This window comes from Rutidosis leptorrhynchoides, chromosome 6 (genome assembly GCF_046630445.1).
Source record: "Rutidosis leptorrhynchoides isolate AG116_Rl617_1_P2 chromosome 6, CSIRO_AGI_Rlap_v1, whole genome shotgun sequence".
Lineage (NCBI taxonomy): Eukaryota > Viridiplantae > Streptophyta > Magnoliopsida > Asterales > Asteraceae > Rutidosis > Rutidosis leptorrhynchoides.
In genome coordinates, this window is record NC_092338.1 from 41,229,584 (window position 1) to 41,301,672 (window position 72,089).

General features: G+C 33.7%; 3 protein-coding genes across 3 annotated transcripts; 1 reads left to right on the plus strand and 2 right to left on the minus strand.

Annotated features, from left to right (window-relative positions):
* The first annotated feature begins 16,248 nt into the window (after window positions 1-16,248).
* Window positions 16,249-20,546, plus strand: LOC139855527 (uncharacterized). The gene is made up of 7 exons (XM_071844763.1): window positions 16,249-16,320; window positions 16,760-16,867; window positions 19,121-19,473; window positions 19,542-19,637; window positions 19,727-19,786; window positions 19,883-20,113; window positions 20,241-20,546. Exons 2-6 carry the CDS (start codon window positions 16,765-16,767, stop codon window positions 20,066-20,068), a joined length of 798 nt encoding a protein of 265 aa, XP_071700864.1. The 5' UTR covers window positions 16,249-16,320; window positions 16,760-16,764; the 3' UTR covers window positions 20,069-20,113; window positions 20,241-20,546.
* A 14,091-nt stretch (window positions 20,547-34,637) lies between these two features.
* LOC139855606 (heavy metal-associated isoprenylated plant protein 35-like) lies at window positions 34,638-36,310 on the minus strand. Its single transcript, XM_071844845.1, has 3 exons — window positions 36,222-36,310; window positions 36,000-36,075; window positions 34,638-35,700 (listed from the first exon to the last, which is right to left on the minus strand). Exons 1-3 carry the CDS (start codon window positions 36,261-36,263, stop codon window positions 34,811-34,813), a joined length of 1,008 nt encoding a protein of 335 aa, XP_071700946.1. The 5' UTR covers window positions 36,264-36,310; the 3' UTR covers window positions 34,638-34,810.
* An 18,279-nt stretch (window positions 36,311-54,589) lies between these two features.
* LOC139851324 (putative Peroxidase 48) lies at window positions 54,590-56,799 on the minus strand. The gene is made up of 4 exons (XM_071840339.1): window positions 56,560-56,799; window positions 55,970-56,158; window positions 55,708-55,870; window positions 54,590-55,134 (listed from the first exon to the last, which is right to left on the minus strand). The coding sequence occupies exons 1-4, from the start codon at window positions 56,779-56,781 to the stop codon at window positions 54,650-54,652; spliced, it is 1,059 nt and encodes a 352-aa protein (XP_071696440.1). The 5' UTR covers window positions 56,782-56,799; the 3' UTR covers window positions 54,590-54,649.
* Between the last annotated feature and the right edge of the window lie 15,290 nt (window positions 56,800-72,089).

A 72,089-nucleotide genomic window follows, 5' to 3' on the forward strand; every position in this document is an offset into this window, starting at 1 on the left:
TGAAAGCTCGACCGCGCGTATTGGGGTTATCTTTCCTCTTCGGGCATGCATTTCTATAATGGCCCATTTGGCCACATTCGTAACAAGTGCCCGTCTTTGGTGCATTGGGCCACTTTCGAGCGACGGGAGTGGCACTTTTACAATCGTTGGCCTTATGACCAATTCCTTGGCACCGATGGCAAATTAGCTTACTACATTCGCCAAAGTGATGTTTGTTGCATTTGTTGCAAAGAGGTAGAATTCCGGCATAACCCTTCTTGCCGTCGGAGGTGAAAGATTTCTTGGCAAAGTTGTTGTTGCTTGATTGGGGAGCTTCCCATTTTCTTTTGTTGTTACCCGACTTGTCCTCGGCTTTAGGTGCCGGTACTACGATTTCGTCCACTGTCTCTATCAATTTGCAGGCCATGTTCAAAGCTTCTTGATGATTAGGGGGTTTGGATGACATTACTCCGTGTTTGATGCTCTTTGGAAGACCATCCATGTAAAGTTCAACCCTTAAAGCTTCGGGGTTTACAAGATTTGGGCACATCAAGGCTAGTTCGGAAAATCGTTGATTATAAGCCTTGAGATCATTTCCGATCGCCTTTAAAGTTCTTAGCTCTTGTTCGAGCCTTCGGGTTTCTTCACGAGGGAAATATTCGACAATCATCTTTTCCCTCAAGTCGGCCCAAGAGAGAGCGTGAGCTTCATCGGTACCCACCGATTGTACATAAGTATTTCACCATGTAAGAGCGACACCGGCGAAGGTGTGAGTGGAGTATTTGACCTTGTCTTGGTCCCGACAACCGCTTATGCTAAAGACGGCTTCCGTTTGCTCAAACCATCGGGTGAGCACGACCGGTCCCCCGGTTCCATCAAAAGTGTGAGGTTTGCACCCCATGAAAGCTTTATAGGATCATCCTTCGTTTGAGTTACCGGCTTCATTGTTGTTGTTGTTGTTGTTGTTGTTGTTGTTGTGGTTGTTATTATTATTGTTGTTGGATGAGTGACCGGCCATGGCCGCATCTACGGCGGTAGCTATCATCCGTTCGAGAGCTTGTTCGGGAGTTTCATTGCGGCGTACACGACGAGGAGCCATTGTTCCTTCAAGACACAAGAATATCATTGATTAGTATTCTCAATAATACTAACCGTGATATAGAATAAAGATAAAGAGAAGTTTTTCCTCGACTCGCCTTAAATTCTTTATGTCATAATGTCGGAACGTTCATATGAGTCACCGTAATATAATCCCGAAAATTATATTACCCTGATTCATATGTGCATTCGACATCATTTCATATAGTCAAGGTGGCGTGTCAATCAAATTAAACAACGTGAGATTAAGATGAACTAAGAGTAGATATGAGTAGAAGCGTTCGAGTATAAATGCACAAGTAGTCAAGTAATTCCTACTTCAAGTCTATATGCCGGTTGTAGTCTAGACTCACCAATGTACCCTATGACTCGGGGTCGACACCAATGAACTCTAAATCCCTACAACCAACGCTCTGATACTATCTGTAGCGACCCGACAAAATCGTCATTGACGGCGCCGTCTACTTAGGTCCCGTTACGTGGTCATAAGTCTTTAAAACAACGTTTGACCAAAAGATATGTCGCATTCATTTCAAATGTAAAGATTGTTCAAAGTTTACGAGAATAGTTCCACCACAAGTTACGTTACAAAGTTATAAGTACAAATGAAACTTATGCGACACAATTTAAAAGTAGCCAAAAGACGCTCCATGTATGCATATATACTCATCATCCAATGCAAGTATCAAAATAATGAGCGGAAACATGTATCATGTATCGTTCAAGGACCTGAGAAAAACATAGAAATCTGTCAACGAAAACGTTGGTGAAATCATAGGTTTAAGTAAGTAAGTACAAGTGAACCACAAGATTTGCATCAATGAAATAATAGTAATACATTCCAAAAGTTTGTTTCACGAGCACCCAATTATCAATGCTTAACATTCCTTCCATAGAACCCCATCATTTAGTGCTAGAACATACACTGTTTCTCGAAAATATATTTCATTCGTAAACGGTAGCGAACCGTTTGAATGAGGGTTTGTCAAACCCATATGGATCCATACAACATAAGTTCTCGCTTACACCCGGCAAGTGTAACTAATGATAATCGAATTGAGGATTTTGTTCTAAACTCGTATGTAGAATGTTTGTTTTCCTGTACTTGTGTTCACTTAGTAAAGAAATGTTTATGTTTTCTCATCCCAAATGTAAGTTCAAAAAGAGTAAAAGTGGGACTATGATCTCACCTTGAGTGCACGAGTAGTAAAGTACTTCAACAAGTAAACGTGTGCAAAGAACAATGCTAGTCTTGACCTAAACAATAGGTTGTATCAATAACGGTAAACACGATAGGTCAAAGATGTTCAATTAGTCCTATGGCTCGTTAAGACTCGATCATAATAGCATGTGAATCAAATTGTCATGTTTCATGCAAGGTACAAGTATAAAAACATGTTAGAAAGATTGCACAATTATTTGGTTAAGTTTGATTAAAAGTCAACTTGGTCGGGTCAAAGTCAACGGAAAAGTCAACGGGTTCGGGTTGGGTATCCGACAATTTTTCTAAGTTATATAATCATATATGAGCATGTTGGCCAAGTTTCATGTTAATCGGAGGTCCGTAGCATAGCAAACATTTTTATGTCAAATGACCAAAGCAAACAGCCAGTTTTAGTGTATCAGGACGGTGTCCCAAAATCAGGACGGTGTCTGTGATGACCCGGAAATTTTTGACCAAATTTAAATTTAATCTTTGTATGATTAACATTTCCGACACGATAAGCAAAGTCTGTAAAACAGAATCTCAAAATTTTTGAACTACTTTCATATATTCAAATACCTTTTGGTTGTTCTTGACAATTCGCGAACAATTATATGTATATAGATACATACATATATATATATATATATATATATATATATATATATATATATATATATATATATATATATATATATATATATACTATAACTTGAAAACATAAAAATGTATTAATTGTTTGATACCGTACATTAAAATTATTGGTTTAAATATTTATTTGAATATATATGATAAGTTGGAATATTAATTGTATGAATAACTTGCGACGTATATTTTAAAACGTGTTTAAAAATATTGAGAATAGATATTAACTAGGTTATGAAACGTTTGATAAATACTATTATATTAATAAATAATGAGACAATGATTTATAGAAGTAAATAATCAAAACACTCGAAAGATTAAGATATACTTTGAGTGATATAGTTTATGGATAATTTAAGGCTATATTTTGACAAAGGTACGTGTCACGAAACGTAAAATGCAAGTTTTCTAAGTGTACAAAAATGCGTTCGAGAAACTGAAACCGGGACATAAGTCGAGTAACAACGTACGAGTCATCGGAACGAAAATTACAGGTCAACTATGCACATGAATTTAATATAATATATAATTAATTATATAAATTAAATATATTATATATATATATTTAAATAATATGTCGACAAACAAGAAAACAAAAGTTTGTGAGCTGGATCAGAGGGCCATGCGATCGCATGGCCTTGAAGCACAAATCCCATGCGATCGCATGGGGTACTTTTTCATAAAAGGTTCTATAAATTGCTCAGTTTTCACACTCTTTCTGTTAATCATATATTACTTCGTATTTATTTCATTTATTATTATTATTATTATTATTATTATTATTATTATTATTATTATTATTATTATTATTATTAAGATTAATATTATTATTAATCTAAATATTATTAATATTATTAATAAAATACTACGACGAGGTTATGAGCGTGTCACTTTCAAAATGGTTTTCAAGCGGGATAGAGCTAAGGAAATTATGGGTTATTGCCAAGGAGGTTATGGGTAATGGTCAGGGGTATAATTGTGAATCAAACTTAGTGTTTATCATCTCCGTTACGTCTACGTACTTTTCTACAATATTGAATCTCAATATTAATACGTAAGCATTTATATTTTATATTTTATAAATTAATAGTGTATACATACTAGTGCTCGAGTGTATATATTTATACATGCTTGTATGCTAAATTTCGTCGTTAAACAGTTTATAATAAATCACGAATTAAATACATATATTACGGGTAAAAGGTATATGATATACATGTTTTCGGAAAGCTGGCGAAAAATCAATAACTTTTCATTTAGATATCGAATAGTTTCGAGGAACGAATCAAAAGATATGGTCAACTGAATTATAATTGACATTAATTGGAATTGCTTTTTGAATCTGCAATTAATACTTAAACAACTTGTTTACGAGATTGATAAAATGGATTTTTAAATATTACCAACCGAGTAAATGAATCCTTATATAAGGTACGTCTCGTTTGTTGAACTATTGTCAAAATTGACTTTTTGAAACAACTTTGAATAACTTTTGTATGTCAATTTCGAGCATTAGGATTGTGATACACTATGACCTGACCTAGCTTAATAGACATTTATTGACCAACATATGTTCTCTAGGTTGAGATCTACGATTAATTGGTAATCCGAGTTTCGGTCACATTTTGGTGAACAACTTTATATGCTACTAAGGTGAGTTTCATAAGATCCCTTTTACTCTCTACATTTTTGGGCTGAGAATACATGCAAATGCTTTATTAACCGATATACAATATTTATATGTGTGAGTTTCATTGATCCCTTTTTAATTGCTTTTGCAATATATATTTTTGGACTGAGAATACATGCACTTTATTTTAAACGCAATGGATACAAGTACATACTAAATTCTACACCGAGTTTGAACCGAAAATCCCTTAGCTTTGGTAACTAGTAACTGCCGGTTATAAGAACTGGTGGGCGCGAATAGTTGTATATGGATCCATAGGGCTTGATATCCCCGTCCGAGCTAGAGCACTAGCCTTTTAACGGACGTATGCTATTTGAGAAGCGTACACGTTGGTTTGCGTGTATTATTAAGATGATTATACAAAGGGTACAAATTATATATACGTTAAGTTTAGTTACCATGGTGCTCAATTTCGTAGAATATTTTGATAAACGTTTCTGGATGAAACAACTGAAATCTTGTGATCCATCTTTATATACAGATTATGCGAAACATACAAACTATGAACTCACCAACCTTTGTGTTGACACTTGTTAGCATGTTTATTCTCAGGTTCCCTAGAAGTCTTCCGCTGTTTGATTATATGATAGACAAGCTATGTGCATGGAGTCTTATATGTCATATTTTTCAAGGAAACGTTGCATTCACCAAATCATCACCATGTATCTTATTTTGACTGCATTGTCAACGGAAGTACTATTGTAAACTATTATTTACGGTGATTGTAACATCCCGCGTTTTTCCGTTAAATTTATTTTTAACACCGTCTTTTTTTTTAAAAAATAATATCTTTCGTATTTAAATTAATAGTTTCCGTGAGTAACGTTCATTATATTCCCGCTATTTAATTTTGACATCACCCGTTTACTCGAGCGTTTTAAAAATATTCGATCGGTTAAATCCCGCACCCGCTTTGAAACTCGAGGGACCGGAGTTGCCAAATGGGCAAACTAGTTGACTAGGTCAACTAGTCAACCCATTTTTCCACCATTTCCATCATCTCCCTCTCTCTCTCTTTCTTTCTTTTTTTCTCTCAAGAACACAAACATAATTCATCATCTAAATTCGGATCGGGAAGCAAACTTCAAAACAAATTACATATTCGTGATCCTCTCATCATCCTCTTCGATTTGGTACCAATTTCATCCATTTTGGGTAACATTTCTAAAACACTAAATTTCTCTAAATTCGTTTTATATACTTGAAATTGTGTTAGTTAGTGTCTATGGCTCAATTCTAACATGAATATATGTTTGGTTTGCTCGATTTATTGTTTTTGGAGTAACTAGCATGAACTTGAAATGGGTTTGCTTAATCCTTGATTTTGGATGAGTTAATGTTGTTAGATTGTTAAAGTGCATGTTTTAATTGTGTTACTAGTATCACTAGCTTCGTTTTGATGCGTAGGTTGATTAAGAAAACTTCAAAAACATGAATATTGATTTTGTGATGTTTGACTAGGGTTTGATAGTTCTTGACATGAACTTTTGATGCTTGAATGCCATGGAATGTTAATTGTTAGTGATTAGTTGTAATGTATGCTTAATTACCTTCGAAACGGCATATCGTATGTGTAAATTGGATTCCCGAAACTTAAAATGCAATTGATGAACTTGAAACTTTGAAAATGGACTTTTAAACGATCACTTGACGAGAAATCGGTTATGGAAAATGTTGTTTTTGTTTGATGAAACATGTTTAGTTGTGTTCCTTGTCAAAAGAGCTTTCCAACGGTATAAGATACGCTTCCTAATTGTTTACGGTTTGAGTTTTGCGTTTGTTTGAAATTTTACCAAGCCTTGAACAAGTGAAACAGGCCAGGGACCAGGCCACGGCCATTGTCGCGCCGCGGAGCAATTTGTCGCGCCGTGGCCCAAAGGGTGATTTTAGAACATGTTTTTCAAGCTTTCTGACCTTCAACATAGGCATTTGTCGCGCCGCGGAGCAATTTGTCGCGCCGTGACAATTGCCTGTTTCATCCGAACTTCAGCAAACTTGTTTTGGCCATAACTTTTTGACCGTAACTCCGTTTTCGATGAATCAAATATCGTTGGAAACGTAATAAGATTTCCTTTCTAATGGTAAGGTTTTGAAATGTCAACTCAAACTTTATTACAATCGTTCTAACATGCTTTTATACTTGATTCTTGCATGAAACTTGACAACGTGATTCACATGCTATACTATTCGAGTCGTAACGAGCCATAGGACTAATTGAACACATTTCACCCGACCTTGTGTCGTAACTGGTTAATTGATACAACTTATTTGTTTAGGTCAAGGCTAAACAACTTTCATGCATACGTTACTTTGTGAAGTACTTTTATACTCGTGCACTCGAGGTGAGATCATAGTCCCACCTTTTCAACAACTTTTATTCTTTTAAATCGTGGGCTGAGAAACATATACATTACATACTTATATACATTTCACATGTATATATACTTTTCATACTTTTATACTTTGAACACAAATACGAATACAAAGATACAGACGAGTTAGAACAAAAGTCCTCAATCCAATTATCATTAGTTCCACTTGCAGGGTGTAAGTGTAAGCGAGTGATTATGTTGTGTGGCCATACGGGTTTAACGAACCCTCATTCAGACGGTTCGCTACCGTTAGTGGATGAAATATAATTTCAACGTGCATAGTGTATGTTCTAACACTATATTCAAAATTCAGAGGGAAGATTCAGTTAAGCTTTGGTAATTGGGTGCTCGCAATACAAACTACATTCTTCGGAATAAATACGATTTGGATAATCATCTATACAAACTATTGTGGTTCAAAATATACGTTTACAAACACCTATGATTTCACCAACGTTTTTCGTTGACAGTTTTCTATATGTTTCTCAGGTTCATACATGGCTATTTGATACATGCTTCCGCATACACTCTGATTATTTGCTTGGAGTCAAGATACATACATGCATACGCTAGTGATAGCACCTTTGGATTCAAACATATTGTTTACATACTTACGCTATTTATAGCAACTGTGTTTTTCAACTTATATTATGTCGCAAGTTATTTCATTTATACTTTATGACTTTTGTAAACTTAGACTTGTTGTCGAACGGTTTTGTAAACTAAACTTGCAAGTCTTGTACCTTTCAAATGAATGCGACATAATTTTGGTCAAACGAGTCTCATATAGGGACTACGACCACGTAACGGGACCTAAGTAGTCGGCGCCGTCAATGACGATTTGGTCGGGTCGCTACAGATGGTATCAGAGCGTTGGTTGTAGGGAACTAGGACGTGCATTAGTGTGTCTAACAGAGTCGTTAGGACGCATTAGTGAGTCTAGACTACAACCGGATAGTTAGCATTTGCATTCTGACATACATTGCTATAGATAGCACTTACTTGACTACTTGTGCATTATACTTGAATCATTCTTAATCAAACTTTTTAATGGTACCCAACCTTCATCATACGAACTCGTATTCCGCCAATTTTTGGTAAAACACGTGAATTCAAGATTCATACGCGTACGGATGACCGCGACTTCGTTAGCTACTCTAGCTCGGGAACTCAAATTCTTTGGTTGTTATCCACCCCGTCTTAGCTTACTATCCATGAGTATTGTAAAGTCACTGTCACTACTCTAGGTGAGTATCGTCATCACTATTTATCGCTACGGTTGCGTACTACTCGCTATCATGACTCGTTACTCTTTTCATACCTAACTACTTTATTGTCTGATTTTCATACCTAACTACTTTATTGTCTGATTCGAACTTCATTGACGTGAACAATCACTTATACACTTCCCTCGGGGAACGCATCTTTAGAGTTGCACTAATTCTTTCGATTCAATACGAATCATGTTTGAGACATCGTTACATTTTGTTCATTTTAGATTTTCACGATGACACGAACTTGAACTCATGGAGTGATGTGGGAATGGAAGTATGATTTGGCGTAATATAACGACACTCGATCAACGTGGTTATATTACGGTAAGACATACTAAAGTTCTAGTGACGCGTGATGGTGGTTAGACTCGATCAACCTAAACACCACCATGTGCCATGTACATGACTTCATCTTTTCATGTTTGGACATCCGAAAACTCCGAGAATATTGATAACAACCATACCGGGGACACCCCTTCGACTTTTGTCGAACTATACTTATGCTTCCGAATGAATTACCGATTCCTCTCGACTTCAACCGTATGTTACACGTGGATACTATCTCGTCCTCGCACAGTCTTATTGACTAATTACGATTTACTCGTTATGCTCGCACCGAGGCGGAAACTTCTTTTGCATCACCCTCGTACTTCCGGTTCAGGAGGTCCTTATTCTAAATTCCCAATGGAGAGAGACTCTCCACGTTATACTAGTATTCACCTCGAGGGTGAATAGTTCCGACGAACGTTTTTCTTTCAGAAACCGATGAGGACTTGCCCCGACGAACGTTTTTGGAAACCGATAAATCTTCCGCGACGCGAATTTTCTTGAGAAACTTGTCCTAACAAACTTGTCCAAATATACCTTACGGAATGTACTCCGTTTCGGACCGAGATCCTCGTTTCACTTCTAGATTTTGGAGTGCCTCACAAGAAGTCTCGGGACCACGTTTAGACATGAGTACCGCACCTCAACCATAACCCGACGGACCGAACAAACATACGATTTAAGTCTTGAAAACCATAATACGAATTTGTATTACCAACTTCAAATTTTCTTGAGAAACGTCTTTGCCTTTAATCAAACTCTCTTACTACAAAATTTTCATTCGAGTATCGACGCCACGCCTTCGAAACCTTATATGACCGGAAACGTCATTCTCCTTTTGTCGAACCAAGTAAACGATGATCAATTCACCGGGGCCGAGGTTATTCATGAGCAACCGAGAAAATTTATTCATATTCGGGTAAAACCCTACGCGACTCGTAATCACCAAGAGCTACGCCGATGTTAGACGTAAACATTTCAAATTCCACGTGGGAAACCGCGTCACGTTAAGAGTCGCACCTTGGAAAGGTGCAATCCGTTTCGGGAAACGTAGGAAGCTAAATCCACTATATTTCGATCCTTTAAATTCTTGGAGTGTTTTGGACCCGTCGCTAGCCGTTTAGACTTTTCCGACTCATTTTGAGTCTCCGTTTATCCTACATTCGATGTATCAACTCAAAGACGTGTTTTGCGAAACGAGAACTTGTTATCTCCTTTGATGAACTCACTATCGACGATAAACCTCACTTCCTAGGAGGACCGATTGAAACCATGAATCATGGAAGCCAAACCTTAAAACAACATATGATCCCGACCGTCAAAATTCGTGGAAATACTCAAGGACGTACCTTCACTTATTCGTAGAATTTACAACGCAAGATCTCGAGTAAGATTCAACAACTACTACTTCCAACTAAATTTCGGGACGAAATTTCTTTTGAGGTGTGGATAATGTAACATCCCGCGTTTTTCCGTTAAATTTATTTTTAACACCGTCTTTTTTTTTAAAAAATAATATCTTTCGTATTTAAATTAATAGTTTCCGTGAGTAACGTTCATTATATTCCCGCTATTTAATTTTGACATCACCCGTTTACTCGAGCGTTTTAAAAATATTCGATCGGTTAAATCCCGCACCCGCTTTGAAACTCGAGGGACCGGAGTTGCCAAATGGGCAAACTAGTTGACTAGGTCAACTAGTCAACCCATTTTTCCACCATTTCCATCATCTCCCTCTCTCTCTCTTTCTTTCTTTTTTTCTCTCAAGAACACAAACATAATTCATCATCTAAATTCGGATCGGGAAGCAAACTTCAAAACAAATTACATATTCGTGATCCTCTCATCATCCTCTTCGATTTGGTACCAATTTCATCCATTTTGGGTAACATTTCTAAAACACTAAATTTCTCTAAATTCGTTTTATATACTTGAAATTGTGTTAGTTAGTGTCTATGGCTCAATTCTAACATGAATATATGTTTGGTTTGCTCGATTTGTTGTTTTTGGAGTAACTAGCATGAACTTGAAATGGGTTTGCTTAATCCTTGATTTTGGATGAGTTAATGTTGTTAGATTGTTAAAGTGCATGTTTTAATTGTGTTACTAGTATCACTAGCTTCGTTTTGATGCGTAGGTTGATTAAGAAAACTTCAAAAACATGAATATTGATTTTGTGATGTTTGACTAGGGTTTGATAGTTCTTGACATGAACTTTTGATGCTTGAATGCCATGGAATGTTAATTGTTAGTGATTAGTTGTAATGTATGCTTAATTACCTTCGAAACGGCATATCGTATGTGTAAATTGGATTCCCGAAACTTAAAATGCAATTGATGAACTTGAAACTTTGAAAATGGACTTTTAAACGATCACTTGACGAGAAATCGGTTATGGAAAATGTTGTTTTTGTTTGATGAAACATGTTTAGTTGTGTTCCTTGTCAAAAGAGCTTTCCAACGGTATAAGATACGCTTCCTAATTGTTTACGGTTTGAGTTTTGCGTTTGTTTGAAATTTTACCAAGCCTTGAACAAGTGAAACAGGCCAGGGACCAGGCCACGGCCATTGTCGCGCCGCGGAGCAATTTGTCGCGCCGTGGCCCAAAGGGTGATTTTAGAACATGTTTTTCAAGCTTTCTGACCTTCAACATAGGCATTTGTCGCGCCGCGGAGCAATTTGTCGCGCCGTGACAATTGCCTGTTTCATCCGAACTTCAGCAAACTTGTTTTGGCCATAACTTTTTGACCGTAACTCCGTTTTCGATGAATCAAATATCGTTGGAAACGTAATAAGATTTCCTTTCTAATGGTAAGGTTTTGAAATGTCAACTCAAACTTTATTACAATCGTTCTAACATGCTTTTATACTTGATTCTTGCATGAAACTTGACAACGTGATTCACATGCTATACTATTCGAGTCGTAACGAGCCATAGGACTAATTGAACACATTTCACCCGACCTTGTGTCGTAACCGGTTAATTGATACAACTTATTTGTTTAGGTCAAGGCTAAACAACTTTCATGCATACGTTACTTTGTGAAGTACTTTTATACTCGTGCACTCGAGGTGAGATCATAGTCCCACCTTTTCAACAACTTTTATTCTTTTAAATCGTGGGCTGAGAAACATATACATTACATACTTATATACATTTCACATGTATATATACTTTTCATACTTTTATACTTTGAACACAAATACGAATACAAAGATACAGACGAGTTAGAACAAAAGTCCTCAATCCAATTATCATTAGTTCCACTTGCAGGGTGTAAGTGTAAGCGAGTGATTATGTTGTGTGGCCATACGGGTTTAACGAACCCTCATTCAGACGGTTCGCTACCGTTAGTGGATGAAATATAATTTCAACGTGCATAGTGTATGTTCTAACACTATATTCAAAATTCAGAGGGAAGATTCAGTTAAGCTTTGGTAATTGGGTGCTCGCAATACAAACTACATTCTTCGGAATAAATACGATTTGGATAATCATCTATACAAACTATTGTGGTTCAAAATATACGTTTACAAACACCTATGATTTCACCAACGTTTTTCGTTGACAGTTTTCTATATGTTTCTCAGGTTCATACATGGCTATTTGATACATGCTTCCGCATACACTCTGATTATTTGCTTGGAGTCAAGATACATACATGCATACGCTAGTGATAGCACCTTTGGATTCAAACATATTGTTTACATACTTACGCTATTTATAGCAACTGTGTTTTTCAACTTATATTATGTCGCAAGTTATTTCATTTATACTTTATGACTTTTGTAAACTTAGACTTGTTGTCGAACGGTTTTGTAAACTAAACTTGCAAGTATTGTACCTTTCAAATGAATGCGACATAATTTTGGTCAAACGAGTCTCATATAGGGACTACGACCACGTAACGGGACCTAAGTAGTCGGCGCCGTCAATGACGATTTGGTCGGGTCGCTACAGTGATTGTCTATATGTAGAAATCATCAGATGTCGAAAACCTTTGATTTAAATATTCATTTATGGTGTGCCTTTTCAAAAGAATGCAATGTTTACAAAACGTATCATATAGAGGTCAAATACCTCGTAATGAAATCAATGAATGACGTATTATCCATATGGATTTGGAGCGATCGTCACAGTGTCCCAGTATGAAGAGTGGGACGGCGTCCCAAAATCAGGACGGTGTCCTGATATGAAGAGTGGGACGGCATCCAAGAGGGTGGGATGGCGTCCCAAATGGCTTACAGGTCCTGTTTGCTGAATTACACAAGTGCACGACCCAAACTTCAAATAATCATAACTTATGATCCGCAAACAATTAGAACATGTATTTTATATCACCGGAAAGCTCTTTCGACAAGGAACACAACTAGATACATTAACTAAATCAAATTTATCATTTAAGACAACAATAACCTCGTCGAATGTTCGTTAAACGTCCAAAATCAAAGTTTCAAGTTCATCAAGATGCATTTCAAGTTCCGGGAATCTAATTTACATGTATGATATGCCATTTTGAAGGTAATGAAACATGTAATACAACTAAATACTTATCAATAACATTAACAAGCATTCAACGCATCAAAAGTTCGTTTTAAAGCTATCAAACCCTAACCAAAAGTTCACAAAATCAATAATCGCGTTTATGAAGTTTCTTTAATCAATCTATACATCAAAATGAAGCTAATGATACTAGTAACACTTTTAAAACATGCACATTAACAATCTAATAACATTTGATCATCCAAAATCAAGGATTTAGCAAGTAATTTTCATAATGAACTAGTTACACCAAAAACAATAAATCGAGCATACAAATTACATACACGACATCACAATGAGCCATAGACACTAATTAACATACTTTTAAGTCAAGAACACAAATTTAAAGAAAACTAGTGTTTTAGAAATGTTACCCAAACGAGATGAAGTTGGTACCAAAATGAAGAGGATGAAGAGAGGATCACGAATATGTAATTTATTTTGTTGTAAGCCTCCTAGGTCGAATTTAGATGATGATTGAATGAATTTGGTAAATGTGTGTGTGTTCTTGCTAGAGAGAAAGAGAGAGAGAGGGAGATGGTTGAATGGTGGTGATTGGGGTGGACTAGTTGACCTAGTCAACTAGTTTGCCCCGTGTCAATTTTAGTCCCTCGAGTTTGTAGTCGGGTGCGGAAAATACCTAAACGGAATATTTTAAAACGCGTATTAACGGGAGATGTTATAAACATATAACAGAGTTTAAATTAGTATAACGGAAAAGTAAATGGAAAAAGGCGGGATGTTACAATAGTATATATATATATGTATCTATATACATATAATTGTTCGCTAATCGTCAAGAACAACCGAAAGGTATTTGAATATATGAAAGTAGTTCAAAATTTTTGAGATTCAGTTTTACAGACTTTGCTTATCGTGTCGGAAATGTTAATCATACAAAGATTAAGTTTAAATTTGGTCAGAAATTTCCGGGTCATCACACAAACTTATTAATTTTTCACAAGGTTTTCATTTATAAACATTTCATAAACTGAAAATTTCATGTTTATATTAGTAGCATATTAATCAAAAACGTGATCATTCATAAAAACGAGTTAAAACTTCAATTAAGCATAACATGAGCATACGGTAACGAAAATTCGAAATTCCAAAGCCCAAACTTATTAGTTTTTTAAGAGGATTCTGATTATATCATAATATTATACATTCAACAAGTTCAAGTTTCTGACCTCACAAAAAACAAATTCGTGATTCATCAAAAAGTCATCAAACGATCAAATTAACGAATACTATCATGCATACATACAAGGACTTGAGCACTAGACACTATATCTACCCTAAAATGTAAAAAAAAAAAAAAACATGAAAACCTAAAAATTAGAGTTTTTGAAACTTACCCTAATCAAGAAATTGTTGGTATAGATGTGTAGAGCTCTTCGAGAGGAGTCCGAATATGTAAACGATTTTATGATCAAGTGATTTCTTGAAGGTGTTCTTGAGGAAAGAAGATCGATGATGATGATGATGATGAATAGTGGGTTTGCTTAAGGAATAGAAAAGAAGTACGTATGTGTGTTTGATGAACTGAATTAGGTTTAGAGATAGATATGTCACGGGTATATATCTATCTCAATAATAGATATCACGGATGTAATAATTAATAAACACGGGTATAGAATGTGTAGTCACGGGTAAATAGATATATCACGTGTCTAATAATTAAATAAACACGGGTTATAAATTTTAGTAGTCACGAGTTTAATAGTAAGAAATATAGATACAATATATAGTCAAAGGTGATTAACAGTGGTATTTACGGGTATCTCAAAAATATATATTAGATATTTATTAGATTTTTTTTTTCGCTATCTAAAACCCATGTAGTTTGCCTTAACATGTTTCCCTAACTGATAAATTTTATATTAAAAAAATACATCTATATATTGTTCGAAACCTTTTATATTTAATTACAATCAATTATTAAGAATATATTTAAATATCATTTTTATATTTAAATTATATAATAAAGTAATTATAATGTTCATAAATCATGTGTTACGTAATTTATGGGAGTAGTTGGCAAGTGAGTCACGAATTTTGTATCTATTATCTAATATATAATAATAAACTAAATTATTAGTTAGAATTATTAAACCAAATTATTAATTTGAATTATTAACTTAATTATTAGTTTGAATTATTAGTGTATAAAACTATATATCTAGAAACGATCGTATAATACGCTTATAAATACTTGTTGAATAAAAATATAAGTATTATCATCCTACTTAATTAAAATAATTTTTAAAACTCAATTGTTATATAACATAATTTATTTAAATTAATAATCATACATTTTGTTGTCTTAAAATATATTTTTCCCGTTTTTACTAATCGTAGTGTTTAATTTATAAATAGTATATTCTAAAAAAAAAAAAATGGAGTGGAAAAATCATTGAATCTAACAAATGGTTGTTAAGTATTTAACGAAAAAAGTCGGGTTATTACAGGTTTATTTACATTTACAGCATATAAGCTCATGAGTTCCATTGTACCTTTAAACCAATTGATAATCAAGTGAGGTCCTTCTAAACTTATATGGCATACATTTGGGTTGTTCCTTTTCCAATGTGAATACTGCGTATATGATCGTTTCAGGTCCACCAACATATAATATATAAGCTCACGAGTTCCACGTTAGTCTAAAATCAATTGGTGATAGAGTGAAATCATCCTAAACTAATATGCATACATTTGATTTGTTCTTTTTCTAATGTGAGAATTGATGCATATCTTAAACACTTATCTCCGAGTACTTGTACTTGTTAATTCAAGTTAACTTTACGGGTGTCATTTTAATCTAGAAACACACTAATTTTTGATTCATCACGAAAAATCTTGGAGTATGTTTGATTACGTGACTGTGATTTATATATATTTCTATATCTTCTGAATTCATCATATCTAAACCCATGAATCAGATTCAGTTTAGATTTCAAGATATTGAATTTGTGTGAAGGTTGTTTAAACCTAATACAGACACAAGACCAAAGGGTAAAATAGTAAACAGGCCCGTAAACTACGTATAAAGACGTTATTGCCCTTGGTATTTTAATTACTCCGTATTAATTTAATTTATTTTCCAAAATAAAAATCGAATTAGGGTTTTGCATTTCTTCCAATACTACTGCAGCAGAAGAGAGTCCTTTCAGATAATCCAATCTAAGGTTTGTGTTCTTCCTAATTCCATCCTCGATCTACTTTTTACTGTAGTTTTTCATAAAATATTCAATTGCTTTACAGGAATCCGTCAGATTCAATCTTTAAAGAGCTTATATGTGTATCGTGTTCTTATGCAATTTAAAATTAATTAGCAATGTCAAGTGATTGTTAATCAAATTAACATAAATTGCATCTAAAACAGAAATTTCTAATCTTAATTCAGTATCGAGTGTTACCTTTTCTAAATAATCTTCTGTTGTGTTGAATTGTATGATTCTGTAATTTTAGATTTTATATTTGCCTGTTTGAAATCCTACCTGGTTTACATTCGGATTACATTTATCTTCATCAACGTATCTCTATCTGATAATATCACAGTGTTATGTTTCGATTTATCAAGATATACAACTTGCAATTGATGACTATGCTTGTTGATATTTGTAGGAGATATGAAATTCGTTTACGGTGTTCTGCGGTCCGTTAAGGCTGGCATTTCATCTACTAACCAGACGTTTTTAATAGCTCGGAGTTTGGCTACAAGTAGTGCTTCAGGTACTTTGGTGCTCTTGCATTTTCTGTAGATTATTGTTTTATAAGTTTTAGCCAACTGAATTTTGATTTATTTTAAAGAAACACATGCTGGTTGATTAGGTTGATTGGAAACTTTATAGATTATGATGGTCCAGTTCTTTAACGGAAAATTTAGATATGTATTTGATCCGTTACAAATCTAAAGACACAACGGGACTTGTAAGGATATCAATAATACGTATTGCTGTCACAGTTTTGTGTGGAAATGAAACAACAATAATTTTGTGGAAATAAAAGTATTTTATTCCTTTCTCTCTTTTACTTACAATCAGCAGAAAAGCAGTAATTAAAAGGCATATCCCCCTAGTCTCTCTATCGACTAATTATATAATAGCTAGACAATAGAGGCAACTCCTCACTAATCCCATTATCCATGAAAATATGGATTGAATATGGGCTGTTGTGACCGTTTCCATTACACCACGTTTGCCTACATGTACAATGGAATTGGTCTTGCATGGTTTTCGGAAAGGGTTGTCATGATTCTCCGGATCACACCTCCCCTTCTCCGGCAAGGCTCAACTCCAGTGAGCCTAAAAAGGTAAGTGAGGAAAACCTGCCTTAGCAACGTCTCCCGAAAACCACTTTGCTGCATTTGGTAACTGTCCTTCTAAGCCAATACGATAGGCCTTTCTTTCGCCGCTACACGTAGAACTTGTCTTCTGTTCAACAATTGTATCAGCAGACAATGGTTCCTCCGAATCAGTATTCAAGTCTTCGACGGCTGGTAAGGCTTCATCAATCTCGTCATCGAGCATGGCTGGTTCGAATAGCTTTAATTTATTCGCCTCGACCACTTCTCTTTGCAAACAGTCCTTCCTGCAGCCAACGAAGGTCGCCTTCCTGATAATGACTTTGAACAGGATGTCAATCCCGTATAGCCTTGTATTTCTTTGGCAAAACAAGATGTCGATCGCGTCTATTCTTGTGTTTCTTTTGCAAAACACGATGTCGATCACGTCTATCCTTGTATTTCTTTTGCAAAAAATGTAACTGTTGCTCGTCGTCTTGATATATTTTTTGAACCTTTTCCAAGGACCGTTGAGCCTTTACGTTTTCCTTGCCGCCTTTATCACCCGAATTCGAGTTTCTGTTCATTCCAATATTTGGCAACGTTGATTCGGGTACCAATTGTATTTCGTGAGTGATGGCCCTCTCAGGTGGTAATTGTACAGCTTCCTTAAAAGGGGTGGAATACCTATGCACCAAGTCACCATTTTGGTTAGTAACACAACTATGAGTTTGGGCGAGTGTCATTATCTTTGTTTCCTCCTTAATTAGTCGCAACGAAAGGAGGGCACAGCTTTTTGATGTCGTGACTAACTTTCGTATTTGCCCGGTTGTGGCCAACTCCACCTTATGCGCTGATGTTTGATTCTTAATCATGAATGTTTTGCCATCCTTCTCGAGTTGATACTGTTGTTCACGCCGGAAGTATATTGCATTCCTTTCCCACAGATAAGGACTACCGAATATCACGTGACAAATGTCTAACGGTACAACTTCACAAGTAACTTCATCAATATATTGGTTAGTTCTCGCGAAACGAAACTTACATTGTAAAGACACAACGAGACTTATAAGGATATCAATAATACGTATTGCTGTCACAGTTTTGTGTGGAAACGAAACAACAATAATTTTGGGAAAATAAAAGTATTTTATTCCTTTCTCTCTTTTAATTACAATCAGCAGAAAAGCAGTAATTAAAAGGCATATCCCCCTAGTCTCTCTATCGACTAATTATATAATAGCTAGACAATAGAGGCAACTCCTCACTATTCCCATTATCCATGAAAATAGGGATTGAATATGGGCTGTTGTGACCGTTTCCATTACACCACATTTGCCTACATGTACAATGGAATTGGTCTTCCATGGTTCTCGGAGAGGGTTGTTATGATTCTCCGGATCAGTTTTTAAGCGTCCACCAAGTGTTAAGTAAGCTGCTAAAACACCTAAATAAGAATCAATATTAGCAAGATAAGAGCAACCAGGGAAAGGGTTGGAAATGGTCACGGGTTAACCCGGTTGGGTCGCGTACATCTGAGTAAAAATAGCCTTCCAGGTAGCCTGAATAGGTAAAACCCTATACGTTTACTCGTTTACGTGACTCATAAGAGCCAACCATATCTGATAATCATGTGTAGTGATGGTTGTAATATTCAAATATACGTGGATGTTGATCCACACTTGGTTTTGTTTTCTGCATAGCTATCGACAACTATCCGAATACAAACTCTTCAGAGACCATGGAAGATTTCGACCGAAGCATATTTGGTGATCTTCCAGACAGCAGCAGCTCGAGATCAAGGTCCTTTTTTCAGAAATTGGACCAGCAAACAAAACCTTATGACATGTTTAGAGGGAACAACAGTTCAAGAAGAACTGGATTTGTGGACGGTCTAGATGAGGGTTTCACACATTCATCTTTGGCTGATGGTATGGATGGAAAGTTAAAAGATGCTGCTACTTATTTTGAATACGATGTGAATGAAGTTGCTAAAGATGATTATAAGTTCAGATCAGATGTTATGTTTAAGCCTGGCAATACTTATGATCCTAAGGTATGAATTATAAAGTCAATCATAAGCTATTTTTACCTAAAAAATGATATGCAAAAATTTATAAGCAGGATCTTGATCTTACAAAACCCGGTGTTCGTAAACCATTCAAAAGACAAGAGTTTGAAGTAACAACGGAGGAAGTTTTAAAGAGAGCTGATTTCAGGGTGAGTTATATATATAATATTTATAGAATTACAACTCGAGGACACTGCTACCGAGTTTACTCTTTAACTTTTTTGTATTCTGAATTCAGAATGTGCGGTTTCTTGCTAACTTCATAACTGAGGCTGGAATAATCGTCAAGAGGAACAAGGTACGGTTATTATTGTTGTACAGTATTGTTAACTACATTTTCTATGCATTTTGAACTTGCGATATAACTTTGTGTGCGTGTTTTGGTATGATGTAGACCAAAATTAGTGCTAAAGCCCAGAGGAAGGTTGCTAGAGAGATAAAGACAGCTCGAGCATTTGGACTAATGCCATTCACAACTATGGGAACAAAACATTTTGTCTATGGCAGGAATATGGAGAATCTTGACAACGATTATGAGTATGAAGTTTATGATCACAATTTTGTTGATGATGCTTCTTAAAACCTTTCGTTCGGACCACCTGCTTTGTTTGCTCTTGTTTTACATGTAAGCCTTTTTGCATCCATAAGTTTAGCTAATTGTTTAGTAATTTACCTATTAGAAATAAAACACAATCCACATAGCAAATGTATGTTTTTAAGGTTAAAAATCGTTTTATTGATATAATTTACAGGATAGGATTGTGGTACTCATAGCTGATTGTTGCACTAGCCTCTGCACCTCCTCAAAATTGACATAAATATACAGAAAGTTTGAAGTATTTTGTGCTTTTGAATTTTTAGTTATGATAGCAATGGATCAGGCTATTACATTACAGTTATCACAGATTTATAATCTTTTTGGTACTGTTGATAGGGGGCTTCAGCTGTTAGAATTTTGTTTAGGGCCCTTCATAACTAATTAACTATGCATCTATTGTTTGTTTGAACATTGTACTTTGGATGCGGATCATGCTATGTTTATGTAGGTTTTTATTTCATCATTGTGGACAGGAGGTGCAGTCATTGAACGAATATTGAACAAATACTGATCAAAGTGATTTCCTTTGCTCATTAGAACACCTGTTCTTATCATTTTAAATGACATGCTTGAGAAACTGGTTTTAAAATGTATCTTTTGGTGTTTATGATGTTTTTGAGGGATTATATGACTCCTATAGTCCTATATCTTCTTATATCATTGTACTTCGGGATTAATTATTTCTTTTATACATAGCAAATGTAACAGCCTTCTAACAAAAATTTTGCCCTAACATTCATCTCTCAGTCAATTATTGGTAAACTGGGCACAAGTCGTCACATCTACACAAACTGGTCACCTATATTCACTTTATTCGGGATAGAACCAGATATTGGATCATGCATTCGAGTTATGGACTGTGTCAATCATTTGACCAGACAACGTTATATCTTTTGAATTGCATTGAGCGGCTATGCATGCGCATTATCCGCACATCCAAACAACCACCATATGACTGAATGGCGTGTTGATTTGTCTGGCTCGCAATACCCCGACTTGAAACACCTGTAACACAACAAACGGTGATTATAAGTAAGCTCCATACATTCGCCCGTGTGGGCACGCGCTATGGATGTAACGTCAGCCCTACACATCAGTCCTAAAAGGCTCTTACATAATTCCTGATATGTCAGACTCATAGGTCTATTCCATATACAAATTCTAAATATTTGCCTATTAGTAGTACCATGTACGATTTGCTATAGCAAGTTTTAGGTCATTTCAAGACTTTATAAAGATAAATGTGTCTGCTTTTAAAAGATAAGTTGTTAACGTGAAAAATGTTTTTTTTTATGTGTACAAATCACTTATTTTTTATTCAGAAACGCATTTAGATCATGGTCCAAGTCAAAATCATATAGTACAACTTTACACATAACAAAGACAATATAACAAGCAAGTGTGAAATGATCGAGTGTAACTTTATGATAAAACGCTAAAATAAAAGCATTCAAAATCAAACCAAAACTGAGAGTATCACAACTATCCATGTTGTTATAATTCGGTAGGCTTATAACTACCTTTAGTGATTTGATTCTTGATTAAGAATACTAGTAATGAAGTGTAAGAACAAAGATGATAATGGAGAAAGAAAGAAACACTTTGTAAGTGTGTGAAATGGTGCAAGTTTAATGCTTGCATTCATGAGTATTTATAGCCTAAAATCTCAATATAAAAATACATACTTTGTGTACCAAAATTGACTATATGTATACACCAAAATTGACTATCCATATCTATATTATTATTATTATTATTATAACACTCCCCCTTGGATAGCAATTTTATTTTGTTGAAGATCAACTATAAATTACTGCCTCGTTAAAAACCTTGCTAAAGAAAACCCAGTGGGAAAAAAACTTTAGCTAAGGGAAAAAGAGTGCAGCATGGAGTTGACTCCCCCTCAAGTAGACATCGCTTCAGCTGTTACATCTTTTGAACATGTCTCATGCCAATGTTATGAACGTGTGTTCTGAAAATAGCAGTTGGAAGTGCTTTCGTGAAAAGATCAGCAGAGTTTTTGCTAGATTGCACATATCTCATTTCAATCTGGTTGTCCTTAATGAGATTTTGAGTGTATGAGAAGAATCTAGGTGGTATGTGTTTTGTTCGGTCACTTTTGATATACCCTTCTTTCATCTGTGCTATGCAAGCTGCATTATCTTCATAGATAGTTGTTGGACTTTTATCGCGTTCTAGTCCACAAGAATCAGTAATGAGTTGTGTCATTGATCTCAACCAAAAACATTCTCGAGTAGCTTCATGTAATGCAATCACTTCGGCATGATTTGACGATGTAGCAACAAGTGTTTGTTTTTGAGAACGCCATGATATTGCAGTACCTCCATTTAGGAATACATATCCAGTTTGAGATTTAGCTTTATGTGGATCAGATAAATAACCTGCATCTGCATAACCAACCAAATCTTGTTTTGATTCGTTAGAATAAAATAATCCTAAATCAGTAGTTCCTCGAAGGTATCGAAATATGTGTTTGATCCCATTCCAGTGTCTTTTGGTAGGAGCAGAGCTGAACCTTGCCAACAAATTAACTGCAAAAGAAATGTCAGGTCTTGTACAATTTGTAAGATACATAAGAGCTCCAATTGCACTAAGATATGGTACTTCTGGTCCAAGAATGTCTTCTTGATCTTCACATGGACGAAATGGATCAGCTTCAACATTGAGTGATCTAACAACCATAGGAGTACTTAATGGTTTTGCCTTGTCCATATTGAAACGTTTCAAAATCTTTTCAGTATATGTTGTTTGATGTACAAGTAAACCATTAGGCATATGCTCAATTTGTAAACCAAGGCAATACTTGGTTTTTCCGAGATCTTTCATTTCAAATTCTTTCTTTAGAAGTTGAATGGCTTCATGGATCTCTTTATTTGTACCTATGATGTTAAGATCATCAACATAAACAGCTATGATCACATATCCGGATGTTGTTTTCTTAATGAAAACACAAGGGCAAGTAAGATTATTTGTATACCCTTTGCTTATCAAGTAATCACTTAATCGGTTATACCACATACGTCCCGATTGTTTTAACCCATATAAAGATCTTTGTAATTTAATCGAATACATTTCTTTGGGTTTTGCATTTGATGCTTCTGGTACCTTAAATCCTTCAGGTATCTTCATATATATATCACTATCAAGTGATCCATATAGATAAGCAGTCACAACATCCATGAGATGCATTTCTAAATTTTTAGAAACTGCCAGACTGATTAAGTACCTAAAAGTAATTGCATCCATAACAGGAGAATAAGTTTCTTCATAATCAATTCCCGGTCTTTGAGAAAAACCTTGAGCTACAAGTCTAGCTTTATACCTTGTAACTTCATTTTTCTCATTTCTTTTTCGGACAAAAATCCATCTGTATCCTACAGGTTTCACATCTTTAGGAGTGAGAATGATGGATCCGAAAACTTTTCTTTTATTGAGTGATTCTAATTCAGCTCGTATTGCTTCTTTCCATTGAGCCCAATCATGTCTATTTTGACATTCAACCATAGATGTTGGTTCTGGATCATCATCATTATTCATGATGTCATATGCAACATTAAATGAAAATTTCTCATCAAGATTTTTCATTTCATTTCGGTTCCATAATATTTTTGAATATGCATAATTGATTGCAATTTCTGTATTGACATCATCAATCTCCTCTGCAGTAGGAGTACTGATTTGTGGTTCTTCTTGAACACTTTCTTTTACTTCATTATCAGCTGATTTTCTTTTTCGAGGATTTTTATCCTTTGAACCGATTGGTCTTCCACGTTTCTGAGGTGGCAAAGATTCATGAGTGACGTTATTGCCAGCTTTTGGAATTTCAATTCGAGCTGGAGTATTTACTGCTGGTATATATGATTTTGTCACCGTTTTTGTATCTGTAAATGCATCAGGCAATTGATTTGCAAGTTCTTGTATATGCATTATCTTTTGAACTTCTGTCTCGCATTCTTTTGTGCGAGGATCAAGATACTTTAATTGAGGTTCACACCATGAAACATCATTTTCTTTATTTTTCATTTCTCCCCCTAATCTAGGGAACAATGTTTCATTAAAATGACAATCAGCAAAACGTGCTGTAAAAACGTCACCTGTCATAGGTTCAATATACCTTAATATTGAAGATGTTTCATATCCAACATATATTCCCAACCTCCTTTGAGGACCCATTTTTGTACGTTGTGGTGTCGCAATTGGAACATACACTGCACAACCAAATGTTCTAAGATGGGAAATATTTGGCTCTTGACCAAAAGCAAGTTGTAGGGGGGAATATTTATGACTTGCACTTGGTCTGATGCGAATCAATGCAGCAGCATGTAAAATTGCATGACCCATATAGATACAGGGAGTTTTGTTCTCATTATCAATGGTCTAGCAATTAACTGTAAACGTTTAATCAATGACTCGGCTAAACCATTTTGTGTATGCACATGAGCAACAGAATGTTCAACAACAATTCCTATAGACATGCAATAGTCATTAAATGCTTGAGATGTAAATTCACCAGCATTATCAAGTCTCACCCTTTTAATGGTGTAATCAGGAAAATGAGCTCTCAATTTAATAATTTGGGCAAGAAATTTTGCAAATGCCACATTACGGCTTGATAACAGACAAACATGAGACCATCTGCTAGATGCGTCTATTAGAACCATGAAATATCTAAATGGTCCACATGGTGGATGAATTGGTCCACATATATCACCTTGAATTCTTTCAAGAAACATTGGTGATTCTTTCTCAACCTTAAGTGGTGAGGGTCTAGTTATCAATTTTCCAAGAGAGCAAGATGTACATGGAACCATTGTATCATGATGGATTTTTCTATCCTTTAGTGGATGTCCATGAGTACATTCAATAATCCTTTTCATCATTGTTGATCCTGGATGGCCTAATCTGTTATGCCATAAACTGAATACACCAGGATCAATATATTTTTCGTTAACTACCATATGTATTTCTGGTACATTTATATGTGTATAATGTAATCCAGAACTAAGTCTTGGTAGTTTTTCAACCACATGACTCTTGTCAGTGATACTTAAATATTTCTCATTTTCTGTTGTCACTGACTGATAATCATACCCGTTAAGGTATATGTCGGAGAAACTCAATAAATTTCTGCTTGACTTGGGAGAAAATAAGGCATCATTTATTAAAAATTTTGTACCATTTGGTAGTATGAAATTTGCCTTTCCTATCCCTTTTATCAAGTTAGCAGGTCCTGATATTGTATGTATAGTTCCTTCCGTTGGTTTTAGATCAATAAAATATTTCTCGGATTTAAGTATAGTGTGTGTAGTTCCACTGTCTGCTATACAGAGATCTCCACCACTTGATTGATGTTGTATTCCAGCAAAATTCATATTGAACTTCATATATAAGAAATAAATAGTGAGTACATTAATATTACACAATATTTTAAACGCAAATAGATAGTACTGAAACATTTAGCAAACATAATGACAAAGACAGACGATATTAAATCGTTTATTTTTCGAAAGACACACAACTTAAACATTCAAGAAATCTTCATATAAATCAGATGGTTTCTCAGTGACTGTTGGATCGACGTTATCCACAAAGTTTACTTCCTTTTCTTTATCTTTCAGCGAATCCTGATACATCTTAACAAGATGTTTAGATGTTCGGCAAGTATTAGCCCAGTGGCCCATTCTACCACATCTGTAGCAAGATTCTTCAGAATTTTTAGAAGAATTTTCTTCAACATCTTGTTTAGTGGGCTTGTTTTGTGGTTGATATTTATATTTTCGTGGATTATTATTTCTTTGACCACCACGGCCACGACCACGACCACGTCCTCGCCCATTACCATTACCATAAGGATGGTTTCTACCATAGTTATGGCTTTTGGCATGATGATGGTGATGGTTATTATAACCACGACCTTGCCCGCGTCCTTGTCCCTGTTTATAATTATTTGCAGTATTTGCTTCAGGGATTGCAAGTGTACCAGTAGGACGGGATTGCTGATTTTTCATTAATAGCTCATCATTTTGCTCTGCAACTAAGAGATATGAATTAAGTTCAGGATATGTTTTGAACTTTAGCATTCTCAAATTTCTTTGCACTGTGATGTTTGCAGCATTCATTGTGGAGAAAGTTTTCTCCATCATGTCTGCATCACTTATTTCATGTCCACAGAATTTAAGTTGTGAACATGTATTATACAGAGCTGAGCTATATTCATTTACTTTCTTAAAGTCTTGGAACCTTAATGTTCTCCATTGTTCCATAGCAGCTGGAAGTAAAATTTCTCTTTGATTATTGAATCTGCTTTTGAGACCTTCCCATAAAACATGGGGATCTTCTACAGTCACATAATTATTTTGTAAGCATTCATCAATATGTTGATGAATAAAGCAACATGCCGTTGCTTGTTCTTTTTCAGAACAAGTGTTGTTTTCATTTATGGCTTCAAGAATGCCCATTGATTTAAGATGCATTTTTACTTTTATAACCCATGGCATGTAGTTGTTTCCAGTTGATTCTAAAGGAGTAAATTTAAGCTTTTCCAGATTCGACATTTTCTATTAAAACAAACAACATGATAAATTATAGTCACTTTATATTCATAAGTATATAAACATTAAACATAAATTTAATATAACATAAATGATAAGTAGGTGACAGTGTCGACCATATGTAAGCAATCATTAATAAATGTTATATAACATAAATATAAATATTAGTAAACATAAATGATAATTAGGCGACAGTGTCGGCCATATAAATGTTAGATAATAGAAATATAAATGTTAGTAACATAAATGATAATTAGGCGACAGTGTCGGCCATATAAATGTTAGATAATTGAAATATAAATGTTAGTAACATAAATGATAATTAGACGACAGTGTCGACCATATATTATTCAGGTGGTATAACCGACCTATATCATTCTGGTGGTATAACCGACCATATATCATTTTGGTGGTATAACCGACCATATATCATTTTGGTGGTATAACCGACCATATATCATTTTGGTGGTATAACCGACCATATATCATTTTGGTGGCAGAGCCAACCATATTTTAGTATTAAGATTATCGTGCTGATAACGTGTTATAATTCGGTAGGCTTATAACTACCTTTAGTGATTTGATTCTTGATTAAGAATACTAGTAATGAAGTGTAAGAACAAAGATGATAATGGAGAAAGAAAGAAACACTTTGTAAGTGTGTGAAATGGTGCAAGTTTAATGCTTGCATTCATGAGTATTTATAGCCTAAAATCTCAATATAAAAATACATACTTTGTGTACCAAAATTGACTATATGTATACACCAAAATTGACTATCCATATCTATATTATTATTATTATTATTATAACACATGTAAACTTTTAATGAAGTTTGCTATTTTGGGACCATTAATTGTCAAAACCAATGTAAAACTACCACCTTCACTAGGTGCCATGAATATTCATCTAATATTATCCTAGAAGTAGTATAATATTTTATTTAGTACTCCGTAAAAGAGATGGTATTAAAAATTTATATTTTTCAAGATTTTTTATATTAAAGTATAAGAAGCCATTGAGAAGTAAAATACTACACTACTACGTACTAAGTAGGCAATTTTCTCTTAACGTTATTTTCTTTACAAATATTCTTTTTTTGACACGACACTTGACAAATTGTAAACTTTAAACAAACTTTACACATGGGCATGATGGGTTCGTGACCACTACTTTCCACCATTGAAAAATCATTGCAAACTATTTCAACCACTTACTCTTATTTCTTAATTGCCTCATATATATATATATATATATTGTTATAATTCAGTAGGCTTATAACTACCTTTAGTGGTTTGATTCTTGATGTTATAATTCAGTAGGCTTATAACTACCTTTAGTGGTTTGATTCTTGATGTTATAATTCAGTAGGCTTATAACTACCTTTAGTGATTTGATTCTTGATTTAGAATACTAATAATGAAGTGTAAGAACAAAGATGATAATGGAGAGAAAGAAAGAAACACTTTGTAAGTGTGAGAAATGGTGCAAGTTTAATGCTTGCATTCATGAGTATTTATAGCCTAAAATCTCAATATAAAAATACATACTTTGTGTACCAAAATTGACTATATGTATACACCAAAATTGACTATCCATATCTATATTATTATTATTATTATAACACTCCCCCTTGGATAGCAATTTTATTTTGTTGAAGATCAACTATAAATTACTGCCTCGTTAAAAACCTTGCTAAAGAAAACCCAGTGGGGAAAAACTTTAGCTAAGGGAAAAAGAGTGCAGCATGGAGTTGACTCCCCCTCAAGTAGACATCGCTTCAGCTGTTACATCTTTTGAACATGTCTCATGCCAATGTTATGAACGTGTGTTCTGAAAATAGCAGTTGGAAGTGCTTTCGTGAAAAGATCAGCAGAGTTTTTGCTAGATTGCACATATCTCATTTCAATCTGGTTGTCCTTAATGAGATTTTGAGTGTATGAGAAGAATCTAGGTGGTATGTGTTTTGTTCGGTCACTTTTGATATACCCTTCTTTCATCTGTGCTATGCAAGCTGCATTATCTTCATAGATAGTTGTTGGACTTTTATCGCGTTCTAGTCCACAAGAATCAGTAATGAGTTGTGTCATTGATCTCAACCAAAAACATTCTCGAGTAGCTTCATGTAATGCAATCACTTCGGCATGATTTGACGATGTAGCAACAAGTGTTTGTTTTTGAGAACGCCATGATATTGCAGTACCTCCATTTAGGAATACATATCCAGTTTGAGATTTAGCTTTATGTGGATCAGATAAATAACCTGCATCTGCATAACCAACCAAATCTTGTTTTGATTCGTTAGAATAAAATAATCCTAAATCAGTAGTTCCTCGAAGGTATCGAAATATGTGTTTGATCCCATTCCAGTGTCTTTTGGTAGGAGCAGAGCTGAACCTTGCCAACAAATTAACTGCAAAAGAAATGTCAGGTCTTGTACAATTTGTAAGATACATAAGAGCTCCAATTGCACTAAGATATGGTACTTCTGGTCCAAGAATGTCTTCTTGATCTTCACATGGACGAAATGGATCAGCTTCAACATTGAGTGATCTAACAACCATAGGAGTACTTAATGGTTTTGCCTTGTCCATATTGAAACGTTTCAAAATCTTTTCAGTATATGTTGTTTGATGTACAAGTAAACCATTAGGCATATGCTCAATTTGTAAACCAAGGCAATACTTGGTTTTTCCGAGATCTTTCATTTCAAATTCTTTCTTTAGAAGTTGAATGGCTTCATGGATCTCTTTATTTGTACCTATGATGTTAAGATCATCAACATAAACAGCTATGATCACATATCCGGATGTTGTTTTCTTAATGAAAACACAAGGGCAAGTAAGATTATTTGTATACCCTTTGCTTATCAAGTAATCACTTAATCGGTTATACCACATACGTCCCGATTGTTTTAACCCATATAAAGATCTTTGTAATTTAATCGAATACATTTCTTTGGGTTTTGCATTTGATGCTTCTGGTACCTTAAATCCTTCAGGTATCTTCATATATATATCACTATCAAGTGATCCATATAGATAAGCAGTCACAACATCCATGAGATGCATTTCTAAATTTTTAGAAACTGCCAGACTGATTAAGTACCTAAAAGTAATTGCATCCATAACAGGAGAATAAGTTTCTTCATAATCAATTCCCGGTCTTTGAGAAAAACCTTGAGCTACAAGTCTAGCTTTATACCTTGTAACTTCATTTTTCTCATTTCTTTTTCGGACAAAAATCCATCTGTATCCTACAGGTTTCACATCTTTAGGAGTGAGAATGATGGATCCGAAAACTTTTCTTTTATTGAGTGATTCTAATTCAGCTCGTATTGCTTCTTTCCATTGAGCCCAATCATGTCTATTTTGACATTCAACCATAGATGTTGGTTCTGGATCATCATCATTATTCATGATGTCATATGCAACATTAAATGAAAATTTCTCATCAAGATTTTTCATTTCATTTCGGTTCCATAATATTTTTGAATATGCATAATTGATTGCAATTTCTGTATTGACATCATCAATCTCCTCTGCAGTAGGAGTACTGATTTGTGGTTCTTCTTGAACACTTTCTTTTACTTCATTATCAGCTGATTTTCTTTTTCGAGGATTTTTATCCTTTGAACCGATTGGTCTTCCACGTTTCTGACGTGGCAAAGATTCATGAGTGACGTTATTGCCAGCTTTTGGAATTTCAATTCGAGCTGGAGTATTTACTGCTGGTATATATGATTTTGTCACCGTTTTTGTATCTGTAAATGCATCAGGCAATTGATTTGCAAGTTCTTGTATATGCATTATCTTTTGAACTTCTGTCTCGCATTCTTTTGTGCGAGGATCAAGATACTTTAATTGAGGTTCACACCATGAAACATCATTTTCTTTATTTTTCATTTCTCCCCCTAATCTAGGGAACAATGTTTCATTAAAATGACAATCAGCAAAACGTGCTGTAAAAACGTCACCTGTCATAGGTTCAATATACCTTAATATTGAAGATGTTTCATATCCAACATATATTCCCAACCTCCTTTGAGGACCCATTTTTGTACGTTGTGGTGTCGCAATTGGAACATACACTGCACAACCAAATGTTCTAAGATGGGAAATATTTGGCTCTTGACCAAAAGCAAGTTGTAGGGGGGAATATTTATGACTTGCACTTGGTCTGATGCGAATCAATGCAGCAGCATGTAAAATTGCATGACCCCATATAGATACAGGGAGTTTTGTTCTCATTATCAATGGTCTAGCGATTAACTGTAAACGTTTAATCAATGACTCGGCTAAACCATTTTGTGTATGCACATGAGCAACAGAATGTTCAACAATAATTCCTATAGACATGCAATAGTCATTAAATGCTTGAGATGTAAATTCACCAGCATTATCAAGTCTCACCCTTTTAATGGTGTAATCAGGAAAATGAGCTCTCAATTTAATAATTTGGGCAAGAAATTTTGCAAATGCCACATTACGGCTTGATAACAGACAAACATGAGACCATCTGCTAGATGCGTCTATTAGAACCATGAAATATCTAAATGGTCCACATGGTGGATGAATTGGTCCACATATATCACCTTGAATTCTTTCAAGAAACATTGGTGATTCTTTCTCAACCTTAAGTGGTGAGGGTCTAGTTATCAATTTTCCAAGAGAGCAAGATGTACATGGAACCATTGTATCATGATGGATTTTTCTATCCTTTAGTGGATGTCCATGAGTACATTCAATAATCCTTTTCATCATTGTTGATCCTGGATGGCCTAATCTGTTATGCCATAAACTGAATACACCAGGATCAATATATTTTTCGTTAACTACCATATGTATTTCTGGTACATTTATATGTGTATAATGTAATCCAGAACTAAGTCTTGGCAGTTTTTCAACCACATGACTCTTGTCAGTGATACTTAAATATTTCTCATTTTCTGTTGTCACTGACTGATAATCATACCCGTTAAGGTATATGTCGGAGAAACTCAATAAATTTCTGCTTGACTTGGGAGAAAATAAGGCATCATTTATTAAAAATTTTGTACCATTTGGTAGTATGAAATTTGCCTTTCCTATCCCTTTTATCAAGTTAGCAGGTCCTGATATTGTATGTATAGTTCCTTCCGTTGGTTTTAGATCAATAAAATATTTCTCGGATTTAAGTATAGTGTGTGTAGTTCCACTGTCTGCTATACAGAGATCTCCACCACTTGATTGATGTTGTATTCCATCAAAATTCATATTGAACTTCATATATAAGAAATAAATAGTGAGTACATTAATATTACACAATATTTTAAACGCAAATAGATAGTACTGAAACATTTAGCAAACATAATGACAAAGACAGACGATATTAAATCGTTTATTTTTCAAAAGACACACAACTTAAACATTCAAGAAATCTTCATATAAATCAGATGGTTTCTCAGTGACTGTTGGATCAATATTATCCACAAAATTTACTTCCTTTTCTTTACCTTTCAGCGAATCCTGATACATCTTAACAAGATGTTTAGATGTTCGGCAAGTATTAGCCCAGTGGCCCATTCTACCACATCTGTAGCAAGATTCTTCAGAATTTTTAGAAGAATTTTCTTCAACATCTTGTTTAATGGGCTTGTTTTGTGGTTGATATTTATATTTTCGTGGATTACTATTTCTTTGACCACCACGGCCACGACCACGACCACGTCCACGCCCATTACCATTACCATAAGGATGGTTTCTACCATAGTTATGGCTTTTGGCATGATGATGGTGATGGTTATTATAACCACGACCTTGCCCGCGTCCTTGTCCCTGTTTATAATTATTTGCAGTATTTGCTTCAGGGATTGCAAGTGTACCAGTAGGACGGGATTGCTGATTTTTCATTAATAGCTCATCATTTTGCTCTGCAACTAAGAGATATGAATTAAGTTCAGGATATGTTTTGAACTTTAGCATTCTCAAATTTCTTTGCACTGTGATGTTTGCAGCATTCATTGTGGAGAAAGTTTTCTCCATCATGTCTGCATCACTAATTTCATGTCCACAGAATTTAAGTTGTGAACATGTATTATACAGAGCTGAGCTGTATTCATTTACTTTCTTAAAGTCTTGGAACCTTAATGTTCTCCATTGTTCCATTGCAGCTGGAAGTAAAATTTCTCTTTGATTATTGAATCTGCTTTTGAGACCTTCCCATAAAACATGGGGATCTTCTACAGTCACATAATTATTTTGTAAGCATTCATCAATATGTTGATGAATAAAGCAACATGCCGTAGCTTGTTCTTTTTCAGAACAAGTGTTGTTTTCATTTATGGTTTCAAGAATGCCCATTGATTTAAGATGCATTTTTACTTTTATAACCCATGGCATGTAGTTGTTTCCAGTTGATTCTAAAGGAGTAAATTTAAGCTTTTCCAGATTCGACATTTTCTATTATCAAAAATTAAAACAAACATCATGATAAATTAGAGTCAATTTATATTCATAAGTATATAAACATTAAACATAAATTTAATATAACATAAATGATAAGTAGGTGACAGTGTCGACCATGTGTAAGCAATCATAAATAAATGTTATATAACAAAAATATAAATATTAGTAAACATAAATGAAAATTTGGCGACAGTGTCGACCATATATTTTTTCAGGTGGTATAACCGACCTATATCATTCTGGTGGTATAACCGACCATATATCATTTTGGTGGTATAACCGACCATATATCATTTTGGTGGTATAACCGACCATATATCATTTTGGTGGCAGAGCCAACCATATTTAGTATTAAGATTATCGTGCTGATAACGTGTTATAATTCAGTAGGCTTATAACTACCTTTAGTGGTTTGATTCTTGATGTTATAATTCAGTAGGCTTATAACTACCTTTAGTGGTTTGATTCTTGATGTTATAATTCAGTAGGCTTATAACTACCTTTAGTGATTTGATTCTTGATTTAGAATACTAATAATGAAGTGTAAGAACAAAGATGATAATGGAGAGAAAGAAAGAAACACTTTGTAAGTGTGAGAAATGGTGCAAGTTTAATGCTTGCATTCATGAGTATTTATAGCCTAAAATCTCAATATAAAAATACATACTTTGTGTACCAAAATTGACTATATGTATACACCAAAATTGACTATCCATATCTATATTATTATTATTATTATAACATATATATATATATATATATATATATATATATATATATATATATATATATATATATATATATATATATATATATATATATATATATATATTTCTCTCACATTATTATTTGTATTGTATATTGTATTGTAGATTTTACAATTGTTAACTCAATTTTATGTCATGCCAACTGCATTCAACACCCTCTAAATTCCCATTTAACCATGGGAATAACATGACTAACGTTAGGTGATAAGTTATTACGATGATACTTACAAAATATTATATTTACATAATAATTAATTCTATAACATTTTTGCTAAGCATTTTAGCTTCATATATTATCTACTTAATAACTTACTTATAAAAAGATTAAATTTATTACGTTAAACGTTTATAATATATGCTTTCTATTTCAACTTTCATTTGTTGGCACTAACTATTCATTTGCTTATGTATTATTGTATAATGTATAATTATTCTATTTTTTTACATAACATAAGTTTTTGGGTAAGCGAGAAAATCCTCCTATAACGAGCACATTGACTCCCCATAGAAGGTAAAACCTCGGGTAATCAAGCCCCCCAAGCGCGAGACCTGTTACCGAGTGAATTGCGCATTATGCGCACCCTCTAGTCACACTCCCTTTTTGAACAATTTGGCATAGACAGGAATTGAACCCGGGTGGTATGCTTCATTGAACAACTCGGTGACCACTCATGTAAGCCGGAATGGTTTTACATAACATAAGTTGATAAATTAATATTTACACAATCAGCTTATCTCTCTTAATTTATAATAGGTTCTAGTTAATCACATCCCATATTTAACAAATTTTATACAAAGTGGAAGCCCGTTTGAAAACACAGTTTTAGGTCTACTAATTGTCTAATTACATAAAGTAACGACTTTGATACAAGGACCATAATCGCAAAACTTCATCGACTCATACAAGTAGTATAAGATCAACTCGTACACCTTATACAATCACATAACAAAACACCCGTTCGGATTTTCATCACTAAACATCTCAAACGAGTCCCCCGATTGCTGTTGAGACCTATACGACTCATATTCCGAACCCACATTCACAGCCGTTGGTGCCATTTCCGAACCATAATGCGAGTACACATAAGATTGTGGTTGTGGTGCATAATACGACGCCGTATAACTACTAACAGGAGGACGAGCGGTGTTATAACTCATCGTATAAACCGGCGCATGTGGTGGCGTATAATAGTGACGTGGCGGGTATTCATACCCTTGATGACGTGGAGGGATTTGATTGGATCTAATAGTTGTAGTTTGTGGGTCCTCACCTGGATTAACTAATGGTGAAGCACTTGATGATGTTTCTCCAATATTATTACAGATTTGCTTTTTCTTTTTCTTCTTTTTACCTTCACCAACAACAATTACGACGTCGTTTGGCTCAGTTTGTTTTTCCTTCTTTTCATCTACCGCCGGAGAATCTTGGTTACCGGTCAGTCCGGTCACCGGTGATTTATCCTCTTCAACTTTTACTTCCTCCGCCGGTTTCTCACCTTTATCAACTTTGCCACCACCGTTCTTTGCCGGAGCTTCGCCTCCGTCAACGGCGGAACTGGCATTTGTCATCGAATTTTCAGCCGGAATATCTGTTTTACTCGCCGGTGGCTTGATTTCCTTACCGGAAACAGCGGATTCTTCAGTAGTAGCGGGTTGTTTTGCATTTTGCTGAGTATGTGTTTCCGGTGGCCTAATCTCTTGTGGTTTTTCCGGCCATAACTCGGCATGTTTCCCTGATTTCACTAGTTTACGTAAAAGAATTTCCGGCGAGATATCTCCGGTTACCAAAACCCTTTGTTGTAGTCTATCAATTTCAATATCATCAACTCCTGAAATAAAATTAAATAAAACAATTTTTGATAATAGTAGTACGTAGTAATTAAATTCACAGTTAAAAGATAAAAAATAAAAATTTTGTCCATTAACAAAGGATTTTATAACGGCCACAAAATATGTTTGTAACTTTAATTTCATTTTGTGTGTAGAGCCTTATTCTGTTGTTGTAATCTCTGTTTTTATTTTAATAAAATTATTTGATTAAAAAAAAATCATTTTGTGTGTTTTTTTGAACAAAAAGTATAATAAATATTGTTAGAAATGTAATGTATGATATAAAATAAACACATACCTGGAACAGATTGGAGCAGTTTTTTGACTTTACGTTTGCAACCTTCACAGTGTATAGACACTCGTAGAACACATGTCTATAATTATAAATAAGCTAAGGTTAGTAATACAAACATACACATACAATATAAGAAATTAAAAATGAGATAATAAAAACTCTGGAGTAAATAATACTCGTTTTATTATTTGCCTTTCTTAAGAAAAGTATTACGGAATTGGTTACCTTGTGTTTGATGGGTTGCTGTGCTACTTCAGTTGAAGCCATTTGAGAGAACAAGTTGAGAGAAAAATGAATGAAATAGGAGAGTAGTGAAGTGACTTTAATTTGAGGGAGAAAATGCAAAAATCATTTATCATTTATTTAATAATAATATTAGTGGTTAAATACTCTTATTAACTTTTGGTGGGGACCAATTTTTGCCTAGAGGGGAATTTTGGAAAGTTTATCATTAAAAATAACTATTAAATTGTTTTATTTTACATAAAAACATGTGATATAAATTAAAAGATTGGTCTCGTTGAGGACGTTGATGCGGTTATCAATATTGATTGTGATGTCGATCTGAAGAAGGCTATTATGTCGTCCGAATTGACCAAGAAGTACTCGCTCTCTTCAAGATCGTGCAAGTCTGTTCGTTCTCTAGAGTGATGGGGAAACTCATTAAACTAGGTGCTGAGAGTAAGAATGCTAGTTTAGCTTCGAGAAAGCTTGACTTTTTTAAGAATGGTTCTATTGACTAAAATAGGTCATCGAGTTAGTTTTAATTTCAATCCTACTATATTTGTTTGGTTATTCTGTTTGATTGTGGCACCTTGTATTTGTTATTGCTTGGTATGTGTTTTTTGAGTTGATGGGTGGTTGTATTTTTTGTCTTTTTTCTAGTTTGGCTTGACTTTTGTTTGTTTTTGGTTTATTTGTTTTAGGTATGCTAGGTTATGTGAGACGTTATGGTTTATTCTTTTGTTTTGTTGGTAGGGTTCGGTTTTTATTTGTACCTTTCTTGGGTTCATTCTTTTCGTTCCCTGATTCTTTTTATATATGTTCGTTGTTTGGAGAAAAATGAAAGATTATTGTTTTCTCCAATGAGCTTTTTCGTGAACGTTTCTTTAATTGTTACGAGAACTGGAAGATATTTTTTAGTAATGAAGAATTGGAATGTTTGATGTGTTTTAGTGTAAGTGTTTGTACTTATATAGATTATTGAAAGATATATGTATTCAATCATATGATCGTTTGGTTTGAAAAACAAAAATGAATAATTAAATCCTATGATCATGTAAACATCATCTGTGGAATTAGGGATGGTAACGAGAGGAAATAAATCTATGATCTGCGGGTACCCGTGCTCGTGACGGGCAGGTTTTATAAAAAATATACCCGTGGGCACGGGTCAGGTAAAATTTTATACCCGCTGGCGAGTTGCGGGCGGGTCGCGGGTATCTCATACCCGTTGCGAGTAAAACCCGACCCGTCGATCCGTGATGCCCGTTGAGCTACCCGCGGGTATACACGTTTAACCGCATATAGGGGTGTGCATGGTACGGGACAAAACCGAAAAAACCGAAGACCAGACCGGACCGGACGGGAACCGAACCGGACCGAGGTGTTTCGGTACGGTCCACGGTCCTTTATTTGACCGATTTTCGGTTTTCGGTTCGGGATGGACCATACCCGAAAATTTCGGGAAAAGAACCGAACCGAAATCTAATGGTGAGTTATGTTATACGGTGTCCATACTCCATAGTCCTTGAGTCCTCCTGCATACCAAATTTCTTCCTATTTGTAATTATATAATAATATTATTTTCTTATATTAAATATGACTTCTGTAATTACTAAACTTCCTAACTTCTTTATAGATAAACATAAACATAAACATCAATATAATAACCGTATGCGTATACTCTGTGATCTTTACAATTCCACCGGATGTGTATGTTCTGAATTACCCATTTATATGACACTTTGGTTTTTACTTCCATTAGTCATTACTATACTAAGTTTATGTATATCTTATTTGAACATTTTAATATAAAAAATCAGCCATTTGATTCATGCTCTAGTATATTATCTTAATTGACTATGATATCTTATTTGAATGTTAAAACTCATGTTTCTGTATATCATAATTTTTATTTCCTAATCTTATATATTTTAGACAAATATTAATTTGTTAAATTGACTATCATATGAGTACTACATATCACCATGAGTACTATCATATTGAAAAACTGGGTCAAAAGATTTACTTTATTAAAAATCAGTGGGACGGTTCTTTTCACGGAACCGAACCGAAAATCATGGAACCGAATCGAACCGAACCGAAATTATTTGGTACGGTCCTCGGTACGACTTTTTTCAATAATTTGGGACTCGGGACGGAACCGAACCGAAGTAGTTTGGGACGGAACCGTACCATGCACAGGCCTAACCGCATACACATAATTATATAATATATGATTTAACATTTTTAATGTATTTTCATAATTATTCGCGGGTTTACCCGCCAGTAGTGAGTATCAGTGATTAAAAATTAATTAAAGTGCACAATTTGTAAACCCGCGGGTACAGGCAGAAAAATTTACCCGTTGACGGGTAAATGGGTACGCACGGGCCACGGGTAAACACAAATTTTGACAGGTGGGTCCCGGGTATTAAGGACTCGTGCTCGTGTCTGTCGCATGTGGGTTTCATCCATGTGGAATGACGACGACTCTCGTACTGGCCCGAACGGTAACCGGGAGGTAACCAATAGCGGCTTGAACCCGGCTTCGCAAGATCTTAATTCAAGCCACCATAAATAATCAGGATTATAAACACGTCTGAACATGATATTCTAGTACAAACAACTTGTTGCGGAGTTGATTGACTGGAGACGTACTCTAGTCAAACCACAGGTACAAGTGTACAATTTTCACTTTAGCTGCACCTAAAGCAGTTAATTTTTTATTTTTTAAAATTTTTATAAGAGCAATAATATCACACTTGTAAAAGTGCTTCTAGTTTGTTTTCTTACAAATAATGTGATAACATACATATTTACATATACATAATACATCAATATAATATAACTATATAAGTATTGAATAAAGACATAGAATAACATACGAATACGAATACATTATATATTAAGAGAACCAAGGTATATTCAATTCGAGAGAGTTGAAGGAAAATTACATAAAGGCCATATATTTTTGGATATAAAAGTTTCACTTCAGTCTCTAGTCTTTTTTTTTTTTTTTTTTTTTTTTGTAAGTTATGAACGAGCTTCCCCATTCTTTTCACAATGACAACTTGCAAATAACAAATATATACAACACAAGTACTATTCTAGTATGTTTGCAAGTAGGAACGAGTTATAACATTTAAGCACAAATCATTTTAATAGAGTTAACCAAGTTGGACTATTTGTTATATCAAAAGTTATATGAACTCGAGTAGCTCATTGTTTAACTCGTTTGACTAAGGGTGTGTTTGTTTGTCTCTTAATGGAATGGTTCAGCGTTGAATGCTGAATCATTCAGCATTCAGCGCGTTTGTTTCTAACCTCTGAATGACATATGGTGTTGAATGCTTCAGAATTCAGTGCTGAACCATTCAGAGCTAAAACGCTCTCTTAACCATTAAGAGCCTAAATTTTTTTGTAATATCCTCCTCAAATCACATCCTGAACACTTAACCAGCAAATATATTGAATTTTCTATTCATGTTACACATTAAAAAGGTAATTTTACTCAGTTCATATCGTTCATTCTAAATGATTATCAAACAACTTATTTTCATTCAGAATAAACTTTATTCAGAGGCTCTGAATCATTCAGATTCTGAACCATTCAGCATTATATCATTCAGTTTTATCAAACGCACCCTACTTTATCGTATCACATGCTTCATATAAATCTATTAAAATAATGATTTCTTAAATAAGAATTATTCATGTTTTAAAAAAATTCAGAAATAAATATAAAAATTTTAAGTCCCTTATGATGATGTCGTAATTATAATTATAATTATAAATATAAATATAATTATAATTATAATTATAATAATAAATAATAATAATAATAATAAAGTTTGCTCTAAAATTGAAAATTTATATTTTTAATAATAATTATTAGTAATAAAAAAAAGCCTCTTGAATTTTTTTAAAATTAAAATACAACTATTATATTAAAAGATTGTATAATATACTTCAAAGTTTGCACATGCATTCATATGGTGTTTTGTAAAAGATTATACAATTTGTTTTAAAGTTTGAGCATTTAATCATAGGGTGTTTTATCACAAAATTATACATAATACTTCAAATATTGTAAATATGGTCATGATGATGTTTTACCATAAGATTGTACATAATGCTTCAAATATTGTACATATGGTCATGATGGTGTTTTATCATGAGGTTGTACATAATGCATCAGATGCGAAATACATGTCTCAATAAAAGGTTGTAATGCAGACTTTCATGACAAGAAAAATAGTAATTGGGATGAAAATTGGAAGAAAATGGTGGGAGAATAAATGTAGTTCATTTATTCTGACCAAGTTAAGTATATCAATATGTTTGTAAAAACAACGACAAGTTTCTTAGTCGAAATCCGTGATTCCAACGGTCATTAAACTAAATGAATTTACTATTTACGTTCCATTAATACCTAAAACATATTACTCCGTATTAAACTGTTTCGTTTAAACAAACTCGTGGTTCCACGTGTCATTTCACTGATATAATAATAAATGACATACTTAGTTTCTCATATAAATATTTAAAAATAATTAAAGTTTTAACTCCTTTATTTTTATTTTTTAATGATGGTAATCCATCGAACTAGAACTTAGAGCTTGATCGGTGGACATCGTATAATCATTTCTCGAAACTCTAATCTATCTCTACAAAGGGTAAAATCTACAGTGTGGTCCGACTTTAATACGAAATGACTTCTCTCTGATATGAATTTTTGCTTACAATTTATGTACGAGTTTTCCCTCTTCGTTGTGGATCGGTCCCGTCCGATCGGATGACGGCTAGCCATTAACCTCCCTCTCGAGATTTTCATCTATGTTAGGGTCAATAATGGTAACAGTATCATATAATTAAATCCACCGATTCACCCAAATCGTCGAGGATCTTACGCTCATCATTTATATGTCAGATCAAATTTTAACTTTTAAAGGTAAAGTTCAAAGCTATAGTTCATTAAGTGAAGAATGAATTTGAGTTCTCACTAAAGATTCTTAAATCCTTAAGACTTGATTATACATATAGTACTTATGATTTGCTCAAAATAAATATAGATAGTTCAAACTTGATTTTTTGAACAAAATAGTTCAGAAATATGAACTTAACAGAGGATGTGTCTTAGATTTTAAGAATAAAGTAAAGTGGTAAAAAAAGGAAGATAGATGAAAAGGGAGGATGATGATTAAATGACTATTTTACACTCACTTGTTTGACACATGCCATGACCTAACATAGAAAGTTAACAGCTAACGAAACTATTCGTGAAATAAGTTCATATTTATGATCTATTTAATTTAAAAAATAAAATTTAAACTATTCGTGTATTTTTGATCAAACCACGATAACTATCCGTGTAATTTTGTCAATGCTCAACCATAAAACTACACCATAACCTCAATTCCTTTATTTTAAATTGATAAATGTTATATTTCAGTAGGCTTATAACTACCTTTAGTGGTATGGTTCAATATATCCAAATTGAAAGAACCAATAAAAGAGAGATGTGTTGTAGAAGATATAGGAGAGAAAGAGGTTGAAGAGAGGTGTGATGTATTTAATGTATGTGTGTGTTTTTGTAACTTACATTATGCACATATATATAGTACAAATTTTACTATCCATATTTGACTAATTACCATCCATATTTAACTACTAAATTTACAACACTCCCCCTTGGATGGTAATTTTTTTTAAAGAGCAATTAATACTGCCTCGTTAAAAACCTTGCTAAAGAAAACCCAGTGGGATAAAACTTTAGCTAAGGGAAAAAGAGTGCAGCATAGAGTTGACTCTCCCTCAAGTAGACAACGCTGAGTCGTCACATCTTTTGAACTTGCCTCATGCCAATATTGTGAACGTATGTTTTGAAAACAGCGATTGACAGTGCTTTGGTATAAAGATCAGCAGAGTTGTTGATTGAACGTATCTCATTTTAATCTGGTTGTCTTTTACGAGATCTTGAGTATATGAGAAGAATCTGAGGTTTTCATCTGAAACTGTATCATCTAAATCTTTTATGTACAAGTTTGACCCTTGTGATTTGTCTACAGTCTCCTTCATGGTTTGCTCAAACTGTTGTTTCAATTCCTATTCCTTTTCAGTCTTTTTCTGAGCCTTACCAATATACCATTCTTTTCCATCAAACTTATGACCGTTAAGATCGTTTATAGCTTTAGCGCCTCGTCAGCATTTATGTTTTGTTCTGTCATTTTTGATACTCTTCTTTCATTTGTACTATGTAAGCTGTATTATCTTCATAGATAGTTGTTGGGCTTTTATAGCGTTCTAGTCCACAAGAATCAATAATGATTTGTATCATTGATCTTAACTAAAATCATTCCCGAGTAGCTTCATGTAATGCAATCACTTCGGCATGATTTGATGATGTTGCAACAAGTGTTTGTTTTGAGAACGTCATGATATTGCGGTGCCTCCATTTAGGAATACATATCCAGTTTGAGATTTAGCTTTATGTAGATCAGATAAATAATCTGCATCTGTATAACCAAACAAATCTTGTTTCGAGTTGTTAGAATAAAATAATTATAAATCAGTAGTTCCCCGAAGGTATCAAACTATTTGTTTGATCCCATTCCAATGTCTTTTGGTAGGGGCTGAGCTGAACCTTGTCAACAAATTAACTGCAAAAGAAATGTCAGATCTTGTATAATTTGTAAGATACATAAGAGCCCCAATTGCACTAAAATATGGAACTTCTGAACCAAGAAGATCTTCATGATCTTCTAGAGGATGAAATGGATTAGTATCAATATTAAGATCTAACAACCATATGAGTACTTAATGGTTTTTGTCTTGTCCATATTAAAATATTTTCGGTATAAGTTGTTTGATGTATAAGTAAGTCATTAGTTATATGCTCAATATGTAAATCAACGTAATACTTGATTTTTTTTTATTTTAAAATCTTTCTTTAAAAGTTGAATGGCTTCATAGATTTCTTTATTTAAGATAATTGATATAAACAGCTATGATCACATATCCGAACATTGTTTTTATAAAACACACGTGCAAATAAGTTTATATGTATACCATTTTCTTATCAAGTAGTAATTTAATCGATTATACCACATACGTCCCGATTGTATAAACCAATTTAGAAATCTTTGTGATTTAATGGAATATATTCCCTTGAATTTTGCATTAGATGCTTATGATACCTTAACCCTTCAGGTATATTCATATATATATCACTATTAAGTGATCCATACAGATAAGTAGTAACAACATCCATGAGATGCATTTAAATAACTACCAGGTTGATTAAGTATCTAATAAGTAATTATATTCATTATAGGAGGATAAGTTTTTCTCCTAATTCATTTCTGGTCTTTGTGGGAAATCTTGAGTTACAAGTCTAGTTTTGCCTTGTAACTTCATTTGCACATTTCTTTTCGGATAAAAATTCATTTGTATCCCATTGTTTCACATCTTTAAAAGTGATAACGATTGATCCAAAAACTTTTCTTTTATTGAGCAATTCTAATTCAGCTCGTATTGCTCCTTTCCGTTGAGTTCAATCACGTCTATTTTGATATTCAATGACAGATTTTGGTTCCAGATCATCATCTTTATTCATGATGTCATTGTAACATTATATGAAAATATCTCATCAAGATTTTTCATTTCATTTCAGTTTCATAATATTGCATAATTTATTGCAATTTATGTATTTACATTTATTAATATCCTCTGCAGAAGGAGTATTGATTTGTGGTTCTTGTTGAACACTTTCTTTTACCTCATTATCAGCTGATTTTCTTTTTCGAGGATTTTTATCTTTGGAACCAATTGGTCTCCCACGTTTCTGCCGTAGCAAAGACTCATGAGTGACATTATTGCCAGCTTTTGTAATTTCAATTCTAGCTGAAGCATTTACTGCTGGTATATATGATTTAGTCACTTATTTTTTGTATCTTTAAATGCATAAAGTAATTAATTTGCAAGTTCTTGCGTATGCATTATATTTGAACTTTCTTTTCGCATTCTTTTGTGCGATGATCAATATTCCTTAATTGATGTTCACACCATGAAACATCATTTTATTTATATTTCATTTCTCCCCCTAATATAGGGAACAATGTTTCATTAAAGTGACAATCGACAAAACTTGCTATAAAAACATCACCCGTCATGGGTTCAATATATCTTATGATTGAAGATGTTTCATATCTAACATATATTTCAATCCTTCTTTGAGGAACCATTTGTTGTGGTTGTTCAATTAAAAATACACTGCACAACCAAATGTTCTAAGATGGAAAATATTTGGTCTCCACCAAAATTAAGTTGGTAATGGAGAATATTTATAACTTGCACTTGATTTAATGCGAATTAATGTCACATCATGTAAATTTACATGTCCCCATATAAATATTGAGAGTTTTGTACTCATTTCTAATTGTCTAGTTATTAGCTGTAAGCGTTTATCTATTGATTCAGCTAAACCAATTTTGTGTATGCACATGAGCAACTGGATGTTCAACAACAATCCTTGTAGACATATAATAATCATTAAAAGCTTGAGATGTTAACTCACCAGCATTATCAAGTCTCATCCTTTTAATGGTGTAATCAGAATAATGTGTTCTTAATTTAATAATTTGTGCAAGAAACTTTGCAAATGCCATATTATGGCTTGATAACACACAAACATGAGACCATGCGTTAGATGCGTCTATTAGAAAAATGGTCCACATGATGGATGAATTGGTCCATATATATACCCTTGAATTCTTTCAAGAAACATTGGTGATTATTTCTCAATGTGCTTTTCATTAATCGCCATATGTGATTTTCATTAATCACCATATGTGTTTTTCGTTAATCACTATATGTGCTTTTCATTAATCACTATATGTGCTTTTCATTAATCACCATATGTGATTTTCATTAATCACCATATGTGCTTTTCATCATATATCATTTTCACCATATGCGCTTTTAATCATATGTGCTGCGCTTTTCGTCATATGCACTTTTCATTATATGCGCTTTTAATTATATGCGATGTTCTTTTCATCATATGCGCTTTTTATCATATGCGCTTTTAATCATATGCGCTGCGCTTTTCATCATATGCGCTTTTTATCATATGCGCTTTTAATCCTATGCGCTTTTAATCCTATGCGCTTTTCGGTGCTACATAGATATTTCTCATTTTCGATTATCATTGACTGATAATCATATCCATTATGATATATATCAGAGAAACTTAACAAATTTCTCTTTGATTTGGGAGAAAACAAGACATTGTTTACCAAAAAATTCGTACCATTTGGTAATATGAAATTTTGCCTTTTTCGTTTCTTATATCAAGTTTGCAAGAGCTGATATAGTATTTATAATTCCTTCATTTGATTTAAATCAATGAAATATTTCTTAGATTTGATCATAGTGTGTATGTTACTACTATCTGCAATACATAGGTCTTTACCATTTAATTAATGTTGTATTTCTGCAGGATTCATACTAAAACTTCAAATAAGATAAGCAAATAATGAGTTATATTTCAGCAAGATAATCAAATTATATTACTTGCAAACAAGTTATAATCTGAAGTACATAAAAGATAACACTTAATAAAACATATGCGTTATGGTCTAAAACTATTTATTTATGAGTGATACATAAAAAAACTAGGCATCTTAGAAAATTCAAACCATTCAAGTCTCAAGGTAGCTCAGGGTTAATTTAATCAAGATTTGTCAACAGATTCACTCTCGTTTTCTTTTCTTTTGGGACTTATTTGTAGAGCTAAACAAGATGTTCATGTATTCAAGAAATACTAGACTGATGATCCACGTTACCAGATCATTAATAAGAATCTCCGGAATTCTTATAAGAGCGTCTACTAATATCTTTAATTTTATTCTTTCATGGATCACCGTTATTATTATTATTATTTTTTTTTTTGATAATTAATATCGTATCTATCTTTGAGTATTTTTCATAATACACTTGGATTTTCGATCATATAATATGTAGATTCTAAGGACTCGTCAATATGTTTGCTAAGAAAAATACTTACTATTGCTTTCTCTTGTTCGGAATAATTGTTATTTTCATTCAGGGTTTCTAAAATACCGTTTGATTCGAGATGTTTTTCTACATTCATAACCCATGTTAAGTAGTTGTTCCCACTTGTTCTAAATGATCAAATTTAAGCCTTTTCAAATTCGACATTTTCTATTATCAAAAAGATGAATAACATAAATCATAATCATAATCAACTTCTATTCATAGACAAATAATAAAATGAAATTAGAATCATTTTAAATTAATAAGTAGCAAACAACAGAATAATGGTATGATTACAAATAATAAAACCACAAGGGCAGGATAGAATATAGGTTCACCCGGTGGTATATTAGCAACAATGATGATAGTTAATATGACCAATACAATAGGAAAAATCATCCTTGTGTGAATCATTTTTACAAAAACTTTTTGAGAGTAGTAATCTGAAAAATGAAGATTGATTTGTGAAAATGTGAAAACGAAGATGTTTATTTTATATTTGAAAAATATAGTTGTTGTAACGTCGTCAGTTGACGTTAACAACCGTTATGTATATATGACCGTTGTAACGTCGTTAGTTGACGTTAACGAATAAAGTCACTATATCAAAACGCGTATGAGTAATATTAAGGACAAGATTTTTTTTTCTTATTTTAACTTTTAAGATTTACTTTTAATAAAAATACAAACTACTTTTTCTTATTTTAACTTTTAAGATTTACTTTTAATAAAAATACAAACTACTTTTCTTATTTTAACTTTTAAGATTTACTTTTAATAAAAATACAAACTACTTTTTCTTATTTTAACTTTTAAGATTTACTTTTAATAAAAATACAAACTACTTTTCTTATTTTAACTTTTAAGATTTACTTTTAATAAAAATACAAACTACTTTTTCTTATTTTAACTTTTAAGATTTACTTTTAATAAAAATACAAACTACTTTTTCTTATTTTAACTTTTAAGATTTACTTTTAATAAAAATACAAACTATTTTTTCTTATTTTAACTTTTAAGATTTACTTTTAAGAATAAACATTAGTATGCATGAAATAAATAATGATTAATTGCATAAGTAATCATAAATGTTAGATAACATATAAAGACCCCATCGTATTCGTATTGATCGGAATTAATCTCGACCCATGGTACCGTGTTGTCAAATGACGTGTTGCGTACATAAAGTACCGTGTTGTCAAATGACGTGTTGCGTACAATCATGAGGTCTTATTAACATAAATATAAATGTTAGTGAAGTTAATAAGAGTTAGATTACAGAAAATATAATTCAGGCGGTATAACCGACCATATATAACTTAAATAACATAAATATAAATGTTAGTGAAGTTAATGAAAGTTAGATTACAGAAATATAATTCAGGCGGTATAACCGACCATATATAACTTAAATAACATAAATATAAATGTTAGTGAAGTTAATAAAAGTTAGATTACAGAAATATAATTCAGGCGGTATAACCGACCATATATAACTTAAATAACATAAATATAAATGTTAGTGAAGTTAATAAAAGTTAGATAATTTCTTACCTTGATTAGTGACGTGTGCTTGCTTAGATAAACCTTGATTATACGGAGCACTTCGTGCTGATAACGTGTTATATTTCAGTAGGCTTATAACTACCTTTAGTGGCCTGGTTCAATATATCCAAATTGAAAGAACCAATAAAAGAGAGATGTGTTGTAGAAGATATAGGAGAGAAAGAGGTTGAAGAGAGGTGTGATGTATTTAATGTATGTGTGTGTTTTTGTAACTTACATTATGCACATATATATAGTACAAATTTTACTATCCATATTTGACTAATTACTATCCATATTTAACTACTAAATTTACAACAATAAAGACATTAATTTATAATCATGATTTGTAAGCATGTGATAATTGAGTAATTAAGCAACTTCTTTCAATGATGATGATTTGTAAGCTTTGCACATGGTTTCAATGATTTACTATTGCTCTCTAGTCACTAATTTGGTAAGTTGTAGCATGTTCTAAACTAATATTGCTCCTTCGTGATTACAATCCAACCCTTCTTGTTAGGAGACAATTACAAGACACTAGGCCCATAGTTTTAAAAAGAACACTTGGATAATACGTACTAATCAACAACCAAACAAATTTAAGCAATATCTTGATTACTGTTATGATAATTTTGGAAAAATAATTAAGATGTCACATGGCGTGATTAAGATCATTTAGAAAATTAAATGTTCAAGACTTCAAGTGAATTGTGAAAGTTAAAATATCGATATAGAAACCCAATGTTAAAAGTAAACTAAAAAACAATGCTCATTAAAGTTTTACAAACTATTCATAAGATATAAATCTATCTAGCTATCTATCCTTTTTTTTTTAGCTCTAAATATGTATCTATAATTTAAATTAAATTTGAATTTGATTTGATTTTTACATATAAATTTTTAATTTCTATCGACTTTTACATATAAATTTTGAATTAAATTAAATTATAATCTTTTAGTAAAAAATTTTATACATTATTATTTTATTTTTTGAATTATAATTATAACAAGCAAAATAATAATAATAATAATATTAATAAATTTTAAGTGCTCGTGTTTAAATTGTTATTGTATCCAGAATCCAATAAAGAAAATACTGCTTAACATCTTTATTTTATAGGGAAAAAAAAATAGTTACGTGGATATAGCCACTCTTGTAAAAAAAATTGATTGATCTTCAACTAATATCTGATTAATCATTTTTAAGAGCAGTTTGTTCTGATTTTTTGAAATCCGATTAATTAATCGGTTAATGTCGATTGATAGCTCAAAATCAAATTTGGTGATCAAAGTCGGTCAAAATCAATATTGGTCAACTTTCTATCATAAATTTAAACTAGAAATTTATATTTTTTTGAACAAAATGAACAATTTTAGACAACTATTCTGAAGTTTATGTTTTTATTTATGATTTTCTTCTATATTTACACATATAATTTTTGAAATTTAATATTAAAATGTATAAAGTACAATTCGATTAATATCCGAATTCCCGATTACTTCTTTCAAAGTCCCGACCAGTTAATCCCCTAATAGCGAATTTTGAAACCTTGAATATCGCCATATTAGAATGTGTAAGGACCAAATTGCCCCTGGGTTAAGATGGTGCATATTTGTTGCGAAAAAGGGTGGGGATATTATAGTAAATACATCGTTGAATTTTTGCCTTACCCCAAACGTAATATCGCCTATATATAACGAAAGTAATAAACCCAACACTACGCGATTTATATTAGATTTTCATATATCTGTGCCAGGGATATTTCGATCTGCCAAGGAAATCGTTGGTTAATTTCTATCATCAAATTCATATAATATAACTAATACTATTATTACTTTTTCTGATTCGTCAATTTGACTTTGATTATTGTCGTATTGTGGAATCATGTTATAGAAGAATGAAATCATGTGTCGGGAGCAATCACTTGATGCATAATACATAAAGCGATATGTTAATTGTCATATACAACAATTACATAAAATTCTATACTTCTTTACTTCCAAATTTGTAGTCCAATATTGCCTTTTAAGTTATCTAAAATTAATTGTCTAATCTTATAAATAGATAAAAAATAATGAAATAAAGTTGTTTAATACCTTGGTATATACATGTTAAAAAAATCAGACAAAAAAGTAAATTTAAAACTCTAAAGTAAAAAAAAAAAAAAATACAATTTGATAATGTCATTTTAGTAAATTGTGTGTTTTTATTTTGTCAGTGAATAACAAAATTAGGATGTGGAGATTATTATTTCAGTGTTAATATGGGGCAGTAAAGTGTAGATATCGAGAAAAACTACTCAATAGTCAAAACTTTCGTTAATTAAAATTATTTAAATGGTTCGGTTCGGTTCGGTCCATAAAACGGATTGGCTAGTTTGGTTAATGTCAAGATATAGAGCCGATAATTCAATTAACCGTGTAGGGCAACAAGTGTTTTCATTGAGTTTGTGTTGAATGAATTGGGGATTAAGTGTTTAACATTCAAAAATAAGATTTGTATTTTCTTTAGATTTCTAGCATAAAATAAAAGTGAACTAAAATCGAGATGGATATTTGATATATACAAAATGAACATACAATTTTATCTTATAAAAACATAGTGATTCATGTGTATATTACACATGAAAATATATCACTAATAAGCATAGTAAATCAGTTTAATCAGAAAACTATAAATATACTACGAGTAATATTTAAGGTGAGAAAATATATGTAATGCAGTAGGGTTAAAATCGGGATCATAAATTTATTCCGTTTGGTTAAAACCGGACCATAAATTTTTGTTAACCGAAATTGATAACCAAAATCGTAATTATATTTTTGGTTTGGTTAAGTGCGTTCGTTTTGATAGTTAATGAGGATATAGTATATAGTTAATTTGATTTTCTACTCGACCTTATGTTTTTCCATAAAGGGTCAGTTCCCGTAATTCTATTCGGTTTTCTAAGGGCTTTTTAAAAAGAACTCAAACATACATAAATTGTTTATCTTTCTTATCTATCTATAATAAGAATATTATGATGACATCAAAATTTAAAAAATCCTACATGGCAAAATTCTAGCCTTTAGATTAGGTCACTTAAATTAATCTCATCCCTTGAAATTGTTAATGTCGTCATTACGGAAAATTAGGGTCAGTTACGGATGTGAATGACACACCTACCCTTGATTCTAAAATCCCTAATTCATATTACTCCTTATACATGACAGCACGTAGCGGTTTCCACCCATAGCGTTTCAAAATCAGCCTTTGAAGAAGGTTCCAAATCCTTTTCTTCTATTTTATAAATTCAGTTTCCTTTATTTGATTGTTGTTTTCGTCTTCTTCTCTATTTTTTCTGGTTCGATTGATGTTTAGTTTTCTTTGAAATAGGTCTGTGAGTTTTATCCAAGCCCAAGAGTTGTTAATCGTTGTGTAGTTACAGATTTGTTTATATTAGTTGTTTGATTGATGTTGTTGTCTTCTTTATTGTTCTATTCAAATTTATTGACGTTTATTTTTCCTTAAATTTTGGTTTTGCAGGTTTCTGTTTGAACTTTTTGACCTTCTGCTTTCTGAAACCAGATTATGCGGATGTTATTGGAAAAATTCGTGCCCCAAACCGCCTTCATATTCATTTTTGCTTCATCTTTTTTCAATCTGATCGATGATTACAAGGCTTTGACTAATGAAAATTCCATGTTTTATTTCAATCAAATATATATAAATATATAATCACTGATTTAGGTAGTCTAGCCTCACAATGGGTCTAGACTTTAGAATATAATTTGAATTTTAATTTTATTTATACACACTTTCCTGTTCTTTAATTGTTTAATTTGATTTTGTTTATCTTTTTGGTTCAATGAGATCAAAATCTATGATAATTTAGTGTCTCACTTCAATATAATCATTTGCATTTCATATTCTCTCAATTTATGGTACGTATACTAAACTCTAAGTTATTGTTCATTTTCAATTAATAGAATTACATATACGTATATGGTTCCAACTGATTCTGTTTGTTTGATTTAGTAATTTTGTATTATACTATCGATGGTGGTGGTGATAATGATTATTATTAATTTATTTTTATTTAATTATTTACTTTGTTCATGATGCAACCATTACATAAAAATGCATTGTATCATTTTATGTCAATTTTAGGGATCATGAAATGTAGGTTTAAAGTTATGATATAATTGAGTTATGATGTAGGTTGATTAGTTAAACTGGGACTACTCTGTGTTTGTTTATGTAATTCATACAACTTGAAAATAATCGAATTTAAGAATAATTCATTTTTGAACATTTGTTTATGTGAATGTTTGTAAACAATATTAAGCTTTTTTTTTCCCTTTTTTTTTTTTTTTTTTTTTTTTTTTTTTGAAAAAATCACATTTCGGTTCTACCTGATCTGACTCGACCCATACCCACACAAAATATTTAGCCGTCGGACACGTTACTTAACTGGCCCGAACAGCCTGTTTACATGCCTCTTTGTGAACGCAAGAACAATGCTCAACAAATCACATCGGATACTCTTTTCTTTAGTCTTTCACATATTTGTTGTTTTGACTTCACCTATTGAGAAACAGAATCGGTAATAGTATAATCTAATATATGAGTAACCTTTTATTTTAAATTTTATCATTATGTATAATATGTGCCAAGGCATTGACACTTTATGACCCCAGTTTTCTATTTTTATTTTTTCCTAGGGGTATGATATTAGTTTTCTTATCACTAATTACCACTGTGAATAGATGCAGAAACACAAGCTTATTGACTTCATTGTGCAATTCATGGAAGTAAGATTTATCATCTATTGGTATTTACTTATGCTTTAATATACAACATTGTGCAAATCATGCAAAAATAAGTTTTCGACAGTGTTGTTATATTGATGACATTTTTTTAGGCTCATCACATCTTTTTGAAATTTCCGTTCTATGGGGCCTGCTATATTGGTTCAGTTTACTTGACATGGAAAAAAATTGAAAACTTGTGTGATTGACTTGGTTTTCAGGATATTGATAAAGAGATAAGTGAACTGAAACTATCTATGAACGTGTTTAATTTAATCACTGATTTATTTTGGGGAAAGTTATATAGCAACGACGAAGAATTTATTAGTTACGTTGCAAAACTGATGCCGTTACTTGCCTTGTCGGATATTTTAGACGGATTTCAGTGTGTTCTTTCAGGTACTCGGTTTCAAAAAATGGGTTCATTTATGTCATCATCTGTTTCTTTTGCAAAGTACTTTTTCTTATTCTTTTTTATCTTTTATAAAAATATTTAATATTTTAATATTTTAATGAATAAACTTATTATAGGTGATGCTAGAGGATGTAGGTGGCAAAAAGTTTGTGTAGTTATCAATTTTGGAGCTTACTACCTTGTGAGGATGGTATTCATACGTTAACATTTGGTGCTTTGCCCCATTCTTTTGTTTCTCCCCATATTTTTAACATTTTACACATGTCGTAAATTTTCTGGATCCGCCACTGGTCCTACATAGCGTAAATACTACACATTTGCAGTTTTTACATGTACATGAGTGACCCAACTCGCCACATATGCAAACATGTATTTGCTAATGAAGTTTGGTTATGTTTTAGGGTTTATGAATGGGCATCATATGTGTACTTTATGTAGAAATTGTGCGATTAACTTGTATATCTGCTTTACTGAACGATTGTTAGGGAAAAAATAATACTTATGCAAGTTAATCTGCTTTACTGAACGATTGTTAGGGAAAAAATAATACTTATGAACAGTTCTTTACATTTTAGTATATAAGATAATAACTTATTAAGAATATATTTTTAGAATCATGCATGATAAAATACCCGCGAATGCGCGGGTTATAAACTAGTCCATCGATAATAAGTAATCAATTTCTGAAAATAACTACCATTAACCAAATCGATGTACCACTTATATTAATACATAAAATAAATTTAACTCTTAACGTGTCTCTTTGTGCTACCGATAGGAACGTCCAGACCCAGTTATAATAACATTGAAGATGTAAAAATTTAAAAAGTTATCATGGTTTTCATTTTTATGAGTGATATAAATCACTATTATAAAAAATGGCAAGAAATTGCAGTATGGGTTTGGGAATTGATATTTACACAATCACTTTTACTTCTTCCACCTAAAATGTCTAAACTGCTCTTAATGATACACTTGCACAAACTTTTTAAAACATTATAATATAATTTAATGGGGGATATTATAGGAAAGAACCATCAAATGATAGTGGAAGAAGTAAAAGTGATGTTGGATTTATCATCTCCCTATGGGTTTTAATGAACATGGTCCCAAGTATCTGATGCCTGGGTACTTTCAGGTCACGATATACAATTATACAACGGGCCGGGAGACAGAATAGTACTCCATCAAATCAGCCTTTGAACGGAATTGGTCATTTTGGACATAACCAAGACGAAAGAGATGTACACCTCAATGTATAGTAATTTCATACGTAGGAAGATAGTGATCGCTCTTTCACCCAAATTTCATTTGAGCATCATAGTCTCCTTAGATGATATTTCCACAAACATTGCAAAATTTAGTGTCAATAGGTTCTAATGAAAAAGAAATAGTTTTGCTAGCAACTACCACAAACTTTATGGACACCCATCAGCAAATTCAACAAATTTTAAGCTAGTTTTATCTCAAAAAGTTCCATGCATATAGAGTTATGTTGAGTAACGAAGTACAAACTGTAAGGCATACGACCACAAACAGAAGTAACAACAATGGTAGATGTTATAAGCAATGGGAAGTAGTAAAAGATCATACCATCATCTTTAGAAAGATGCAGACACTACCATAAGGAGGAACTCACTTCTCTGCAATTTAGGCGCACATCACCATTAGGTCCAGTTAATACTTGGGTATTTGAAAGCTTCATCATCACCTCGGCGAAATCTCTACGAAACATAGAAACATCAGATGCATATTGTCTAACCCAATTAGCAGTTTCTTCACCAGCTGTTAACTGCTGATCCACAAACAGGATACCCCTGCCCTGCAGAAGGCTGCGGTAATATAATGTCCCAAATCCTGATCCAGCTCCTTCATAGTCCATCTTCATTGCCTGCTCTCGCTGAAGCTTTGATGAAGTAGTTGATGGCGATGGGGATGGTGATGAGGATGGCGATAGGGAGTGTGAGCGGTTGTTGCTGCATATAGATCGTAACAGTTCTGCAAATTCGGGATCCATAGTTGGGTCTGGCTGATCAGTTCCACCAAATTTGTAGAGCCTCTTTTCAAAAAACTTGCACTGAATTGTTCCAGTACTGTGAGCACCTGAAATATATCATCATAGGCATAGCAGATCTTTAGCTATTGTGAATCCACAAGCATTAAGCAGCAATGATGCAAACTACACATGCCAATTTTGACCCATTTAGGTAGGGTAGTGATTAACCAAAACAGTTAGCTGAAAGGGTACTAGGTCAAATGGGTGAAAGTGACAAGTCTATTAAGATGCATAGAACCTCCTTAATCATTTTAATCGGAGATTTAGATGATGATTGCAAATTTATTAAGTTTATGACAGGGTTTATAATAATGCACCAGTCCACGGGCTGTGACTGATTAATATCAGCATGCATTACATGTTTGATTCTGCACTAGCCCCTTTCAAGAAAACAGTATGAGTAACACCAAAGCAAGTTATCGAAGAACGATATCAAGAAACCACAGTTTAAGGTCATCATAGTGAAATTACTATTTCAATATCAACTAGGATTAAAAGACAAAGAGAATGAAAAGCACTAGTTATCCTAACAACAAAATTAGAGAATTAGAACACTTGCAACCTAATAGAAGAAACATCAAGTACTTTTCAGATAGCATAAACACGTGAGGGAGTCATACCTAAGAGAGTGACTGTTTCTTTTTCTGTGAATCCCCTTGTCGCAAATCTTGCAATGTTCGTAGGAAGATCGTCTAAGGGACTAGGAAGCTCATATGATAGTTGAGGGAAAGATCGATCACTATCTTTCCTACCAGTATGTACCGGATAAAATGGTCCACCAGCCTACAATCAAAATCAATAACCAGTAATCAAGTTATTACTTGAACAATCTATCCCCTTAGCAATAAAAGAAAGACATTGGTTTATGAATGCGCTAGTTACCAAAACGACACTCTCACGAGCAGCAACCACAAGAAGATCAGCACAGGAAACCACACCAGGACATACGTCTTCCAGCTCGGTCTTAATGATATCAAGATGATCAAATCCTTTCAAAGACTGATTTGGTGGAGTATCTTTCTCACTCCCCATAAATTCAGTATGATCCAAAAGAACTGAGGCATCACATCCCTGCATCATGTTTCTATCAAACTCATTAAAAGCTCTAATCTAATAATAATCCATATATGTCTATTTCTGTATGTATAGTGCATAAATTTGCATATATAATCATATACAAGTATCTATACTTCCTCTGTATCGATATATATAATATAAATACAGACATCATTTTCCCTGTGACTAATACGTTCTGCTAGTAGTAAGTACACTGAATTGAAAACCTAGATCAGTGAAATGTGGCACGCAACAGTATACAATTTCTATTACATGAAAAAACCTAATCAACATCATCTGTAATTTTAAAATCACTCCTAAAACAATTAAAACCTAATCAGTTCAATCATAAACTAAAACATCGAGAATTAAATAATCTCAATAAATAATAAATCAGTAATCGATCAATAACTGACCTGAACAAAGCAATCGTGAAAAACTAAGCGAAGTATTGCCGGAGCGACACTAGAATTCCGATCATAAATCCGGCGAAGTGTTGATCTGATAATGTGATGCGCTTGGGGACATGACTCTCGATAATAGTCGTATTCAAGTGACGAATCAGATGATGCGATTAATGAAATGAGAAGACTGAATTCGATTAGAAGAAGAATGTTTGATCGGCAATCGGTTTTCATGGCGGATTTGTGGATAGAATCAGGTAGTTGTCTAAACAGTGGCTATTTAGGTATACTGTGTGTAGAAGAATCTGAAGTGACTGATGGTTTTTTGTGCAGGTGATGGGATGAGCGGGAGAATATTTTCCTAACAGAAAACTAGTCCACGTAATTATGAACTTACTAAACTACCCTCCTTTATTTTATTGAATAAATAAAATAAATATATTACTGATTATTATGCACAATTTAATATATTTTGCATCTCAGTGTGCTCCAATTCAGACATGGGCACGTCCTCGGTCAATGACATGGGGCATGCCTTTCGTCTCGGACATGAGTCATCTTCTTCGTGTCAGACAATGGGCATGCCCTTCGATCCAGAGATTGGACATGTCCTCTACCTCTAACATGGGACATGTCCCCAGCCTCATACATCGAGCATGTCCTCCAATTCGAACATGAAACATATCCTCCGGCTCGAACATGTCCTCCGCCTCATATATCGGACATGTCCTCCAATTCGAAAATGGAACATGTTCTTCGGCTCGGACATGGGACATGTCCTCCGCCTAAAACATGATACATGTCCTCCACCTCGGATTATGGAACATGTCCTCTGCCTCGGATATGATACATGTCCTCCAATTCGATAATGAGGTATGTCCTCCACCTCGAATGTAGGGCACGCCCTCCGCCTTGGAAACTGGACATGTCCTCCGCTTCAGACATTGGGTATGTCCTCCGCCTCGGACATTGGATATCTCCTCTGCCTCAGAGATGGGACATGTCTTCCTATTCCGGCATTGGTGTATGCACTCCGCCTCAGCCATGGGAAATGTCCTTTCATTCGGGCATGGGCATGCCCGCCGCTTGGGACATGTGACATGTCGTCCGACCTCGGACATGTACCATGTCGTCCGACCTCGGACATGGGGGATGTCCTCCGCCTCGAAAATGGAGCATGTTCTTCGCCTCGGACATGGAGGATGTCCTCCAATTCGGACATGGGGCATGTCCTCCGTCTCGAACAAAGGGCATGTCCTTCGCTCGGACATGAGACACGTCCTCCCATTCGAACATTGGGCATGTCTTCCGCCTAGACATAGGGCATGTCCTCACATTCAGACATGGGGCAAGTCCTCTGCCTAGGACATGGGGCATGTCTTTCGCCCCGGGGGCATGAGTGGTGCGTAAAGTTTAAGTTATAAATAATTATCAAGAGTGTATAGAAATAAAGACTAAAACACAACAAGACAAGTGCACATAATTCTAAATAATACCATATGTCGTTCGAACTAAAACTATATACATTTAACATTATTTTAATAATTTACAGTCACAATGCGCGTATCAATGATTTTTTTATAAGGCAAGTTGTCGGCATTACCCATAATGGTATTAACCAACTTCGCAATCATTTGCCACGTACACACGCGCTTTCAGGAGAAAACTCGAATCACATTGCAGGAACCGATCCTTAAACCATCCCGAGGGGTAGGCGGACCGTGTTTGAATCTTGAATGTGAAATGTCCCGTTCTTATTGATTAAAAACGTTCCATATTAATTGATTTCGTTGCGAGGTTTTGACCTCTATATGAGACGTTTTTCAAAGACTGCATTCATTTTTAAAACAAACCATAACCTTTATTTCATAAATAAAGGTTTAAAAAGCTTTACGTAGATTATCAAATAATGATAATCTAAAATATCCTGTTTACACACGACCATTACATAATGGTTTACAATACAAATATGTTACATCGAAATCAGTTTCTTGAATGCAGTTTTTACACAATATCATACAAACATGGACTCCAAATCTTGTCCTTATTTTAGTATGCAACAGCGGAAGCTCTTAGTATTCACCTGAGAATAAACATGCTTTAAACGTCAACAAAAATGTTGGTGAGTTATAGGTTTAACCTATATATATCAAATCGTAACAATAGACCACAAGATTTCATATTTCAATACACATCCCATACATAGAGATAAAAATCATTCATATGGTGAACACCTGGTAACCGACATTAACAAGATGCATATATATAAGAATATCCCCATCATTCCGGGACACCCTTCGGATATGATATAAATTTCGAAGTACTAAAGCATCCGGTACTTTGGATGGGGTTTGTTATGCCCAATAGATCTATCTTTAGGATTCGCGTCAATTAGGGTGTCTGTTCCCTAATTCTTAGATTACCAGACTTAATAAAAAGGGGCATATTCGATTTCGATAATTCAACCATAGAATGTAGTTTCACGTACTTGTGTCTATTTTGTAAATCATTTATAAAACCTGCATGTATTCTCATCCCAAAAATATTAGATTTTAAAAGTGGGACTATAACTCACTTTCACAGATTTTTACTTCGTCGGGAAGTAAGACTTGGCCACTGGTTGATTCACGAACCTATAACAATATATACATATATATCAAAGTATGTTCAAAATATATTTACAACACTTTTAATATATTTTGATGTTTTAAGTTTATTAAGTCAGCTGTCCTCGTTAGTAACCTACAACTAGTTGTCCACAGTTAGATGTACGGAAATAAATCGATAAATATTATCTTGAATCAATCCACGACCCAGTGTATACGTATCTCAATATTGATCACAACTCAAACTATATATATTTTGGAATCAACCTCAACCCTGTATAGCTAACTCCAACATTCACATATAGAGTGTCTATGGTTGTTCCGAAATATATATAGATGTGTCGACATGATAGGTCGAAACATTGTATACGTGTCTATGGTATCTCAAGATTACATAATATACAATACAAGTTGATTAAGTTATGGTTGGAATAGATTTGTTACCAATTTTCACGTAGCTAAAATGAGAAAAATTATCCAATCTTGTTTTACCCATAACTTCTTCATTTTAAATCCGTTTTGAGTGAATCAAATTGCTATGGTTTCATATTGAACTCTATTTTATGAATCTCAACAGAAAAGTATAAGTTTGTAGTCGGAAAAATAAGTTACAAGTCGTTTTTGTAAAGGTAGTCATTTCAGTTGAAAGAACGACGTCTAGATGACCATTTTAGAAAACATACTTCCACTTTGAGTTTAACCATAATTTTTGGATATAGTTTCATGTTCATAATAAAAATCATTTTCTCAGAATAACAACTTTTAAATCAAAGTTTATCATAGTTTTTAATTAACTAACCCAAAACAGCCCGCGGTGTTACTACGACGGCGTAAATCCGGTTTTACGGTGTTTTTCGTGTTTCCAGGTTTTAAATCATTAAGTTAGCATATCATATAGATATAGAACATGTGTGTAGTTAATTTTAAAAGTCAAGTTAGAAGGATTAACTTTTGTTTGCGAACAAGTTTAGAATTAACTAAACTATGTTCTAGTGATTACGAGTTTAAACCTTCGAATAAGATAGTTTTATATATATGAATCGAATGATGTTATGAACATCATTACTACCTCAAGTTTAGTATGTAAACCTACTGGAAGTGACAAGAAATGATCTAGCTTCAAAGGATCTTGGATGGCTTGAAAGTTCTTGAAGTAGGATCATGACACAAAAACAAGTTCAAGTAAGATTTTTACTCGAATTAAGATAGTTTATAGTTATAGAAATTGAATCAAAGTTTGAATATGAATATTACCTTGAATAAGAAAGATAACCTGCTGTATATAACAAAGGTTTCTTGATCTTAGATGATTACTTGGAATGGATTAGAAAGCTTGGAAGTAAATTAGTAAACTTGAAGGGATTTTTGAAGTGTTCTTGAAGTGTTCTTCCTATGATGATTATAGCTTGATTCTTGAAGTGATTTTTGATGAAGATGATGATTAACTACTGGAAAAATATGTTCATAATAGTGTGTGTGTGTGTTGAGAGAGAATTAGAAAGAGAATTGGAAGTGAAATGGAGTGAATGATGAGTGGTAATTGGTGAGTGGTGAGTGGGGTTAAAAGGAGTTCTAGTTAGTTGACTAGCTCATGGTAGAAGTTAAAATTGATTAGTCATACACGACATAATCAAGAGTGGAATCCCATGCTAGTTCCTATTGGTATATACTCATAGTAAGTACGTTTTGAAGCTGTGTGTAATACGGGTAAGAATACGACTAGAATTCTTGATGAAAGAAAAGAATGGAAAAGTAACTGTAACCATTTTCGTTAAGTATGAGTGTTTTGATATATGTCTTGAAGTCTTCCAAAAGTATTTTAATACATCTAAATACACTACATGTATATACATTTTAACTGAGTCGTTAAGTCATCGTTAGTCGTTACATGTAAGTGTTGTTTTGAAACCTTTAAGTTAACGATCTCAATTAATGTTGTTAACCCATTGTTTATTATATCTAATGAGATGTTAAATTATTATATTATCATGATATTATGATATATTAATATATCTTAATATGATATATATACATTTAAATGTCGTTACAACGATAATCGTTACATATATGTCTCGTTTCGAAATCCTTAAGTTAGTAGTCTTGTTTATATGTATATAACTCATTGTTAATATACTTATGGAGATACTTACTTATCATAATCTCATGTTAACCATATGTATATCCATATATATATCGTCATGTCGTTTTTACAAGTTTTAACGTTCGTGAATCGCCGGTCAACTTGGGTGGTCAATTGTCTATATGAAACATATTTCAATTAATCAAGTCTTAACAAGTTTGATTGCTTAACATGTTGGAAACATTTAATCATGTAAATATCAATCTCAATTAATATATATAAACATGGAAAAGTTCGGGTCACTACAGTACCTACCCGTTAAATAAATTCCGTCCCGAAATTTTAAGATGTTGAAGGTGTTGACGAATCTTCTGGAAATAGATGCGGGTATTTCTTCTTCATCTGATCTTCACGCTCCTAGGTGAACTCGGGTCCTCTACGAGCATTCCATCGAACCTTAACAATTGGTATCTTGTTTTGCTTAAGTCTTTTAACCTCACGATCCATTATTTCGACGGGTTCTTCGATGAATTGGAGTTTTTCGTTGATTTGAATTTCATCTAACGGAATAGTGAGATCTTCTTTAGCAAAAAATTTCTTCAAATTCGAGAAGTGGAAAGTGTTATGTACAGCCGCGAGTTGTTGAGGTACCTCAAGTCGGTAAGCTACTGGTCCGACACGATCAATAATATTGAATGGTCCAATATACCTTGGATTTAATTTCCCTCGTTTACCAAATCGAACAACGCCTTTCCAAGGTGCAACTTTAAGCATGACCATCTCTCCAATTTCAAATTCTATATCTTTTCTTTTAATGTCAGCGTAGCTCTTTTGTCGACTTTGGGCGGTTTTCAACCGTTGTTGAATTTGGATGATCTTCTCGGTAGTTTCTTGTATAATCTCCGGACCCGTAATCTGTCTATCCCCCACTTCACTCCAACAAATCGGAGACCTGCACTTTCTACCATAAAGTGCTTCAAACGGTGCCATCTCAATGCTTGAATGGTAGCTGTTGTTGTAGGAAAATTCTGCTAATGGTAGATGTCGATCCCAACTGTTTCCGAAATCAATAACACATGCTCGTAGCATGTCTTCAAGCGTTTGTATCGTCCTTTCGCTCTGCCCATCAGTTTGTGGATGATAGGCAGTACTCATGTCTAGACGAGTTCCTAATGCTTGCTGTAATGTCTGCCAGAATCTTGAAATAAATCTGCCATCCCTATCAGAGATAATAAAGATTGGTATTCCATGTCTGGAGACGACTTCCTTCAAATACAGTCGTGCTAACTTCTCCATCTTGTCATCTTCTCTTATTGGCAGGAAATGTGCTGATTTGGTGAGACGATCAACTATTACCCAAATAGTATCAAAACCACTTGCAGTCCTTGGCAATTTAGTGATGAAATCTATGGTAATGTTTTCCCATTTCCATTCCGGGATTTCGGGTTGTTGAAGTAGACCTGCTGGTTTCTGATGCTCAGCTTTGACCTTAGAACATGTCAAACATTCTCCTACGTATTTAGCAACATCGGCTTTCATACCCGGCCACCAAAAATATTTCCTGAGATCCTTGTACATCTTCCCCGTTTCAGGATGTATTGAGTATCTGGTTTTATGAGCTTCTCTAAGTACCATTTCTCTCATATCTCCAAATTTTGGTAACCAAATCCTTTCAGCCCTATACCGAGTTCCGTCTTCCCGAATATTAAGATGTTTCTCCGATCCTTTGGGTATTTCATCCTTTAAATTTCCCTCTTTTAAAACTCCTTGTTGCGCCTCCTTTATTTGAGTAGTAAGGTTATTATGAATCATTATATTCATAGATTTTACTCGAATGGGTTCTCTGTCCTTCCTGCTCAAGGCATCGGCTACCACATTTGCCTTCCCCGGGTGGTAACGAATCTCAAAGTCGTAATCATTCAATAATTCAATCCACCTACGCTGCCTCATATTCAGTTGTTTTTGATTAAATATGTGTTGAAGACTTTTGTGGTCGGTATATATAATACTTTTGACCCCATATAAGTAGTGCCTCCAAGTCTTTAATGCAAAAACAACCGCGCCTAATTCCAAATCATGCGTCGTATAATTTTGTTCCTGAATCTTCAATTGTCTAGACGCATAAGCAATCACCTTCGTTCGTTGCATTAATACACAACCGAGTGATAAGGCTAAAAATGAACACATATTTTACAGCATTATTTCCCAAGAAAGACAAGATTTTAGTTGATATTGTTCGATTTACAAGCACTATTCGTTTAAATATTAAAAAGTGAAGATAAAAGGCAGATTCGACAAATTGAAGACGGAAAGGTCCAAAAAGCTAAAAAGTACAAGATTCAATCAAAAAGGTTCAAAATATTGATGAGGAACGTCTCAAAATGACAAGAGTACAAGTTACAAGACGCAAAGTACACGATATAAAATAATACGCGAAGACGTCCGAAAATCCGGAACCGGGACCTGAGCCAAGAAGAAACGCCCGACGCAACGGACCAAAAATATATAGTCTACTATGCACAAGAATATAATATAATATATATATAATTATATATAATTATATATTATATTATATATTATTATTATATTACGTCGGCAAGAAGAAAACAAACCAATTTGGCTGGATCCAGGGTGGCCATGCGACTCGCATGGCCAGAGGCACAAAATCCATGCGAGTCGCATGGAGTGAAAATGCTGGTCAGGTCCTATATAAAGCCAGTTTTCTGCCGAGTTTTATACACATAAAATCTATCTCTCTCTCAATATATACGTAATATATATATATATAATTTATATTTTAATTTTAATTTTAATTTTAAATCCTAATAATAAGGGTATGTTAGCGAATGTTGTAAGGGTGTAAGTCGAAATTCTGTCCGTGTAACGCTACGCTATTTTTAATCATTGTAAGTTATGTTCAACCTTTTTATATTAATGTCTCGTAGCTAAGTTATTATTATGCTTATTTAAAACGAAGTAATCATGATGTTGGGCTAATTACTAAAATTGGGTAATTGGGCTTTGTACCATAATTGGGGTTTGGACAAAAGAACGACACTTGTGGAAATTAGACTATGGGCTATTAATGGGCTTTATATTTGTTTAACTAAATGAAAGTTTGTTAATGTTAATATAAAGATTTACAATTGGGCGTCCCTATAAATTACCATATACACTCGATCGGACACGATGGGCGGGGTATTTATATGTACGAATAATCGTTCATTTAACCGGACACGGGAATGGATTAATAGCCACTAGAATAATTAAAACAGGGGTGAAATTACATTCAAGGGTAATTGGTGTAATTGTTAACAAAGTAGTAAAACCTTGGTTTACACGCAGTCGATAACCTGGTGTATTCATTAAACAAAGTATTAAAACCTTGTTACAATTCGAATCCCCAATTAGTTGGAATATTTATCTTCGGGTATAATAATAATTTGACAAGGACACTTGCAATTTATATTTATGACTGATGGACTGTTATGGACAAAAACCAGACGGACATATTAAATAATCCAGGACAAAGGACAATTAACCCATGGGCATAAAACTAAAATCAACACGTCAAACATCATGATTACGGAAGTTTAAATAAGCATAATTCTTTTATTTCATATTTAATTTCCTTTATTTTATATTTAATTGCACTTCTAATTATCGCACTTTTATTTATTGTTATTTAATCGCACTTTTAATTATCGTACTTTTTAATTATCGCAAGTTTATTTTATCGCACTTTTATTATTCGCAATTTCATTATCGTTATTTACTTTACGCTTTAAATTACGTCTTTTTATATTTTACATTAGGTTTTAACTGCGACTAAAGTTTTAAAATCGACAAATCGGTCATTAAACGGTAAAAAACCCCCTTTTATAATAATAATATTACTTATATATATGTTTGTATTTTTATAAAAGTAAACTAATATAGCGTTGAGCTTTGTTTAAAGATTTCCCTGTGGAACGAACCGGACTTACTAAAAACTACACTACTGTACGATTAGGTACACTGCCTATAAGTGTTGTAGCAAGGTTTAAGTATATCCATTCTATAAATAAATAAATATCTTGTGTAAAATTGTATCGTATTTAATAGTATTTCCTTGTAAAAATTAATAGTATTTTATACCCCTCTGCTTTGACATCACCGAGACCTTGCTTTGATGCGTCACAATAAATCACAAAATCATCATTCCCTTCAGGCAATGACAATATAGGTGCCGTAGTTAGCTTTTTCTTTAATAACTGAAACGCTTTCTCTTGTTCATCATTCCATTCAAATTTCTTCCCTTTATGCGTTAATGCAGTCAAGGGTTTTGCTATTCTGGAAAAGTCTTGGATGAACCTTCTGTAGTAACCAGCTAGTCCTAAAAACTGGCGTATGTGTTTCGGAGTTTTCGGGGTTTCCCACTTTTCAACAGTTTCTATCTTTGCCGGATCCACCTTAATACCTTCTTTGTTCACTATGTGACCGAGGAATTGAACTTCTTCCAACCAAAATGCACACTTTGAAAACTTAGCATACAATTCTTCCTTCCTCAATACTTCTAACACCTTTCTCAAATGTTCACCGTGTTCTTGGTCATTCTTTGAGTAAATAAGTATGTCATCAATGAAAACAATGACAAACTTGTCAAGGTATGGTCCACACACTCGGTTCATAAGGTCCATGAACACAGCTGGTGCATTAGTTAAACCAAACGGCATGACCATAAACTCGTAATGACCGTAACGTGTTCTGAAAGCAGTCTTTGGAATATCATCTTCTTTCACCCGCATTTGATGATACCCGGAACGTAAGTCAATCTTTGAATAAACAGACGAGCCTTGTAGTTGATCAAATAAGTTGTCGATTCTCGGTAGTGGGTAGCGGTTCTTGATGGTAAGTTTGTTCAACTCTCGGTAGTCGATACACAACCTAAATGTACCATCCTTCTTCTTGACAAACAAAACAGGAGCTCCCCATGGTGATGTGCTTGGTCGAATGAAACCACGTTCTAATAGTTCTTGCAGTTGGCTTTGCAGTTCTTTCATCTCGCTGGGTGCGAGTCTATAAGGAGCACGAGCTATTGGTGCAGCTCCTGGTACAAGATCTATTTGAAATTCAACAGATCGATGTGGAGGTAGTCCCGGTAATTCTTTCGGAAATACATCGGGAAATTCTTTTGCAATGGGAACATCATTGATGCTCTTTTCTTCAGTTTGTACTTTCCCGACGTGTGCTAGAACAGCATAGCAACCTTTTCTTATTAGTTTTTGTGCCTTCAAATTACTAATAAGATGTAGCTTCGTGTTGCCCTTTTCTCCGTACACCATTAAGGGTTTTCCTTTTTCTCGTATAATGCGAATTGCATTTTTGTAATAAACGATCTCTGCTTTCACTTCTTTCAACCAGTCCATACCGATTATCACATCAAAACTCCCTAACTCCACTGGTATCAAATCAATCTTAAATGTTTCGCTAACCAGTTTAATTTCTCGATTCCGACATATATTATCTGCTGAAATTAATTTACCATTTGCTAATTCGAGTAAAAATTTACTATCCAAAGGCGTCAATGGACAACTTAATTTAGCACAAAAATCTCTACTCATATAGCTTCTATCCGCACCCGAATCAATTAAAACGTAAACAGATTTATTGTCAATAAGAAACGTACCCGTAACAAGCTCTGGGTCTTCCTGTGCCTCTGCCGCATTAATATTGAAAACTCTTCCGCGGCCTTGTCCATTCATGTTCTCCTGGTTCGGGCAATTTCTAATAATGTGGCCCGATTTTCCACATTTATAACAAACTACATTGGCATAACTTGCTCCGACACTACTTGCTCCGCCATTACTCGTTCCGACACCATTTGTTCCTTTTGTTCTATTAACCCCTGGTCCGTAGACCTCACACTTCGCCGCGCTATGACCATTTCTTTTACACTTGTTACAAAATTTGGTGCAGAACCCCGAGTGATACTTTTCACACCTTTGACATAGCTGCTTCTGATTGTTGTTGTTGTTGCGGTTATTATTGTTGTTGGGATGATTGTTGTAGTTGCTGTTGTTGTTGTTGTTGTTGTTGCTGTTGTTGTTGTTGTTGTTGGGCCGTTTGTTGTAGTTGCGATTGATGTTGCGATTATTGGGATAATTGTTGCGATTATTGTTGTAATTGCTGTTGTTGTTGTATTGGTGATTCTTATCACCGTTTTCCTCCCACTTTCTTTTGACTTGCTTCACATTGACCTCTTCAGCAGTCTGTTCTTTAATTCTTTCTTCAATCTGGTTCACTAGTTTGTGAGCCATTCTACATGCCTGTTGTATGGAGGCAGGCTCGTGTGAACTTATATCTTCTTGGATTCTTTCCGGTAATCCTTTCACAAACGCGTCGATCTTCTCTTCCTCATCTTCGAATGCTCCCGGACACAATAGGCACAATTTTGTGAATCGTCTTTCGTACGTGGTAATATCAAATCCTTGGGTTCGTAACCCTCTAAGTTCTGTCTTGAGCTTATTGACCTCGGTTCTGGGACGGTACTTCTCGTTCATCAAGTGCTTGAATGCTGACCACGGTAGTGCGTACGCATTGTCTTGTCCCACTTGCTCTAGATAGGTATTCCACCATGTTAACGCAGAACCTGTGAAGGTATGCGTAGCGTACTTTACTTTGTCCTCTTCAGTACACTTACTTATGGCAAACACCGATTCGACCTTCTCGGTCCACCGTTTCAATCCGATCGGTCCTTCGGTTCCATCAAATTCCAAAGGTTTGCAGGCAGTGAATTCTTTGTAGGTGCATCCTACACGATTTCCTGTACTGCTAGATCCAAGGTTATTGTTGGTATGTAGCGCAGCCTGTACTGCGGCTATGTTTGAAGCTAGAAAAGTATGGAATTCCTCTTCATTCATATTCACGGTGTGTCGAGTAGTCGGTGCCATTTCCTTCAAAATAGTCAAATGGAACAAGTTAATCATACAGAATATTAAGAGTAGTTAATAGTATTTCGTAGCATAATATGAACTCATTTATAAAAGCTTTTTCTTCATATTAGCGTTTTATAAGTTTAAATTCGGGTAGTACCTACCCGTTAAGTTCATACTTAGTAGCTAATATACAATTCAACTACTACAATTCTATATGAAAAACTGATTATAATAATATTTCACGTTCAAACTTTTACACAATATTTTACAAACTTACAATACCGCTTATTTTACATATAGCATGAAATATAGCACACAATAAATTTGATATAAGATGGTTGTGAAGATAATTCTAGCTAGTACACAAGTCGTTCAGCAAAGGCACTAAAGACACGTAATTCATACGTCCAGAAACAAGTCATGCATTCTGGTTTTACTAGGATTACTTCCCATCCTTGGTCTTGTGGAACATAACCGTTATGGCCGTTGATAAGACAGCATGTTGTAACGTCGTCAAAGGGACGAGGGTTACGTAATGTCCAACAGTCCCGTAACAATCTAAAAACCTCATTTCTTACCCCAATTACCGACTCCGTCACTTGTGGAAACGTTTTGTTTAATAGTTGTAGCCCGATGTCCTTGTTCTCACTTTGGTGAGAAGCGAACATTACTAATTCGTAAGCATAACATGCTTCTTTATGTTGCATGTTAGCCGCTTTTTCTAAATCACGAAGTCCAATATTCGGATATATTGAGTCAAAATAATTTCTTAACCCATTGCGTAAAATAGCATTTGGGTTCCCCGCAATATATGCGTCAAAGTAAACACATCGTAACTTATGGATTTCCCAATGTGATATCCCCCATCTTTCGAACGAAAGCCTTTTATAAACCAACGCATTCTTGGAACGTTCTTCGAATGTCTTACAAACTGATCTCGCCTTAAATAGTTGTGCCGAAGAATTCTGACCGACTCTAGACAAGATTTCATCAATCATGTCTCCGGGTAGGTCTCTTAAAATATTGGGTTGTCTATCCATTTTGTGTTTTTATACTGTAAAATAGACAAGAGTTAGATTCATAAAAAAAATACTTATTAATACAAGCAATTTTTACATATATCATAAAGCATAAGCACACTATATTACATATATTACACCACACGAATACAACTATCTTATTCCGACTCGCTTGTTTCTTCTTCTTCTTCTTCGGTTTTGTTTCGTTTTGCCAAGTTTCTAGGGATATATGATGTTCCCCTAATACGAGCCGTCGTTTTCCACATTGGTTTAGAAAAACCTGGTGGTTTAGAGGTTCCCGGGTCATTGTTACAACTTAAGGACTTCGGGGGTTGACGATACATATAAAGTTCATCGGGGTTGGAATTAGATTTCTCTATTTTTAAGCCCTTTCCCTTATTATTTTCTTTTGCCTTTTTAAATTCAGTTGGGGTAATTTCTATAACATCATCGGAATTCTCGTCAGAATCCGATTCATCGGAGAATTGGTAATCCTCCCAATATTTTGCTTCCTTAGCGGAAACACCATTGACCATAATTAACCTTGGTCGGTTGGTTGAGGATTTTCTTTTACTTAACCGTTTTATTATTTCCCCCACCGGTTCTATTTCTTCATCCGGTTCCGATTCTTCTTCCGGTTCCGATTCTTCTTCTGGTTCCGACTCTTCTTCCGGTTCCTCTTCGGGAACTTGTGAATCAGTCCACGAATCATTCCAATTTACATCTGACTCTTCATTATTATTAGGTGAGTCAATGGGACTTGTTCTAAAGGTAGAGATTAATATATCACATAATATTCATATGTTAAAAATATATAGTTTCCAACAAAATTTGTTAAGCAATCATTTTTCAAGTAAACACGGTAGAAGTCCAGACTCACTAATGCATCCTAACAAACTCGATAAGACACACTAATGCAAAATTCTGGTTCTCTAAGACCAACGCTCGGATACCAACTGAAATGTCCCGTTCTTATTGATTAAAAACGTTCCATATTATTTGATTTCGTTGCGAGGTTTTGACCTCTATATGAGACGTTTTTCAAAGACTGCATTCATTTTTAAAACAAACCATAACCTTTATTTCATAAATAAAAGTTTAAAAAGCTTTACGTAGATTATCAAATAATGATAATCTAAAATATCCTATTTACACACGACCATTACATAATGGTTTACAATACAAATATGTTACATCGAAATCAGTTTCTTGAATGCAGTTTTTACACAATATCATACAAACATGGACTCCAAATCTCGTCCTTATTTTAGTATGCAATAGCGGAAGCTCTTAGTATTCACCTGAGAATAAACATGCTTTAAACGTCAACAAAAATATTGGTGAGTTATAGGTTTAACCTATATATATCAAATCGTAACAATAGACCACAAGATTTCATATTTCAATACACATCCCATACATAGAGATAAAAATCATTCATATGGTGAACACCTGGTAACCGACATTAACAAGATGCATATATATAAGAATATCCCCATCATTTTGGGACACCCTTCGGATATGATATAAATTTCGAAGTACTAAAGCATCCGGTACTTTGGATGGGGTTTGTTATGCCCAATAGATCTATCTTTAGGATTCGCGTCAATTAGGGTGTCTGTTCCCTAATTCTTAGATTACCAGACTTAATAAAAAGGGGCATATTCGATTTTGATAATTCAACCATAGAATGTAGTTTCACGTACTTGTGTCTATTTTGTAAATCATTTATAAAACCTGCATGTATTCTCATCCCAAAAATATTAGATTTTAAAAGTGGGACTATAACTCACTTTCACAGATTTTTACTTCGTCGGGAAGTAAGACTTGGCCACTGGTTGATTCACGAACCTATAACAATATATACATATATATCAAAGTATGTTCAAAATATATTTACAACACTTTTAATATATTTTGATGTTTTAAGTTTATTAAGTCAGCTGTCCTCGTTAGTAACCTACAACTAGTTGTCCACAGTTAGATGTACGGAAATAAATCGATAAATATTATCTTGAATCAATCCACGACCCAGTGTATACGTATCTCAGTATTGATCACAACTCAAACTATATATATTTTGGAATCAACCTCAACCCTGTATAGCTAACTCCAACATTCACATATAGAGTGTCTATGGTTGTTCCGAAATATATATAGATGTGTCGACATGATAGGTCGAAACATTGTATACGTGTCTATGGTATCTCAAGATTACATAATATACAATACAAGTTGATTAAGTTATGGTTGGAATAGATTTATTACCAATTTTCACGTAGCTAAAATGAGAAAAATTATCCAATCTTGTTTTACCCATAACTTCTTCATTTTAAATCCGTTTTGAGTGAATCAAATTGCTATGGTTTCATATTGAACTCTATTTTATGAATATCAACAGAAAAGTATAGGTTTATAGTCGGAAAAATAAGTTACAAGTCGTTTTTGTAAAGGTAGTCATTTCAGTCGAAAGAACGACGTCTAGATGACCATTTTAGAAAACATACTTCCACTTTGAGTTTAACCATAATTTTTGGATATAGTTTCATGTTCATAATAAAAATCATTTTCTCAGAATAACAACTTTTAAATCAAAGTTTATCATAGTTTTTAATTAACTAACCCAAAACAGCCCGCGGTGTTACTACGACGGCGTAAATCCGGTTTTACGGTATTTTTCGTGTTTCCAGGTTTTAAATCATTAAGTTAGCATATCATATAGATATAGAACATGTGTGTAGTTAATTTTAAAAGTCAAGTTAGAAGGATTAACTTTTGTTTGTGAACAAGTTTAGAATTAACTAAACTATGTTCTAGTGATTACGAGTTTAAACCTTCGAATAAGATAGTTTTATATATATGAATCGAATGATGTTATGAACATCATTAATACCTCAAGTTTAGTAGGTAAACCTACTGG

Coding starts and splice junctions, on each gene's coding strand:
- LOC139855527 (XM_071844763.1), top strand. CDS start 16,765: ATGAAATTCGTTTACGGTGTTCTGCGGTCCGTTAAGGCTGGCATTTCA. Junction 16,868..19,120: donor GGCTACAAGTAGTGCTTCAG/GTACTTTGGTGC, acceptor TTTTCTGCATAG/CTATCGACAACTATCCGAAT. Junction 19,638..19,726: donor TAAAGAGAGCTGATTTCAGG/GTGAGTTATATA, acceptor TTCTGAATTCAG/AATGTGCGGTTTCTTGCTAA.
- LOC139855606 (XM_071844845.1), bottom strand. CDS start 36,263: ATGGCTTCAACTGAAGTAGCACAGCAACCCATCAAACACAAG. Junction 36,076..36,221: donor AGCAACCCATCAAACACAAG/GTAACCAATTCC, acceptor TTATAATTATAG/ACATGTGTTCTACGAGTGTC. Junction 35,701..35,999: donor ACTGCTCCAATCTGTTCCAG/GTATGTGTTTAT, acceptor ATTTTATTTCAG/GAGTTGATGATATTGAAATT.
- LOC139851324 (XM_071840339.1), bottom strand. CDS start 56,781: ATGAAAACCGATTGCCGATCAAACATTCTTCTTCTAATCGAATTCAGT. Junction 56,159..56,559: donor TTCACGATTGCTTTGTTCAG/GTCAGTTATTGA, acceptor AACATGATGCAG/GGATGTGATGCCTCAGTTCT. Junction 55,871..55,969: donor CTCGTGAGAGTGTCGTTTTG/GTAACTAGCGCA, acceptor TTTTGATTGTAG/GCTGGTGGACCATTTTATCC.